Source organism: Pseudophryne corroboree, chromosome 9 (genome assembly GCF_028390025.1).
Source record: "Pseudophryne corroboree isolate aPseCor3 chromosome 9, aPseCor3.hap2, whole genome shotgun sequence".
In the NCBI taxonomy this organism is placed as follows: domain Eukaryota; kingdom Metazoa; phylum Chordata; class Amphibia; order Anura; family Myobatrachidae; genus Pseudophryne; species Pseudophryne corroboree.
In genome coordinates this window covers 481,549,183-481,621,271 of record NC_086452.1, presented here as the reverse complement: position 1 = coordinate 481,621,271, position 72,089 = coordinate 481,549,183, and the positions used below count along the sequence as shown (strand labels likewise).

General features: G+C 47.7%; 1 long non-coding RNA gene across 1 annotated transcript; it reads right to left on the bottom strand.

Moving 5' to 3' along the window:
* Window positions 1-32,261: 32,261 nt before the first annotated feature.
* On the bottom strand, window positions 32,262-47,279 carry LOC134957177 (uncharacterized). The gene is made up of 3 exons (XR_010186516.1): window positions 47,197-47,279; window positions 33,723-34,525; window positions 32,262-32,462 (listed from the first exon to the last, which is right to left on the bottom strand). It is a non-coding gene; the product is annotated as an uncharacterized LOC134957177 (long non-coding RNA).
* Window positions 47,280-72,089: the final 24,810 nt, after the last annotated feature.

The following is a 72,089-nucleotide window of genomic DNA, read 5'->3' as shown; positions in this document are numbered from 1 at the left end:
CTGAGGGTGGTGGCCTACGCAGACGATGTTACTGTGGTCCTGTCATCTGTGGCAGAGGCACGTGGCATGGAACATCTTATCTGTGAGTACTCTGAGGCTTCGTGCTCCAGAATCAATCAGGATAAGTGTGAAGCTTTCTGGATGGGGGAGGAAGGTGATGAATTTACCCTTCCGGATAGCCTCCCCCGCGCCAGTCCAGAGATAAAAATTCTAGGTATCAAATTTGGCCGTGGTGATTATGCCACTCAGAATTGGGAGAAGAGGCTGGAAGATGCTACCAGGAAGGTGCAGTTCTGGAGAAGGTGGCAACTTTCTCTCAGGGAGAGGGTTGACTTATGCAAAACCTATCTGATTCCGCTTTTTCTGTATGTCAGTTATGTGTGCTTCTTGCCACAGTCTTTGTGGACCAAGATGAATTCTTTATTCTTCCTGATGTTATGGGGGAATAGAATGAATTTGGTCAAGAGAGGGATCACCTACAGATCGAGGGAACAGGGGGGGCTGACAGAGCCGTCTTAACAGCAGTGTAGGTCCCTGGGCACGGCAATGCACTGGGGCCCCTACCCACCCATCAGTGGTAGGGGTGGGGGTAGGCAACTTTGATGTCCCGCGGGGGGTAGGGGGTTCTATCTTTCGCTCAGCATGTAGGACCTGGAGAAATAATTTCTGCTAATTACTCCTTTACTGCACAAATGGGGCGGAAAGGAGAACACTAAACTGTAGAAGGGGGCATTGGGCTGAATGAAGGGGCCCCGGTACATGACTTCCAGGGTGGTAGGGGGTGTTTAATACATAGGGGAGGGGTGGATAGTGGAGTGGGCTTAATATTCTTCATTTTACGGGGGTCAGGGCAGCTTGCTTTACTGCAGATATCTCCAGTTCCTGGAAATAGATTTCTTAGCTTTAATGGGATAAAAAATACTAGAGTGTCTCACCTGTCATGAGATACTGGGGACTTGGGGATCAGACTTCAGTAGCCAGAGCAATCCACCAACAAAAATATAAAACTGCATATTAGGCGTGTGGAGCTGGAGCAGGGGCCAGCTGCTTGAAGGCTGATATCTCTGGTTCTGGGCATAGTAGAGACAAGCTGCTAGTGTCCACTGAAAGGGGAGAGTCCCAGCTTTTGGATTATACCCTCAGAAAAACTCTAAGTCAGACAGAACCCGAGATATCTGGCTGGGAAGAACAATTAACAAGCTTGGATGGGGACCACTGCTTTGAAGTCAGATATCTCCGGTTCCCCAGGGCCGATTTAAAAAAATCTGGTACCCCTGGAAAGAGGGGACCCTCAGCTATCAGCCCAGGGCCCTTTTACTCCTGGGGCCCTTGGGCAAGAGCCCATTGAGCCCATACGAAAAGACGGCCCTGGGGGCTGAGTATGGTCAACCCTGTGGTGTTTTTTGCTACAACATTTTTAAAACTGAATCTAGGGAGTTTGTTTCTAAGAACTCCCCCTCGATGGGTAGAGAGTTTTAGGGCCTGGGTGTTTCCCTTCCTCAGGATGGATGGTGGCCAAGTAAAAACCTTTCGAGTCCGGCATGACTACCTCCCGATCTACGTTATACTGTGCTTGAAGATGACGAGGCTTTGGGGGCTGGAAGTGGGTGAAGTCAAAAACTTCTTTAGAAGGGAGTTGGAGAGAAGAATTTTGCAGACTAACTTTTATGCTCCACTGTCGTTAAGGGACTGCCCAGGCAGTGTCTGCTCAGATGGGTTGTCTTTGATTAATTCTCAAAGAATCGCACTGAAGTTCAGAGATATTGCCTGGCTTTCTTTCCAAGGGAGGCTTTATGTGCGGGGTAACCTCAAGTGTCGAAGTGCCAATGATCGTGGCTGCCCACGTGAGGAATGTCTAGGGGAGGTGGAGACAATGGACCATTTCCTCCTTGAGTGTCCCTTCAATATAAAGGTTTACAGAGCGGTATCAAGGGCCTTACGCATCCCGTGCCTTTCGGGGCTTAGTTACCCTGAGTGGGTTTATGGGGCGTTCAAAGGGTATAGAAGGTTTGATTTAATCACAATTTTTATAGTTAGTTTAGCAGTTAGGTTTCACACATAGGGTGCACGGTGTCAGGTTTCCCTCAGAGCAAAGGTCCTCCCCTGTGAGGCGGTGGTGGGAAATATTCTGCATGAGGTTAAGAGGATGATGGATATGGATAGGAAGAGGTTGGATGCTGTCGGGTGGTCCAGGCTCTGGCGCCACCTGAAACCCCCTTGAGTGGGTAGCAGAAGTCCTTTTCTTGTTCATCTTATGGCTTCCTATCCTTCACCTTCCCGTAGATTTTCTTTTTTCTGTTTTTTTCATTAAAGCGGTTTGCATGTGACTAAAAGACTTCATTCATCTTTTCATTGCTTATGGTTATGAGATGTGTTGTTCGTATACAGTAGGTTGTTTTTTGCTTAGATGTTAAGCAATATTGACATTGCGTATAGTTATACAAGCTTTGTTGCTTTTTGGTTTGGATTATTGGGCAACAATTCAATGTTTATTGTATGTCCTATTTTTATGAGTTTTACCATATTTATGTAATGTATGTTGCAATTTTTCTTAATAAAAGATAGCAGTATATACATGTGGGCTTTATACATCTTTAGTATATACCCCTAAGTCTCTAGAGACGGTGACAGTCTGGCCATTTGTGGATAAAGATGTCTTCTCTTGCAGAAAGTGACATCGCTTGCACACACCTTGTGGTTTGCCAAATAAAATGGTACAAGTTAGTGGAACAATTATTTGTGTCAATATTTCCTCTTACTGACCGTATCGGTGCTGCGCAATAAAGCAGCTAGACGAAGCCAAGTAGACGTTGTTCTCTATGTCAATATTTAATGCACATTTTATGCCAGCTTGAAAATCTATAAATCTTTAAAGCTCCTTTCATTTAAGAAAACAATCTTCCAATAAAGAACTGTACACATGAGCATTTTACAAAGTCTCTACTGGCAGTCATCCCTCTGTTTCTCCATAGTCCATATCAATTTCATGTCTTGTGCTGTTGCCGGCATTTCACAACTTCCACAGCAAAACTACAATGTCCAGAGGCCGTCTGTCAGGATTACCGACACCATTCAGAAGAGACCATTGGCGGATCACTGACAGCCAACATCCTGAATGTACAGATGGGTCCACGGTTATCTTGGCTTCTTTGCTGCGCCTAGACACAACATGGTTTATTAACATAAACCCTTCATCTATTGTTCTCAGCTGCAATACAATACAGAGAATAATACAGCAGGGGATTAAGTCCGACTGCCCAGTCTCAGATAATCCTATTAAAGGTCAAGATAAATATGGACCCATCTGTATCATGGTGGAGGATACGGTCAAGGACCGGTGGGTTAGGGTTAGGCACTAGGGGGGTTAGGGTCAGGGCCCAGGAGTGGCTTAGGGTCCTGGGCCAAGGAGGGGGTTAGGTTTAGGCACTAGGGAATTTAGGGTAAAGGCCCGGGAGGGGGATAGCATCAGGCACTAGGGAGGTTAGGGTCAGGGCCTTGGAGGGGGTTATGTGCCTGGGTTACACCAGACGAGAGCAGTAATATATGTGCCTGGGTTACACCTGGAGAGAGCAGTAGTATATGTGCCTGGGTTACACCGGTAGAGAGCAGTAGTATATGTGCCTGGGTTACACCGGTAGAGAGCAGTAGTATATGTGCCCGGGTTACACCGGGAGAGAGCAGTAGTATATGTGCCCGGGTTACACCGGTAGAGAGCAGTAGTATATGTGCCCGGGTTACACCGGGAGAGAGCAGTAGTATATGTGCCTGAGTTACACTGGGAGAGAACAGTAGTATATGTGCCTGGGTTACACCTGGAGAGAGCAGTAATATATGTGCCTGGGTTACACCGGTAGAGAGCAGTAGTATATGTGCCCGGGTTACACCGGGAGAGAGCAGTAGTATATGTGCCCGGGTTACACCGGTAGAGAGCAGTAGTATATGTGCCCGGGTTACACCGGGAGAGAGCAGTAGTATATGTGCCTGAGTTACACTGGGAGAGAACAGTAGTATATGTGCCTGGGTTACAACAGGAGAGCACAGTAGTATATGTGCCTGGGTTACACCGGGAGAGAGCAGTAGTATATGTGTCTGGGTTACACTGGGAGAGAGCAGTAGTATATGTGCCTGGGTTACACCAGGAGAGAGCAGTAGTATATGTGCCTGGGTTACACCGGGAGAGAGCAGTAGTATATGTGCCTGGGTTACACCGGGAGAGAGCAGTAGTATATGTGCCTGGGTTACACTGGGAGAGAGCAGTAGTATATGTGCCTGGGTTACACCGGGAGAGAGCAGTAGTATATGTGCCTGGGTTACACCGGGAGAGAGCAGTAGTATATGTGTCTGGGTTACACCGGGAGAGAGCAGTAGTATATGTGCCTGGGCATGTTTTTATTTATGCACAGCTTCCATTTTATAACAAAATATAAACATTATAATCATATTTACAATTATATACATAATAAATAAATAAATAGAGATCATTACATCATGATATTTACCATTTACATAACTCAAATATGTTTTCCATCACTTTATCATACTTTAATTTTAAACATTTTCCTTGATCCACATAATTTCTGTGAATCCATTTCAAGGAACCCCCCCAACATTTCCCACTTAGCTGACTCAACATTTAACACACATTTATCCATCTATCATAAACCCTCCACCTCCATACACTCCCACATTTATCCACAATCCTACCTTCATTCATACCGTTCACCCTCCATACATACCGGACTACCAACAAATAATTATAACTAGAGTAACATATCTGCATATTTTAAGGTGTATGCAAACCCCTTCTTTAAAAAAAATGAAACAACAAAACCTAATCAGCTGAGAAAAAGTGACCAGGACAGAAAAGAACCTGAGACTGAAAAGAGGAAATCTTCCACCACCCACTAAGGCAGGCCAGGCCAACCTGTGGCTCTCCAGATGTAGTGAAACTACACATCCCAGCATGCCCTGCCACAGTTTTAGCATTCCCTAATAGCAAAACTGTGGCAAGGCATGATGGGACTTGTAGTTTCACAACAGCTGGAGAGCCACAGGTTGGCCAGGCCTGCACTAAGGGGTTTTCAAGTACTGGCGCCACAATCTGGACCAGCTGACAGTGTCCAATCTCTTCTTCTCCAGATCCATCATCCGACTCACCTCATGAAGAATACGACCCACCACCTCTTCACAGGGAAGGACTTTTCCTCTCAAACTAACCAGACACCGTGCCTGCCACGTGTGGAACCTAACCGCTAAGCTGACTAAAAAAATTGTGCCTAAATCAAAGCCCCCATACCCTTTGAATGCCCCGTAGACCCATTCCGGGTAACTGAGCCCCGAAAGGCAAGGGATGCCTATGGCACCCGACACTGTTTTGTAAACCTTTATGTTAAAGGGACATCTACAGAAGAAGTGGTCCATGGTCTCCTCCTCCCCTTGACATTCCTCCCGTGGGCAAACACGTTCATCGGCACTTCTAAATTTGATGTTTCCCCTAACATAAAGCCTCCCTTGAAAAGAGAACCAGGCAATATCCCTAAACTTCAGAGGTACCCTCTGGGAATTTACCAGATTCAATCCTTCTGTGAGAACATTACCTGGGCAGGGACAATGGGACATAAAAGTGGGAACACAAGACCCTCTTCCCCAACTCCTTTCTCGAGAGATCTCTTATATCACCCACCTGCAGGCCCCATCGCCTAATCACTTTCAGACACTGGATCACATAGATCGGGAGGTAGCCTCTCTGAGCCCGAAAAATTCTCAGTCTGCCATCCTGTAACCATACTCTAATAAAGGGAGACACCCATTCCCTAAAGCCATTTACCCACCGAGGGGGTGTCTCGAGGCAGAGACCACCGACATTTAGCTTTAAAAAAGCTGTTACAAAGAAGACTACGGGGTTTACCATATCCAAGCCCCCTTCTGCCCTCGGTCTGTAAGTGATACCTCTTTTCACAATGTTCATCTTGTTCCCCCACAAAAGCAGAAAAAACAAGGAATTCATTCTAGTCCACAAAGATTGCGGCAAAAAACATACATAGCTGACATACAAAAACATTGGGATCAGGTAAGTTTTACACAGGTCCACCCTTTCCCTCAGAGAGAACTTCCATCCTATCCAGCTCTTTACTTTACGGGTTGCACCATCCAGTTTCCCGACCCAATTTGTACTTGCATAGTCACCATGATCAAATTTGATGCCCAAGATTTTTATACATTGACTGGCCCTGGGGAGGCTGTCCGGAAGATCAAACTCATTGCCTTCCTTCCCCATCCAGAAAGCTTCACACTTGTCCTGATTGATTATGGAACCAGAAGCACTTGAATATTCCATGATCAGTTGGTCTACATCACGTGCCTCTGCCACCGATGACAGGACTACTGTGACATCATCAGCATAGGCTACTACACTCAAAGGAAACTCTGGGTTCAGCTGCACCCCTTCCAACATGCCGCCCTCAACCCTTCTTATAAAAGGATTGCAAACACGTACAAAAGAGGGCTCAGGGAACACCCCTGACAAACACAAGAGTCTACTGGAAATACAGGCCCTAGCCAACCATTCAAAAGTGGGAAGCTCTCGGCCTTTTTATACAAAACTTTCAACCAATTTACCGCCCTTATAGGGAAACCATACCTTTCAAGTAAGGCCCACAGGTACTCATGATTGACCTGATCAAAAGCCTTATACTGATCCAGTGCCAGCAGAAACTTATTCAACTTTCCAGCCCTGCACCTTTCAAGAGCCTCCCGGACACCAAGGACAGCAGTAAAGGTACTGCGGCCCTTTACAGTACAGTGCTGGGAAGGCGAAAGTACAAGCTCTGAAAATTCCCTTAGCCTGTTGAAAAAGATTTTTGCCAGAATCTTTCTGTCCGTATTGAGAAGAGCGATGGGGCGCCAGTTCTCAATATGGACCGGGTCCTTACCTTTGGACAGCAAAATAAGAGCTGACTGTCTCATGGAAGGAGGGAGTTCACCCTCACCCAGGCTAGTATTATATACTTCCGTAAGACGAGGAGCCAGGATATCTGAGTTCTTTATAGAATTCAGCTGTTAAACCATCTGGTCCTGGAGATTTTTTGGGAGTTAACCCGCCAATTGCCTCTCTGACCTCCTCCACACCTATTTCACTGTTCAAACAGTCAAAAGAAGCATCTGGCTCCACAAGACCAGGTGTCTCCCTCAGAAATGCCTCCATCGTTTCTCTGTCAAGTGCCTTCGCAGACAAGAGTTCAGCGTAATAGGACCTGATGACTTTTAGGATGCCTTCCTCACCCTTCTGAAGCACACCCTCTCCATCAACAAGCCCTCTTATCTCTTTAACATCAATCCCCCTTCTACAACTCTGGTAGGGATCCGGGGAGTGGTACTTTCCGTAATCCCTCTCCAAAATCAAAGAAGATAGACGGCTATACTGATGTTCTCTCATCTGTGATTTCACCCGGGAGATTTCCTCACTATCCCCCTGTTCAGAGATCATGAAATCTAATCTCCTTCTTAGAGTATAGTAGGTATTTTTTTTAACCAAGTTTCTTTTGACTACTAGCCTCCTGAAAAGACTTCGGGCTCTCTTTTTTACTTCCTTCCACCACTCCGATCTACTCCAACCAGCCTCCAACAGTGACTCCTGCGCCTGAAAAAACTCCCGGAAAGACTGTCTCACTTCCTCTTCCTTGAGAAGCTCAGCATTCAGATGCCACAGACCCCTTCCTTTCTGGAAGGATTGCGAGGCATTCAAAACAAAACTTAAGTACCCGTGATTGGAGAACTCTACAAACTTTACCTCTGAAGGTAAAGTGCTTGAGGACTCCTTAACAAAAAACCTGTCTATTCTAGATCTGCGCTGACCACAAAAGTAAGTGTAACCCGTGAGGTCTGGTTGATGTTTAATGTGTACATCAACCACACCTGCCTGACTGCCATACTAACTAAAAAATTCTCATCATAGCCCAGCCTCAGTCCTCTGGAGTCTTTTGGCCTAATGATGGCGTTGATATCGCTCCCAAAGATGACTTGCTGGGCCGTGAAAAGAAAGGGTTTAACCATTTCAAAAAGACATTTCCTATCCCAGCGAGACTGGGGGCCATAGATATTGATAAGCCTAAGGCTATGTCCTCTTAAAGTGACATCCAAAATCATACACCTTCCCACTTGTAACTCAACAACCTTGCGCACGGTTACCATGTCGGTAAAAAGTACCGCCACCCCACCGTACGGCTCAGCAGCAAGAGACCAAAAAGAGGGCCCGCGCCTCCACTCACTTTTAGCTTTGTGAAGGGCTGCTAATCTGTTGATCCGGGTCTCTTGTAAGAACAAGATGTCCACGTTCTGGTTGTAAAAAAACTCAAAAGCCAGATACCGAGCACGTACGGATAACACGGAAGCCACATTCATTGTGGCACATCGAATAGGATGGGGATCCATGGTTCCAGATTGTTGAAATGGACTATGCACATACATTACTCTAGTTATCACCACCACCCCCACCACCAACACCACAGTCCATACATGCCTCCCCATTCACTTCCTCAATCACAACCACACCCGCACCAGCCTCTTTAGGACCAGGGTCAGGGGGTTCCCTTGCATCCAGTGACCCAGGGCCAGACACATTATTTTGATTGCTCTGACTCTCAGATTCACTCTCTGCCTCTTTCCCTATTACCATCACTTCTTCCTCAACAGCAACCACCTCCACACCTACCTCCTCATCCTCAAACAGTGGCTTCCCAAACTCCTCCTCCTCTTTTCTTTGCTCCAATTCAATCCCTATTGGATCCCACTCTAAACTTTCTGCTGCAACATCCTCTAGTTCACTGTCTGCATTCCCTTCTCCCTCCTCCCTCCTTCTCTACCCTACCATCTTAATTACTTCTTTCCTTTCTTTGTTCTTTCTTCTCTGTCTTCTAGGTTTAAGTCTGGGTTCCCCTTTTTCTAGAACCACTTCTCCCTCATCTTCCTCATCTGTCAGTACTACAAACCTATTTGAAAGAATCACCTCTTCCTCCACTTTCCTCTTTGTTGTTTGTACACCTTTTTATCCCACCTGAAACCAGGATTGGGACTGGGATTGAGGCTGGGATTGGGCCTGAGGCTGAACTTTGCTTCCTTCTGACACTATTTTTCCAATTTCCCATAACATTTATTTCTCTTTGTTCACTTTAACTACTCCCCCCTCCCCTAGTAATTCTCATTTCTGAACTACTACCTTCCTCAAAATTCATGCAACCCCTGTTGTTATGATTTGCCATGGGGCAACGACTGTAGGGATGTCCCATCTCCCCACAAAGGTTACATTTCACCTTATTACATGTTCTAGATGTATGTCCACTCTCCCCACACATCGAACATTTCACACCCCCACAGTCACCACTGACGTGGCCAGCCTCACCACACTTAAAACATGTCCTTGGTTGACCAGTATAAAATATCTGCATCCGTTCTCGACCTATGTATGCAGCAGATGGAATATGGCACACACCGGTCTCCCCAGGATACAGACATACACTGGCCAACCAAGCACCTCCCCACACTCCCATTGTGTGGTCCGTTTTCCTAATGTCAGATTGCAATTCACATTGCCTGCTTAACCAAAACCTGATATCTTCCACAGGTATGGATTCATTGCGGACAAGGATGGTCACTTTTATGTCATTTTGCTTCTCCATCAAATCCGCCTCATACTTACAGTAACCATTCTTGTCCTTGTTTACAGACCATTTTCTCCAAAAAATAAACAATGTTTCCTTATTATAAAAGCTGACATCATACTCAACAGATTTTATAGGGTGAATACAGGCATATAAATCTCTGTAAGTAACCCCAAGAGAAAAAATTAACCTTAGAAAATCAGTCTTCGGTGGGGGGTCACCATCACCAACCCACCTAAACTGTACTAGGTTCCGTCTCACTCTCTGGCCACCACTACCACCACCAAATCTTGTATCCTTATTTCCAGAATTTTTCCCCATATCTGCCGCCTTCTGTGCATAAGACATTTCATCAGGGTTAGGCTTGCCTGCACTCCCTCCACCCTCTGTCACTGAAAAAGAAACAAGAGGAGCTAAATCGACATTTTCACTATGCAGTTTTCCCCCCACATTTTTATCCTTTCCTTCTGGAATGTCTTTAGAATTCTTTTTCTTTACTTCTGCACTGATTAACGACAATGCTTCCTTCACCCTGGCAGGAGCTGGAATGTTCCCATACATTGACTCTGCAACTACTTTCTCACCAGCATCCAAAGTCTCTGGATCTAGAGCTGGCAGACCTTGAGCCAAACCATCAGTTATTACAGTTTTCCTCACTGCCATTCCCACACCTCCCTGCACTTCTTTGGACACAGCCTGCACAATTACACTAGGACCTGCATCAGATTCAAGAAAAATGTTAACAGGCTCATCCTCCGTGCCACCCTGCGCCCTGCATAGACCCGACGCCGGATCCTGCCCTCCGGTCCTCACCGGCCTGTCACCTATAACAGCATTTTCATTACTGCTACCATTGCCCGGCACCTTGGAAGCCACGGGTAACCCCCGGGAATCCCCTCCTGACAACACCTGCACAGATCTTACCTTGCTTGGTGCACCACCAGGGATTCCCGAGCCGCCGTCTGCTCCGCTCGCCTCTGCTTCCGTCTCCATAGCAGCCGATGATGCTGTATCCAGAAAAACCACAGCCTCTTCCTGGACAGGCACACTCTGGAGCTCATCAATAGCTGGGGATTCCTCCATCTCCACACCCTCTTCCTTCTCCAGGTGAATCAACTCCTTTGATGAGGGTGTAACCTGATTTCTATGCACTGCAGTTAACTCCTTCCCTGCTGGTATGGAAACTTTTGCCTTTTTTTTCTTTCCTTCAGATTCCTTCAGAGATGTTATTCTGCCCTTTATATTGCACATGGTTGCTTGTATTTCATCCATTTCACCCTGGATCCTGACCCGCTCCAAATTGCCAATTGTATTACACTTTCTCTTGCGAGCATTATACCGGGATTTAAGTTTAGCAGCTTCTGCCATTAATTCCTTTAGACCTAAATGGACCCAGTAATCTTCCTCTGAAACATCATCATCACAGTCTGAGTCCTCTGCATCTGAGATATCTTCTGTTACATTGACATTAACCCCTTCCTTGCCTGGAGGCTCAGCCGCTGTGGTGACTGTTTTGTCCCCACCAGTAATCTTACTGGCAGAGGTGCCTTCCACAGGCTTAGGGGTACACAATCTTCCTGCAGATCCCTGCTGCTTCACAGGGGCTCCAGCAGCACTGCTGGTACTCCTTGTAATCCGTGGCTGGCTGGCTGATTCCACCGTCCCTTCCTGTCCCCCAACCCCTACAGCTGGGGAAGGGGGTGGCGTGAGGGATGCCTGCCCCTTCTTCATACCTCTGGGACCCTAAGGCAGCAGCCCCGGGCCCGGGCCTTCCACCTGCTGAAACTTCCACTCTCCCCCTGCTAAGAGCAGCAACTCCTGCCCAGGAATCCTGCAGGGGGGCAGGCACTCTCACTCTGCTGCACTGCTAGGCTCTGGAGCTCAGGAGCTCCTGCACATATGACTGCACACCAGGAGAGAGCAGTAGTATATGTGTCTGGGTTACACCGGGAGAGAGCAGTAGTATATGTGCCTGGGTTATACCAGGAGAGAGCAGTAGTATATGTGCCTGGGTTACACCAGGAGAGAGCAGTAGTATATGTGCTTGGGTTACACCGGGAGAGAGCAGTAGTATACGCGCCTTGGGTACACCGGGAGAGAACAGTAGTATATGTACCTGGGTTACACCGGTAGAGAGTAGTAGTATATGTGCCTGGGTTACACTGGGAGAGAGCAGTAGTATATGTACCTGGGTTACACCGGGAGAGAGCAGTAGTATACGCGCCTTGGGTACACCGGGAGAGAACAGTAGTATATGTACCTGGGTTACACCGGTAGAGAGTAGTAGTATATGTGCCTGGGTTACACCGGGAGAGAGCAGTAGTATATGTGCCTGGGTTACACTGGGAGAGAGCAGTAGTATATGTGCCTGGGTTACACCGGGAGAGAGCAGTAGTATATGTACCTGGGTTACACCGGAAGAGAGCAGTAGTATATGTGCCTGGGTTACACCGGGAGAAAACAGTAGTATATGTGCTTGGGTTACACCGGGAGAGAGCAGTAGTATATGTGCCTGGGTTACACTGGGAGAGAGCAGTAGTATATGTGCCTGGGTTACACCGGAAGAGAGCAGTAGTATATGTGCCTGGGTTACACCGGGAGAGAACAGTAGTATATGTGCTTGGGTTACACCGGGAGAGAGCAGTAGTATATGTGCTTGGGTACACCGGGAGAGAACAGTAGTATATGTGCCTGGGTTACACCGGGAGAGAGCAGTAGTATCTGTGCCTGGGTCTCACCTGGAGGTAATTCTCTGGGGGCGGAGACTTTGCAGAAGGAGCTGGGTGTGCTGTGAGCAGGTTGTTTGGTGGTGATCTCCAGCTGCTGCTGCTGCAGGTGCAGTTTACAGGGGGTTTCCTTGCTGGCTTCCCCGGGCGGGATGGATCCCCCCGGGGAAGAAAGCTCCCTGTGTATGGACATTAATCAGAGCACTGAATTTGCTGCTATAGCTAACCCTGGAGCCACGGCAATATCGGCAGATGACCAGCCAGAGGCGGAGGGGACCAGCTGTTCTAATGGTGCTCCAAGGCAATCGGAGCTGCAAGCAGACAACCCCAAACTGAATGAGGGTGCTCCCTTGAGTGAATCAACTCCAGGTAGAGCGGTGGCAGAAACTGCATGCCCGACAATCAGTGAAGTGGGGGTGTCCCGACCATTAGATGCTGGGGAAAATGATCCAGTATCCCCAGGAGGGACTGAGGATGATGAGGAGTCAGAGGAGACATACCAGCATTACAGTATAAAAGAACTGCAACGTGAAGCCCAGCGAATTAACCAAAGAATAGCCCAGAAAAAAAAGAAGCGGAACAAGTGTTTCAAATGGGAGAGGCCAGTTTTGAGAGAAGAGATCCTGTCACTGGCTTCTGCCCTGGAAAGGGTTAAAGCACGGCTAGTGGTACTGCGGCTGGAAGAGAGGAACAAAGTTAAAGCTGAAAGTGAAAGCACTGCATCTGCTATATCCAGTGATCAGCTGCCGGAGGGGGCTGCAGTGATGGAAGCCCAGGAGCCTGAGGTCTGCCAGTCGGTCAGAGGTGATTCTGTTGCAGAGTTTGGGGTTGGGGAGGCGTCTCCCCATTATCCGGCTGTGCTGCAGGCTGTGGAGGGTGTGCAGTGTGCTGCAGGGGCAATGGTGGCTGATACTGTACCTGTTGCACTGACAGCCAATCTGCATAAACCTGTCCCGCATGTAGAAACAGCTGTGAGATGTGAAGAAGACGAATTGTCAGATTTCCAATTGAGGATGCAAATAGTCAAAGCCGAACTCCTGCTGAAGGCCAAAGCAGAGAACAAAGATAAAGGTACTGTTGCTGGGCCTTCTGCCAGTGCTGCAGGGGTTAATACAAGTTCTGCAGCAGGTGGGGGGAGGGGAGGAGGAGTGTGTGTTCTCTCCTGTGCAGCAGGAACTGAGACAGCAGTGTGTCTGCCCCAGCAAGATACTGTGCAAGGAATGTCGGTTTTGGATAAAAGCACATTATCGGTAGGCCAGCAAGAAGTGATTAATATTGTGTATGGTCAGATGGGTGCTCCTAGCAGAGCAAAGGTGGCTGCTGAACTGCTAAATAAGGAAAGAGAAAGAAGGGAAAATGTGACTGTTTCTGGTGAAAGTAGAAATGTGCAACAATGTACAGAAAATGCTGCATCTGATGTGAACAGACAGCCCGTCCCAGGGGTTATGTCTTATGCCACTATGGTACATAGACCCAGTACAAGTTCCAGTATGCCCCAAATGAATGTAGGGCCAGGGCAAGTAGGGAAGAGAAGGAACTTGATTCAGTTTAAGTGGGTTGGTGTAGGCGAGACACCGACTAAAGAAAGTTTTTTACAGATGATTTTCGGTTTAGGTTTCCATGCCTCAGATCTGTACGCCTGCATTCACCCAGTTAAAACGCCAGATTTTGATTTAAGCTTTATTTCCTATCAGGGACTTCAGGCTTTCTGGGTGAAGTGGCAGGCGTGCAGATCTTCAAAACCATATGATGCATTTAAAGCTGTCCTAGTAACCAAACAGGATAAAGTGAAGGTAACAATCCTTGTCAGAAACGAATCTATCCCACCACAAGATATTCTGTATTGGCTTTCTAGGTTTTGTGATGTGCAGTCTGACTTGATTAAAGTTGGTTTTACCATGGGAGTATGGGGCGGTGCATGGGCTGCCATGGTGAAACTAAGAAACACTGATAGAGGTTTCCTCCACATTCCTTCCGCTGCATACATAGGAAGGGATCGTGTGCAGTGTTTTTATCAAGGACAACCAAGAACTTGTTTCAGGTGCGGTGATTTTAGACACCTAAGTAGTGATTGCAGTGTGATCAAATGTACCCTATGTGGGAAGGTGGGTCATATCTCCAAAGATTGTAATAAAGTTACCTGCAATTTATGTGGGGAAGAAGGTCACCCTTATAGTCGATGTCCATGGGCCAACCATAATCTGGGAGAACAAGATCCGAGAGATGAGCCATCCAAAGGGAGAAAGGAAGTGCAGAAGGAAGGTGGCCAGGAGAAAGATAATCAGATAAAGGTTCAGAGGGTGGAAAGTCATAAGGAAGCCTGTGAGGTGATGGTAACAGAAGGTTCAGTGGGTAGAGAAGTTCCTTTTCAGGAGGTAAGAAGAGGCAATAAAAACAAAAGGAAAGGAGAAGAAATAAAAGTAGTACTTAGCAATCGGTTTGATGCTTTTACTACAGATGAGGAGGAGGTTGGTGAAGTTGTAAGAAATGGTGGTGACCTCTCTTTTGTGCCCAGGGTCAACAGAAGAAAAACAAGAAAAGTGACAAAAAGTTTAATTGAAGTGGAAGTCCCAGGGAAAAAGAGTAAAGAAAAGATTAAAAGAAAGTTGAGCGAAGAGGGGGATACAGAGGAGGACAGACAGGAAAGCCTAGAATGGGACCCAGTAGGGACAGATTTGGTAGAGGAGGAAGTGGAGGCCATAGTGGTGGAAGAAACCCAAAATTTGGAGGAGGAGGTTGTATCCTCAGGGTCTGTGGTTGGCCCAAGTAGCACATTAGAAAGTAGTAAAGTGGGTGACCAATGCCAGGTAATTAGATTTGCCCGTAAGCCACCTGATCCGGAGCCTCCTCTAGAGGATGGTTCTAGACAGGATGGGGAGGACGGTGATGGAATGACTTCAGTCATTGAGGAGGGTGATAATATCTCTGTGGAGGTAGAATATCAAGAGTGTGGATCCTCTATGGAGGTTTCAAAGTGTGTTAAGTAAAAGTGAGCAAGGTTCTGCCTCTATAACCAAAGAAACATGGATCCCCAACCCATACGATGCGCCACTATTAATGTGGCTTCCGTAGTTTCCGAACGAGCTCGTTTTATGGCCTTTGATTTTTTCAATACGATTGAGATTGATTTTTTGTTTTTGCAAGAGACCAGAATTAGTAAGTTGGACACTCTACACAAGGCGAAGCGAGAGTGGAGGCGTGGGCCTTCTTACTGGTCTCTTGCGGCCGAGCCGTACGGTGGGGTGGCAGTGCTTTTTACTGGTATGGTAACTGTGCACAAGGTTATAGAATTACAGGCAGGTAGGTGTATGATTTTAGATATCAACCTGAGGGGACATGACCTGAGACTCATTAACATCTATGGATCACAGTCATCATGGGACAGGAAATGTCTCTTCAGGGAGATAAAACCGTTCCTTTTTTCGGCCCAGCAGATTGTCTTTGGAGGTGACTTTAACACCGTCATTAGGCCAAAAGACAGGGGAGGTTCAAGGACAACCCTGGGTCCTGATTCAAATTTTTTAGTTAGCATGGTTAGACAGGCAGGTCTGGTGGATGTGCATGTTCGCCATTTCCCAGACCTCACGGGTTACACCTATTTTAGTGGTAGTCGCAGGTCTAGGATAGATAGGTTTTTTGTTAAGGGAACCTCAAAAACTTTGCCTCCAGAGGTAAAGCTAGTAGAGTTCTCTGATCACGCTTTTCTCTTTGTCACTTTAAATGCATCAAAGACCACTCAGAAAGGACGGGGCCTATGGCGCTTGAACTCTGAGCTCCTAAAGGAAGAAAGTGTTAGACAATCTTTTAGGGAATTCTTTCAATCCCAGGAAACACTTTTGGAGGCAGGTTGGAGTAGATCTGAGTGGTGGGAAGAGGTCAAAAAAAGAATTCGGAGGTTCTTCCGTAGGCTTGTAGCTAAAAAGAACTTGATAACACAGAATATCTACCAGAGTCTGAGAAGGAAATTAGATTTCTTGATCTCTGAGCGTGGAGATAGTGGGGAAATCTCCCAAGTGAAGGCTCAGATGAGGGAATATCAGTATAACCGACTGGATTCTTTGGTTCTGGAGAGGGATTTTGGAAAATACCACTCGCCTGATCCCTACCAGAGCTGTGGAAAATCAGTTGAGGTGAAGGAGGTGAGGGGTCTTTATGATAGACAGGGTGTCCTTTGTGAAGATAAGCAAGGCATCTTGAATGTTATTAGATCCTATTACTCCGATCTTTTGTCTGAGCAGCCACTTATCAGTGAAAGGATGGAAACATTTCTAAGTGAGACACCTGGACTTTGCAATCCAGATGCCTCTGTTGAAACCTTGGGTAGTGATGTGACAGCAGAGGAAGTTAAGAAGGTGATTGGTCAGTTAAATTTAAAGAAATCTCCAGGCCCAGATGGCTTAACATCTGAGTTTTATAAAGTTTTTGCAGATCTCTTGATTCCTCGCCTTGTAGAAGTTTTTAATGAGTGCCTGGGTGAGGGAACCCTCCCTCCTTCTATGAGGTTATCTGCTCTCATATTATTATCTAAGGGTAAGGATCCATCCCATATTGAGAACTGGCGCCCCATCACCCTTCTCAATACGGACAGGAAGATTTTGGCAACAATTATTTTTAATAGGTTGTCAGAATTTTCTGAACAACTGCTTTCTCCGTCTCAGCACTGTACTGTGAAGGGCCGAAGCACCTTTAGTGCTGTCCTTGGCATCCGGGAGGCCATAGAGCGATGCCGTGCTGAGAAATGGGGAAAGTACTTGCTGGCATTGGATCAGTCTAAGGCTTTTGACCGAGTGAACCATAAGTACCTTTGGGCCTTGCTTGAAAGGTATGGATTTCCAGTTCGGGTGGTGAATTGGCTAAAAACAATATACAGTCAGGCCGAAAGCTTCCCACTTGTCAATGGTTGGGTGGGTCCTACTTTTGAAGTGAGCTCTGGGGTCCGTCAGGGTTGCCCCCTGAGCCCCCTCCTTTATGTATTCGCGATTGATCCCTTCATCAGAAGGGTAGAGAACGGTGCAGTGGGAGGGGTGCAGCTGGGCTTGGAGCTGCCTTTGAAGGTAGTGGCCTACGCAGATGATGTCACGGTGGTTTTGTCATCAGTGGCGGAGGCACGTGATATGAAAGATCTCATCTGTGAGTATTCTGAGGCCTCGTGCTCTAGAATAAATCGTGAGAAGTGTGAAGCTTTCTGGATGGGGGAGGAAGGTGAGGAATTTTGCCTTCCGGATGGCCTCCCCCGGGCCAGTCCACAGATAAAGATTCTAGGCATTTGTTTCGATCATGGTGATTATGCCACTCTAAATTGGGAGAATGTTCTGGAAATTGCTGCCAAGAAAGTAGGGAGCTGGAAGAGATGGAAATTCTCTTTCAGGGAAAAGGTTGATTTGTGCAAAACTTACCTGATCCCAATTTTTTTATATGTCAGCTATGTGTGTTTTTTGCCTCAGTCTTTATGGACCAGACTGAATTCTCTGTTCTTCCTCTTATTTTGGGGAAACAGGATGAATTTAATCAAGAGAGGTATCACTTACAAATCGAGGAAAGATGGAGGGTTGGGTATGGTCAATCCTGTTGTCTTTTTTGTAACCATTTTTCTAAAATATAACCTTGGAAGTTTTTTGTTAGAGACTCCCCCTCGATGGGTAAATGGATTTAGTGTTTGGGTGTCTCCTTTCCTTAGACTTTGGTTAGAAGGAGGCCAAGTGAAGAGCCCTCAAATTCGGAGTGGGTATCTTCCGATCTACGTTATCCAGTGCTTGAAAGTGACAAAGCGTTGGGGACTGGAAGTGGGGGAAGTCAAAGACCTGTCCAGGAAGGAGTTGGGGGAGAGGATTTTGCGAACCCACTTTCACGTTCCGCTGTCACTAAAAGATTGCCCGAGCGATGTCGCTTCGGCAGGGTTGGCTCTGATTAATTCAGAGAGAATACCGCTGAAGTTCAGAGATATTGCTTGGCTTTCTTTCCATGGGAAGCTTTATGTAAAGGGGAACATGATGTGGAGAAATGCCAATGATCGTGATTGTCCACGGGAGGAATGTCTAGGGGAGGTGGAGACAATGGACCATTTCCTGATCAAGTGCCCCTTTAACATAAAAGTTTATAAGAGGGTTTCAAGAGCTTTACGTATCCCGTGCCTTTCGGGGCTTAGTTACCCTGAGTGGGCTTATGGTGCATTTAAAGGATATGGTAGATTTAATTTGACCACCATTTTTTTAGTCAGTTTAGTAGTTAGATATCACACTTGGAGTGCACGGTGTCTAGTTTCCCTGAGAAAGAAAATCCTGTCCTGTGAAGAGGTGGTGGAGTCAATTCTGAACGAGGTTGGTAAGATGATGGTTCTAGATAAGCAGAGGATGGATGCTGTCAGGTGGTCTCGCTGGTGGGGTCACCTGAAACCCCCTTGAGTTGGTGGCAGAAATCCTTTTCAAGTCTAGCTGGAAACCTTTCTTTTCTTTTCACACCCTGTAGATTTTGGTAAAATGTTTTTTGTGGAATAGGTTTGCATAGATCTAAAAAGCTTTGCTCAGTTTTACTTTACATAATATGTAAATATTGGGAAGATAGATAAGGATGATAGCTGTGTATATTTCTTTTCTGTTTGAGCTACAATATAGATTTCATTTCTTGTATGTTGCATATCATGCATAATTTATGTTTCGTATTCTCATGAAGATATTTATTTATTTATTTATGTATTATATTGTATATAATGTATATATATGTTGCAAGTTTTAATAAACAAAACATTGCCTGGGTTACACCAGGAGAGAGCAGTAGTATATGTGCCTGGGTTACACCGGGAGAGAGCAGTAGTATACGCGCCTTGGTTATACCGGGAGAGAACAGTAGTATATGTGCCTGGGTTACACCAGGTGCAGACCTGTGCTACTGAGCTCCTAGGCCTCTGGAAGTTTTTGGAGCCTGCAGTGTTTCCTGGAAGGCTCCCAGGGGAGGATGGATCCCCCTGGGGAGGATGATGAAGGCGATCCCCAGGCTTCAGGGTCTGGTGGAGGCCCTACTGATATGGGCCTGGCAAAGGCTGTGATGGCAACAGCCCAGTCTGATGTTGATGGGGACAGTGCATTTGTGCAAGGTGGTCTGATGACTTCGGGTTCTGTGAAGGAACAGGATCCCCAATTGGATCCCCCCAAGCTGCAGGTTGCTGACTCTCTGAGTGAAGTAACTCAGGTAAGAGAAATTACATCTACATGTGCCTGTAGTGAAGCGGGGAATTGTGTGGAAAACATGCAGGATGTTTGTAGCAGCCCAGATGAATCTGAGTCCCCTGAAGAAATGTTTTCTCATTTAAATTTGGATGAGCTAAAGAAAGAAATAAGTAAAATACGAACTAAAATCAGTACTAAAAGGAGAAAAAGAAACTCCTGCCGCACCTGGGAGCGGCCATTTTGAGAGAGGAGCTGGAGCAGTTAAATGAAATGTTGTTTCAAGCTAAAAGCTGGTGCACTACTCTGCAAGCAGAAGCAGAAAGAACAGAGGAAAGCTGAATTGCCTGTGCAGGACGGTGACCATGTTCCTGGGGAGCCAATGATGGAAGTCAGTATACCAATGGAGACAGGCAACCTGGAAGAGGCAGCAAAAAGCGGTGAAAACCAGAATACAGAGGAACCCAAAATGGCGGCAGATGCGGTTTGTGGTGCGTTCCACGGTGGAGGGGAGGCGTCAATCCTGGGGGCAGTGCCGGGCAGTAGCGGGGTGGGGGGGCACAGCAGTTGACATGGTAATGGCTAGCACCGGATCCATTTCAGTTGTAGCTGCTTCCCAGGGTCTGTCTCCGCCGGTGCCTAACCCGAAGGCTGCGAGTGAGGGTCCAGCGCGGGCTGGTAGTCTGCCTGGAAAGGTAAGCAGTGCTGAGGCTGGTCTCCATATGCCTGTAGCGGCCAGCTCCGGCTTGGTCGTTGCGGAGGCGGTAAGGGGCGTGGCCAAAGACGCACAAGTGGTGATGTCATTGGGTAGCAGAGAGACTGTCAAGCAGCCGGGGTGTATGGAAGCTAGGGCACAAGGACTGCCTGCACTGGACAAACTTGTATTAACCCCTGAGAAGTCTGCTATTACAGAGACTAATTATGGTGATATGATTGCCCCAGCCAGGGTAATGGCAGCTGTCAACCTTATCTGTGCCAATCAGGCTAGGTTATCAGAAGCCACTGCTAGTGCAGTAAATAAAGAAAGGGAGGGGGTGAATGTACAGACTTCTTTATTCCTTCCTCAATTTTCTTCTGGTCCAGTAAAACCCAACCCCATGTCTTATGCTCGAGCGGTGTCTGAGGCTATAGGTGTTGCGCCTCAGGGGAGAGCAAGTGGGGGTCAGTCAATTAAAAGGAGGAATGTAATACAGTTTAGATGGGTTGGTGATGGGGTTCCCCCTTCTAAATCTGATTTTCTGGACTTAATTTTTTCTTTAGGGTTTGAAGCAGCTGATCTTTATGCCTGCATACACCCGGTGAAGTCCCCGGAATATGACTTAAGTTTTGTGTCAATAAATGGTCTCCAAGCTTTCTGTACAAAATGGGAGCAGAACAGGCTGGAAGAGCCTTACATATTTTTCAAAACAAACACAGTCACTAGGCCGGATAAGGTTAAAATCACCATATTAGTGAGGAATGAATCATTACCTACTGCTGATATTGTCTTCTGGCTGTCTAGATATTGTTCTGTGCTGTCTCCACTGATCAAGTTTGACCATACCAAGGGTGTTTGGGGGGTACCTACTCTACATTTGTGTGTCTTCATTCTAGTGGTGCGGAGACCCAGCATTTGCCCTCGGCTGCCTATATCGGTAGAGACAGGCTTCAATGTTTCTACCCGGGGCAGCCGAGGACCAGCCACAAGTGCGGGGACTTTAGGCATCTTAGTGGAGATTGCACAGTTGCTAAGTATGCTTTATGCAATCAGACAGGCCATGTTTCAAAGGAATGTGTAAAGGTCAAGTGCAACCTTTGTGGCAATGAAGGGCACCCGTACAGCAGATGCCCAAATGCATCACACAATGATAAGGTGACGGTAGATAATACTGTAGATGATATTGGCGATAATAGCATGTTGGAGGCAATTTTGCACCAGGAAATGTTACAGCAATTGGAGGAGAGGGCTAGTAAGTCACAGAAACAGGTGGGAGGTGGAAGCAAGATGCAGCCAGAGTCTAGTCAAGTGCCCTTTCAGACTGTGAAGAATGGAAGAAAGAAGAAGGCAAAGACAAAGAACATAGATGTTATTTGTGCAAATAAATTCAATGTCTTGGCTTCTTCTGAGGATGAGGTGGAGGGTGAAGGTGAGATTGTGATGGTAGGTGGCAAGGAGCTTATCTTTGTCCCCAATAAACCCAGACCTAAAAAAGCAAAGAAGAGTTCCAGCTTACTAGTGAGTGATGTGGCTGTGCGGGTGGAGTCTAAGGATAAGAGGGGGAGGAATGGTAGAAATACTAAGAAGGCTAAGCGAGAGTCCACTCAAAATGATCTAGAGTGGGATCCAGCTGGGATGGAGCTTAGCCAGACATTGGAATCCTTGTTGGATGAGCAGGCTAAAGGTAGACAGGGTGAAGAAGGAAAGGAGAGCCAGATGGTGGTAGAGGAAACTCCTAGTCAAGGACTTGGATGCCAGGGATTTTCTTCACTGGACCCCCTTAAGGGGATTGATGGTGGGGATGACCCAGGTGTAGTCCCAAAGCCTCCTGATCCGGATCCTCCCCCAGAAAAGGTTGGGTGTGGGGTTGAAACTGATACCAGGGAGGTTTCTGAAACAGTGGGACCTAAGAGCCCACATGATGGGGTTGTGGCTCCTGATTCTGGTGGTGGGTGTGGGGTGGAAGAAGGTGCCGGGGAAGAGGTTGTTGTGGAGGATGATGATGTAATTCCTTTTGGTTTGTCTTGTAAGAAGGTAGGGTCCTCTGATGAGAACTGTGAGAAAGAAGTAAAGAGAAAGTAAATGGGTCCTACTTCTATAATCCAAGAACCATGGATCCCCAACCTATACGATGTGCCACCATTAATGTGGCTTCCGTGCTTTTTGAACAAGCTCGATTTATGGCCTTTGATTTTTTCGATGTGGTTGATGTCAATTTTTTATTTTTGCTAGAGACCAGGGTGGGCGATTTGGCCACACTCCATCGGGCCAAATCTCAGTGGAGGAAGGGGCCTTCTTTCTGGTCTCTTGCGGCCAAGTTGTATGGTGGGTTGGCAGTTCTTTTTACTGGTATGGTAACTGTGCACAGGATTATAGAGTTGCAGGTAGGTAGGTGCATGGTTCTGGATGTCAACTTGAGAGGACATGACCTGAGGCTGATTAATATCTATGGGCCCCAGTCAAAGTGGGACAGGAAATGTCTTTTCAGGGAGATAAAGCCGTTTCTTTTTACAGCCCAGCAGATTGTTTTTGGAAGTGATTTTAACACCATCATTAGGCCTAAAGACAGAGGAGACACCATAGCAACCCTGGGCTATGATTCCAACTTTTTAGTTAGTATGATTAGAGAGGCAGGTCTGGTGGATATGCATGTTCGCCATTTCCCAGACCTCACAGGTTACACCTTTCATAGCGGTAGTCGTAGATCTAGGATAGACAGGATTTTTGTTAAGGAGTCCTCGAAAACTTTGCCTCCAGAGACAAAGCCAGTAGAGTTCTCCGATCACGTTTTTCTGAGTATTACTTTAAATGCCTCAGAAACCTCTTAGAAAGGGCGGGGCCTTTGGCGTTTGAACTCCGAGCTCCTAAAGGAGGAGAGGGTCAGACAGTCCTTTAGAGACTTTCTTCAATTACAAGAGACACTTCTGGAGGCTGGCTGGAGTAGGTCTGAGTGGTGGGAGTAGTGTAAAAGAGGACCCGGAAATTTTTCCAAAGGCTGGTAGCCAGGAAAAGCTTGTCAAAAAGGTGCATCTACCAGAGCTTGAGAAGGAAACTTGATCTCTTGATTTCTGAGCATGAAGATAGTGGGGAAATCTCTCGAGTGAAGGCTCAGATGAAGGAATGCCAGTACAATCATCTGTCTTCATTGATTCTGGAGAGGGATTATGGTAAATACCACTCGCCGGATCCCTACCAGAGTTGCAGAAGATCAGTCGATCTGAGTGAGGTCCGGGGCTTGAATGATGAACAGGGTACTCTTTGTAAGGATAAGGACGGTATCTTGGGAGTCATTAGGTTCTACTACTCCAACCTCTTATCTGAGCAGCCACTTATCAGAGAGAGGATGGAGCGTTTTCTGAGGGAAACACCTGGGCTTGAGGGGCTTGATCCCTCTTTTGACTCTTTGGGTAGTGATGTAACAGTGGAGGAAGTCAAGAATGCCATAGACAGTCTGTCTATGAAGAAGTCTCCAGGCCCAGATGGATTACCATCTGAATTTTATAAAGTGTTTTCTGACATCTTAGCTCCTCATCTTGTAGAGGTATTTAATAAAAGCCTGGGTGAGGGGTTGCTCCCTCCCTCTATGAGATCTTCTGCTCTTATATTGTTGTCCAAAGGTAAGGACCCAGCCCGTATTGAAAATTGGCGCCCCATCGCTCTTCTCAATACGGACAGAAAGATTCTGGCAAAGGTACTCTTCAATCGGTTGATGGAAGTTTCCAGGCTGTTGCTTTCCCCATCTCAGCATTGCACCGTGAAGGGCCGTAGCTCCTTTAGTGCTGTCCTTGACGTCGGGGAGGCCGTGGAACGATGCTGTGCTAAAAAGTGGCGGAAGTATTTGCTGGCATTGGATCAGTCCAAAGCTTTTGACCCTGTGAATCATCAGTATTTGTGGACTGTATTGGAAAGGTATGGTTTTCCTGTGCGGGTTGTAGATTGGCTGCGTGTTATTTATAATCAGGCCGAGAGCTTCCCACTGGTTAATGGCTGGGTAGGCCCTGCTTTCACTGTTGATTCGGGTGTCCGTCAGGGATGTCCTCTGAGCCCCCTTTTATATGTGTTTGCAATTGATCCTTTTGTGAGGAGGATTGAGAGTGGCACTGTAGAGGGGGTGCAGCTGGGCCCGGAGTCTCCAATGAGGGTGGTGGCCTATGCAGATGATGTCACTCTTGTCCTGTCATCTGTGGCAGAGGCACGTGACATGGAACATCTTATCTGTGAGTACTCTGAAGCTTCGTGTTCCAGAGTCAACCAGGACAAGTGTGAAGCTTTCTGGATGGGAGAGGAAGGTGATGAGTTTGCCCTTCCGGACAGCCTCCCCCGGGCCAGCCCAGAGATCAAAATTTTAGGTATAAGATTTGGCCGTGGTGATTATGCCACTCAAATTTGGGAGAAAAGCCTTGAAGATGCTACCAAGAAGGTACAGTCTTGGAGAAAGTGGCAGCTTGCTTACAGGCAGAGGATTGACTTGTGCAAAACTTACCTGATCCCTTTGTTTCTCTATGTCAGCTACGTGTGCTTTTTGCCAGAATCCTTGTGGACCAGGATGAATTCTTTATTCTTCACATTATTATGGGGGAATAGAATGAATCCAGTCAAGAGGAGGATTACTTACATGTCAAGGGAACAGGGTGGCCTAAGTATGGTCAACCCTGTGGTGTTTTTTGCTTCTACCTTTATAAAACATAACCTTGGGAGTTTATTTTTAGATTCCCCCCTCGATGGGTAGGAGCTTTTGGGCCTGGATGTTTCCCTTCCTTGAGCTCTGGTTTGTTGGTGGTCAAGTGAAAATTTTTCGGGTCCGGCATGGCTACCTACCGATCTGCGTCATCTTGTGCTTGAAGATGACAAGGCGTTGGGGGCTTGAAGAGGGTGAAGTTAAAAACTTCTCCAGAAGGGAGTTGGAGAGAAGAATTTTGTGAACTCACTTCTTTGTTCAGCTGTCGCTAAGGGACTGCCCGGGTAATGTTTGCTCAGATGAGTTGACTCTGATCAATTCTCAGAGGATCCCAGTGAAGTTCAGGGACATTGCTTGGCTCTCCTTTCATGGGAAGCTTTACGTGAAGGGTAGTCTCAAGTTTAAAAATGCCGGTGATCGTGGCTGCCCGCGTGAGGAATGTCTAGGGGAGGAGGAGACGTTAGACCATTTTTTTCTTGAGTGTCCTTTCAATATAAAAGTTTACAAGGGAGTTTCAAGAGCCTTACGCATCCCGTGCCTCTCGGGGCTTAGTTACCCTGAGTGGGCTTATGGGGCATTTAAAGGGTATAGGAGATTTGATTTGACCACTATTTTTATAGTTAGCTTAGCTGTTAGACATCACACGTGGAGAGCACGGTGTCAGGTATCCCTTAGACAGAAAGTTCTCCCCTGTGAAGTGGTGGTGGAAAGCATTCTACACGAGGTGAAGAGGTTGATGGATATGGATAAGGAGTGGATGGATGCTGTTTGGCGGTCCAGGCTTTGGCGCCACCTGAAGCCTCCTTGAGTGGGTGGCAGACATCTTCTTCTCCATCTTTTGGCTATCTATTTTTCTCACTCCCTGTAGATTTTGGACTTGTTTTTTTTCGTTTAAAATGGTTTACATGAGGCTAAAAGCCCTTTACTTTCTCTGTAATTGTATTCAATGTAGGTGGTGTGTAGTGCTGTGATCACATTTGTATGTTGTGTATAGTTGTGTGTTGTCTAGTATAGGCTGTTAGGCTTAACAAATTGTTAAGACATGGAAATTATATATGTAAGATTCTGTTGATTTATATTTATGATATGTTGTTTTCAGCCATAATTGTGTTTTGGCTTGGTTTTATGCTTTATTTATTTATTTATTGTATATTGCAAGTTTTCTAATAAAAGAATCAACCGGGAGAGAACAGTAGTATATGTGCCTGGGTTACACTGGGAGAGAGCAGTAGTATATGTACCTGGGTTACACCGGGAGAGAGCAGTAGTATATCCGCCTGGGTTACACCGGGAGAGAGCAGTAGTATATGTGCCTGGGTTACACCAGGAGAGAACAGTAGTATACGTGTCCTGGGTTATACCGGGAGAGAGCAGTAGTATATGTGCCTGGGTTTCACCGGGAGAGAACAGTAGTATATTTGCCTGGGTTACACCGGGAGAGAACAGTAGTATATGTGCCTGGGTTACACTAGGAGAGAGCAGTAGTATATGTGCCTGGGTTTCACCGGGAGAGAACAGTAGTATATTTGTCTGGGTTACACCGGGAGAGAACAGTAGTATATGTGCCTGGGTTACACCGGGAGAGAACAGTAGTATATGTGCCTGGGTTACATCAGGAGAAAGCAGTAGTATATGTGCCTGGTTTACACCGGGAGAGAACAGTAGTATATTTGCCTGGGTTACACCGGGAGAGAACAGTAGTATATGTGCCTGGGTTACATCAGGAGAAAGCAGTAGTATATGTGCCTGGTTTACACCGGGAGAGAACAGTAGTATATGTGCCTGGGTTACACCAGGAGAGAACAGTAGTATATGTGCCTGGGTTACATCAGGAGAAAGCAGTAGTATATGTGCCTGGTTTACACCGGGAGAGAACAGTAGTATATGTGCCTGGGTTACACCGGGAGAGAACAGTAGTATATGTGCCTGGGTTACATCAGGAGAAAGCAGTAGTATATGTGCCTGGTTTACACCGGGAGAGAACAGTAGTATATGTGCCTGGTTTACACCGGGAGAGAACAGTAGTATATGTGCCTGGGTTACACCGGGAGAGAACAGTAGTATATGTGCCTGGGTTACACCGGGAGAGAACAGTAGTATATGTGCCTGGGTTACACCGGGAGAGAACAGTAGTATATTTGCCTTATGCGGTCAGATGGGGCATAGCTTAATAGAATGCTCAAAAGTAAGGTACGACCTTTGTGGCATTGAAGGACACGCATACATTAGATGCCCCAATGCTGCGCACAATATAGGGGTGGAGGTGGTAGATGCTGTAGAGGTAATTGGTGATAATAGTATGATGGAGATTATTACACACCATGATATGTCACGGCAATTAGAAGTGGGAGGTGGTAGCGAGGGAAAGCAGGTGAGAGGTGGTAAGAGGAACCAAGATGGGACCAGTGAACCTTTTCAGGCTGTGAAGAAAGGTGGCAAAGTAAAAGCTAAAACAAAAATACAAATGTAATATGTGAAAATAAGTTTGATGTTCTGTCTTCCTCTGAAGAAGCGGGGGAGGGTGAAGGTGAGGTTGTGTTGGTAGGTGGCAAGGAACTTATCTTCGTCCCCAACATCCCTAAGGCCAAAAGAATAAAAAAAGACTCCAAATTACTGGTGAGTGAGGTGGCTGTACGAGTGGAGCCCAAGGGTAAAAGGGGGAGGGGTGGAAAGGATGCTAAAAAGGTTAAGCAGATGTCCCATCAGGATGATTTGGAGTGGGTTCCAGCTGGGACAGAGCTCAGTGAAGCCTTGGAGTCCCCATTAGAGGAACAGAAAGTAGTGGGACAAATTGGTGAAGGGGAAGACTCTCAGATGACAGTGGAAGAGACCCCCAACCAAGTACTTGAGCACCTGGACTCTCCTTCATTGGACCCCCCTAAGGGGAATGTAGTGAAGGTGGCCAGGGTGTCATTCCAAAACCCCCTAATTCGGATCCTCCCCCGTAAAAGGGAGGTTTCTGTCATAGTAGGGCCTAAGGGCCCACATGGTGGGGTGGTGGACCCTGATTCTGGTGGTGGGTGTAACGCAGAGGAGGTGGTGCTGGTTAGCAATGATATTCCTTTTGGATTGTCATGCAAGTGATTGGGGTCCTCTGATGAGAGGACTGTGAGAAACAAGGATAGAAAAAGTAAAATGGGTCCTATTTCTATAATCCAAGAACCATGGATCCCCAACCTATACGATGTGCCATTATTAATGTGGCTTCTGTGCTTTCCAAACAAGCTCATTTTATGGCCTTTGATTTTTAACGGTTGATGTTGATTTTTTTTTTTTTTTTTTGCAAGAGACCAGGGTGGGCGATTTGGCCACAGTCCATCGTGCCAAATCCCAGTGGAGGAGGGGGCCATCTTTGTGGTCGCTGCAGCCGAGCTGTATGGTGGGTTGGCAGTACTTTTTACTGGTATGGTAACTGTGCACAGGATTATAGAGCTGCAGGTAGGTAGGTACATGGTTCTGGATGTCAACTTGAGAGAACCTGACCTGAGGCTGATTAACAACTATGGGCCCCAGTCAATGTGGGACAGGAAATGTCTTTTCAGGGAGATAAAGCCGTTTCTTTCTACAGCCAAGCAGCTGTTTTTGGAGGTGATTTTAATTTTAACACCATCATTAGGCCTAAAGAAAGAGTAGACACCAGAGCAACCCTGGGCTATGATTCCAACTTTTTAGTTAGTATGATTAGAGAGGCTGGTCTGGTGGATGTGCACGTTCGCCATTTCCCAGACCTCACAGGTTACACCTTTCATAGCGGTAGTTGTAGGTCTAGGATAGACAGGATTTTCATTAAGGAGTCCTCGAAAACTTTGCCTCCAGAGACAAAGCCAGTATAGTTCTCTGTTAATGTTTTTCTGAGTGTTACTTTAAATGTCTCAGAAACCCCTTAGAAAGGGCGGGGCCTTTGGCGTTTGAACTCCAAGCTCCTAAAGGAGGAGAGGGTCAGACAGTCCTTTAGAGACTTTCTTCAATTACAAGAGACACTTCTGGAGGCTGGCTGGAGTAGATCTGAGTGGTGGGAGGAGTGTAAAAAGAGGACCTGGAAGTTTTTCCAATGGCTGGTAGCCAGGAAAAGCTTGTCAAAAAGGTGCATCTACCAGAGCTTGAGAAGGAGACTTGGAGGGTCATTCCGACCTGATCGCACGCTGCGGATTTTCGCAGCTCAGCAATCAGGTTCGAACTGCGCATGCGTATGCACTGCAATGCGCAGGCGCCTCATACAAGTGCAAAGCGGATCGGTGCCAAGCGATTGATTTAGCGAAGAATCCATTTGCAAGGGCGATTGCAAGGAGATTGACAGGAAGAGGGCGTTTGTGGGTATCAACTGACCGTTTTCTGGGAGTAGTTGGAAAAACACAGGCGTGTCCATGCGTTTGCAGGGCGGGTGTCTGACGTCAATTCCGGGACCGGACAGGCTGATGTGATCGCAGTGACTGAGTAAGTTCTGGGCTACTCAGAAACTGCACAAAACTTTTTTGCAGCGCTGCACTGCAAATGCGTTCACACACTTGCAAAGCGAAAATACACTCCCCTATAGGTGGCGACTATCTGACGGCAGCGCTGCAAAAAATAGCTAGCGAGCGATCAGGTCTGAATGACCCCCTAGATCTCTTGTTTTCTGAGCATGGAGATAGTGGGGAAGTCTCTCGAGTGAAGGCTCAGATGAAGGAATACCAGTACAGTAGGCATGTCCAAACTGCGGCCCTCCATCTGTTGTGAAACTACATATCCCAGCATGCCCTGACACAGTTTTGCTGCCAGACATAGGCGTGCGCAGCACATTTTATTAGGGGGTGCACCATCAGAGGGGTGTGTTTAGCACCGCCTTTTGGGCGTGTCTAGCACCATCTATTGATGGTCAACGCATATAAAATATCCACCTATGTACCAATCCTAATAAAGCAGATACATTGTCAGATGTTGTGGTGTGCACCAAACAAACACCCCTGATGGCACTCACTGCAATTACACTGCTCCTCCTCAGCCTGGTCTGGCTCCCCCTCTCTTTCCCCTGCAAGCTGCAGCAGTTTACTTACAAGTCAGTCACCCACTGACACTGACAGTCGCAGACTAGTACTGCTGCTGCTGGAAAAACGAGTGACATGTCAATGCTGCTGCCGACCACCTGCCAGTATTGAATTTGTCTTCCTAAGAGGAACGCTGGCTGCATGCTGCTCCTCATCAGTGGCTGACATTGGCATAGCATAGAAGGAGAGAGGTGGGCGTGTGGCGGGTGTGACGAGTGGGCGTGAGAGCAGCATTACATAATCATGTCACATCACGCTGTTTTTGTACATGGAGGTGGAGCCGGGAGTTTGAAAGCCGGTTGCAGTGGCACCCTTGATTAACCCAGGTGTCCGGTCAGTAATGCTGTCCTGACAGGGTGCAGCGCAGAGGGGTCAGTAATCAGCCTGCTCGGCGATCGCTGCATCAGGCATGTGAGATCGGGGTGCCAGACATTAGGGGGTGCCTGTGCGCACCAGGCATCCCTCCTGCGCACACCTATGCTGCCAGAGAATGGTAAAGCTGTGTCAGGGCATGCTGGGATGTGTAGTTCTCAACAGCTGGAGGGCCGCAGTTTGGACATGCCTGCAGTACAGTCATCTGTCTTCTTTGATTCTGAAGAGGGATTATGGAAAATACCACTCACCTGATCCCTACCAGACTTGCAGAAGATCGGTCGATCTGAGGGACGTCCGGGCCTGTATGATTAACAGGGTACTCCTTATGACGATAAGGAAGGCATCTTGGGAGTCATTAGGTCTTACTACTCCAACCTTTTACCTGAGCAGCCACTTATCAGAGAGAACATGGAGCGTTTCCTGAGGGAGACACTGTCACAGAATGGTTTAGTTGTGGACACGGACTGAGCAGAAGAACGGGACCCTGGCTTGAATTACCAACATGGAATGTAGCAGGTTTTATATGAGATTTATTCATGCACAATTAAAAGATCAGTAGATATAAACTGCATTATTATCAGGGGCAAACGCAGGATTTCTAGAGGGGGGTTTCCAAATGCAATCCGCAATTTCCCACTGTACCGAACATCGGGCAACTGGAAATCCCCCCTGCGTTTACTTATGCTTGTCCCCATATATAATCTGCAGATACATTCATTATGTGCATCTTCTGTACCATTAAAGCAGACACAAAATTGCTCTGCGGATGGATTATTTGGTATCTCTATCTTATTTGAATTATTTCTGGATAATTTTGATATTACATGAAACACATAATTATAGCCATGATAAGGACTCAGAGAAGAGGTGACAGAGAAATGAGGGAAGGGGTGACCTGTAACCATAAACCATAGAACAATAGTTGTGAATGGAGATAAGTGACATTACTGTATGTGGCTGATTCAGAGGTGCATCCAAATGTGGGAGAACTGCGATGCCCACTCAACGTCCATAAAAGCTGTAATACGATTGGTGCGTCCTTTGGTGGTAATTTCGAGTTCGCTATTTTTTACGTTCGCACAAGGCAAATGCAAAATTGCGAACTCGTTGTACATTATCGAACATACGCCCCCAATGGTATTTTGCAATCTCGTACGCAGCAATACACAAAGTAGGCGTATGCCAAATGATATCGCAAGAATGTGTTCCTATCGCATTACTACAAACACCATCATTAAAATCCGAACTTGTCATACATGTGCACAATCTTCGCAAAATTGCACACGCTATGTACTTTTGCTAAGAAACGCACAGCATTTTTATTTCTTTTTTGAAATTCTAAAACCTTTGAGTTCTAACTCTTCAAGCCTTCCTCAATTAAGATTCCAATTAGTGTAATGAATTATAATGGTCATGACCAATTAAGTCTACAAAGATTACCTGCAGAACACTTTGTAGGCATAATTGGCCATTAACATTTTGATTTTCAAATAAGTGAAATAGATGTGGAAACTGCCTGGCCTAATGTAATATTCCTGCTTTTTGTGTAGAGGTGTAGTGTGTGTATAAATGTGTTTAGATCAGGGCTGGCCAAACCAGTCCTCGAGATCTACCAACGGTTCACATTTTCCAGACCACCTAGCTGGTGCACAGGTATAGTCATTACTAATTAAGATGTGATGCATTCATTCCTAACTGACAATTCTACAGATCTCCAGGAGGCCTGGAAAACATGAACTGTTGGTAGATCTCAAGGACCGGTTTGGCCAGCCCTGGTTTAGATGTTTTTCAAAACAATCAGCTCCTAACTATCATAAATCAGTCTGGTTTTTTTAAAGAAATTAAAAATACTATTTTTAAGTAAGATGTGTGAAATGTTTAAGGTAACCAATTTCTGGACGCCAATCTGCTGTTCCTTTATTGCATTAATAAACACAACACCTGCTTAAATTTAAATAATTTTTTGTTTTTATTTTCCTACAACTTTTTTTTTATTTTTTAATAAACTTTTTTTTTTGTAATGAACATAAAATATTTTATTGACATTTTTTTTCCAGGTCCTCAATGTCTGCCAGCAAGGCCCTCATATTTCGCTTTATGCTGGCAAGAATGCCAGGAATAGTTGTGGGATCTCCAACTGCACCATCTGAAATGAAGGGCAAAAATACAAATTAATAACTTCCTTACATTACCTATTATAGAAGCAAGGCACAAAGCACACTTTAATAGCAAAGTGACTACATCATGGTTGTTTTTTTATGAAAACAGTAGCAGGCCAACACATACAAGCATGCTCAGCAATGTTTTTATTTTTTAGAAAACATGTTAAAAGTGTAGCACACCATGCTGGGATTCATTTACATCTGGAGTGACCCAGACTTGTCTTTTGGGGTTGGCCCTGCCACGTCACACTGCATCTCAACATCTTCAGAAGGACTACATATCCTAGCATGCCCAAGCTTCCTGAAAGCCTGCCTTACTACATAAGGTGAGCCAGGTCTTGTTGTTATGTTTTGACAAACAACATTTTTGAAGTGACACTTTAACAACACATGTCCCCAGACTTGGACTGTCACACAGGGGTACAGGGAAAGCACCAGTGGCCCTAATTTCATGCATGATCAGACTAAGGATCAGGTTCCAGACTGTGGTCTTGCCTGTTGCATTTTGGTGGCCCTAAACATTGTCGACCCACACACTGTCTATCTAATGACCCACACACTGTCTATCTAATGACCCACACACTGTCGATCTAATGACCCACACACTGTCGATCTAATGACCCACACACTGTCTATCTAATAACCCACACACTGTCTATCTAATGACCCACACCCCTTACATGTGACACTGTATATTTTGCTTGTTTTTGGAACACACTATTGTTAGGCAGTCTTTTGTAGTTAGCTTTGGATGGACGTCAGCCTCTGTAGGTCGATATGTGCTAGTTCTACATGTCACAAGATCAACATTTTATGTATGGATACATGACATGTTTAAGTTTATTTTCACTTCATGCGGCACGTGTACTCCAATTGCAATGGAAAATGCTTACGATGTAAGCGGTAGTGAAGCGACTCACCTTGTCCTAAGCCTGACAAACAAAGTGAAGCATGCGAGTTGACTCTTACAAGACAATTAAGGGTTCGTTCAAAATGCGCAATCAATACCACAGCTGCCTAACAGACCTAATGAGTGTCGACCTAGAGTGGACAGACCAAACATTGCAGACGTAGACACTGTACATCTAATGATCCTCACACAAATGTAAATGCAACATCCATACCATGATGAAGAAGATAAACATTTGACCTTGGGCCAAGATTGGCCCCAGTACAACACTGCATGTAATTGTAATTGACGTTAAAGTAGCTAACAAATACTATTTTAATTTGTTAACACTTACTATCATCTTCCACATGTCCAGCACCCTCAAACTCCCCGGGGGCCTCTGCTGCCCATTCAGTGGGTGGTGAAGGAGGCTGGATTGGGGAAGGAGGCTGGATTGGGGAAGGAGGCTGGATTAGGGAAGGAGGATGGAAGGGTGAGTTGTTTAGAGATGGTGGGTCTGATTGAGAGGGGGAGGGGAGCGGAGAGGGTGTTTGGTCCAGAGAGGGGAAGTGGGGCTGAGAGGGTGTGTGGGGCTGAGAGGGTGTTTGGTCTAGAGAGGGGGAGTGGGGCTGAGAGGGTGTTTGGGCCAGAGAGGGGGAGTGGGGCTGAGAGGGTGTTTGGGCCAGAGAGGGGGAGTGGGGCTGAGAGGGTGTTTGGGCCAGAGAGGGGGAGTGGGGCTGAGAGGTGGGTTGGGCAAGAGAGGGGGAGTGGGGCTGAGAGGTGGGTTGGGCAAGAGAGGGGGAGGTGGGCTGAGAGGTGGGTTGGGCCAGAGAGGGGGAGGGGGGCTGAGAGATGGGTTGGGCAAGAGAGAGGGAGGGGGGCTGAGAGGTGGGTTGGGCAAGAGAGGGGGAGGGGGTTGGAGATGGTGATTGTGAAAGAGAAGGGGAGGGGGTTCGAGAGAGGGGTTGTGAAAGAGACGGTGAGGGGGTTCAAGAGGGGTTTGGGAAAGAGAGGGGGAGAGGGTTGGAGAGGGGGTGGTTGATGATGAATGGGATGTTTGATGTTGGGGTTCAGGGTGTTGATGGGGTGATGGAGTTGGTGGTGGGGTGGAGGCTGGAGGTGATGATGGTGCTTGATTAGCTTGCCATTGTGCTTGCCCTAGAATCACATTTTAAAATTAAAAAAAAATATCAGATCCATGTGCATTACAAAATAACATTGTTCTGTTCATTTAAAAATACAAATACAAAGTTAGTTATGTCTCTAGCCTACTGCCTGTGTGCCGACCCACCACAACACTAAACATTATCCCCTAAGCACTCTGCTCCCCAGTCTGTACTGCAAGCCCTAAGCACACACACTCTGTAAACTGGCTCAGTGTGGTATGTTTTGGGTACTATAGTTTAATAATAAGGTCTGCTAATAATCTCACTTTAAGCACAATTTTGAATTTTAAAAATGTTTATTTACATTTTTTGTTAGTGCTACTAATCACAGTTAAATACTCATGTGAACACATTGTAATGCGTTTAATTTACTGCGTCTGCGGATTTGCTGGCCCAGCTGCACCAGGAACTCGGGCTGTCGGCGGCGGATGTCGCTCCACTGCCGCTCCAATTGGACGATGGACCGCCGTGTCCTTGTCTGCGTCCGCAATATGCGGCGGACCTCCGCGTAGGCCGCGCGCTTGACCCGATTTGGGACATACGGTCCCGCGTAGCCTACACGGCGGTCCATTACCGCGGTGAGCACCCGCAGCTCGCGGTTGCTAAACGCGGATGCTCGCATGGTGCCTATGGCGTTTTCCTTACATGGGCATATATTTATAGTGTGTGGTCGCATTTCATTGGTTGAAATATCATGGTGTCATCTTTATTTCTCTAACGTCCTAGTGGATGCTGGGGACTCCGAAAGGACCATGGGGAATAGCGGCTCCGCAGGAGACTGGGCACAAAGTAAAAGCTTTAGGACTAGCTGGTGTGCACTGGCTCCTCCCCCTATGACCCTCCTCCAAGCCTCAGTTAAGATTTTGTGCCCGAACGAGAAGGGTGCAATCTAGGTGGCTCTCCTGAGCTGCTTAGAGTAAAAGTTTAAATAGGTTTTTTATTTTCAGTGAGACCTGCTGGCAACAGGCTCACTGCATCGAGGGACTAAGGGGAGAAGAAGCGAACTCACCTGCGTGCAGAGTGGATTGGGCTTCTTAGGCTACTGGACATTAGCTCCAGAGGGACGATCACAGGCCCAGCCATGGATGGGTCCCGGAGCCGCGCCGCCGGCCCCCTTACAGATGCTGAAGCAAGAAGAGGTCCATAAATCGGCGGCAGAAGACTTTCCTGTCTTCATAAGGTAGCGCACAGCACTGCAGCTGTGCGCCATTGCTCTCAGCACACTTCACACTTCGGTCACTGAGGGTGCAGGACGCTGGGGGGGGGCGCCCTGGGAAGCAATGAATTTACCTTATTTGGCAAAAAATACATCACATATAGCTCCTGGGCTATATGGATGTATTTAACCCCTGCCAGTTTTCCAGAAAAAAGCGGGAGAAGAGCCCGCCGTGAAGGGGGCGGGGCCTATCTCCTCAGCACACAGCGCCATTTTTCCCACACAGCTCCGCTGGTAGGAAGGCTCCCAGAATCTCCCCTGCATCCTGCAACTACAGAAACAGGGTAAAAAAGAGAGGGGGGCACTTATTTGGCAAAATAACAGATATAAGCAGCTATAAGGGATAGACACTTATTGTAAGGTTGTCCCTATACATATATAGCGCTCTGGTGTGTGCTGGCAAACTCTCCCTCTGTCTCCCCAAGGGGCTAAGTGGGTCCTGTCCTCTATCAGAGCATTCCCTGTGTGTGTGCTGGGTGTCGGTACGTGTGTCGACATGTATGAGGAGGAAAATGATGTGGAGGCGGAGCAATTGCCTATAATGGTGATGTCACCCCCTAGGGAGTCGACACCTGAATGGATGGCCGTAATTAAGGAATTACGTGACAGTGTCGGCACGTTACAGAAAACTGTTGACGACATGAGACAGCCGGCAGCTCAGTTAGTGCCTGTCCAGGCGTCTCAAACACCGTCAGGGGCTATTAAACGCCCGTTACCTCAGTGGGTCGACACGGACCCAGACACAGACACTGACTCCAGTGTCGACGGTGAAGAAACAAACGTATTTTCCAGTAGGGCCACACGTTACATGATCACGGCAATGAAGGAGGTTTTGCACATCTCTGATACTGCAAGTACCACAAAAAGGGGTATTATGTGGGGTGTGAAAAAACTACCCGTAGTTTTTCCTGAATCAGATGAATTGAATGAAGTGTGTGATGAAGCGTGGGTTACCCCCGACAAAAAACTGCTAATTTCTAAAAAATTATTGGCACTATATCCCTTCCCACCAGAGGTTAGGGCTCGTTGGGAAACACCCCCTAGGGTGGATAAGGCGCTCACACGCTTATCAAAACAAGTGGCGTTACCGTCTCCAGAAACGGCCGCCCTTAAGGAGCCAGCAGATAGGAGGCTGGAAAATATCCTTAAAAGTATATACACACATACTGGTGTTATACTGCGACCAGCAATCGCCTCAGCCTGGATGTGCAGTGCTGGGGTGGCTTGGTCGGATTCCCTGACTGAAAATATTGATACCCTGGACAGGGACAATATATTATTGACTATAGAGCATTTAAAGGATGCATTTCTATATATGCGAGATGCACAGAGAGACATTTGCACTCTGGCATCAAGAGTAAGTGCGATGTCCATTTCTGCCAGAAGAGGATTATGGACGCGACAGTGGTCAGGGGATGCGGATTCCAAACGGCATATGGAAGTATTGCCGTATAAAGGGGAGGAGTTATTTGGGGGCGGTCTATCGGACCTGGTGGCCACGGCAACGGCTGGGAAATCCACCTTTTTACCCCAAGTCACCTCGCAGCAGAAAAAGATACCGCCTTTTCAGGCTCAGTCCTTTCGTCCCCATAAGGGCAAGCGGGCAAAAGGCCACTCATATCTGCCCCGGGGCAGAGGAAGGGGAAAAAGACTGCAACAGACAGCTTCTTCCCACGACCAGAAGCCCTCCCCCGCTTCTGCCAAGTCCTCAGCATGACGCTGGGGCCTTACAAGCGGACTCAGGCACGGTGGGGGCCCGTCTCAAGAATTTCAGCGCGCAGTGGGCTCACTCGCAAGTGGACCCCTGGATCCTGCAGGTAGTATCTCCGGGGTACAAATTGGAATTCGAGACGTCTCCCCCTCGCCGGTTCCTGAAGTCTGCTTTACCAACGTCTACCCCCGACAGGGAGGCGGTATTGGAAGCCATTCACAAGCTGTATTCCCAGCAAGTGATAATCAAGGTACCCCTCCTACAACAGGGAAAGGGGTATTACTCCACGCTGTTTGTGGTACCGAAGCCGGACGGCTCGGTGAGACCCATTTTAAATCTGAAAGCCTTGAACACTTACATAAAAAGGTTCAAGTTCAAGATGGAGTCACTCAGAGCAGTGATAGCGAACCTGGAAGAAGGGGACTACATGGTGTCTCTGGACATCAAGGATGCTTACCTCCATGTCCCAATTTGCCCTTCTCACCAAGGGTACCTCAGGTTTGTGGTACAGAACTGTCACTATCAGTTTCAGACGCTGCCGTTTGGATTGTCCACGGCACCCCGGGTCTTTACCAAGGTAATGGCCGAAATGATGATTCTTCTTCGAAGAAAAGGCGTCTTAATTATCCCTTACTTGGACGATCTCCTGATAAGGGCACGGTCCAGAGAACAGTTAGAGGTCGGAGTAGCACTATCTCAAATAGTACTACGACAGCACGGATGGATTCTAAATATTCCAAAATCGCAGCTGATTCCGACGACACGTCTGCTGTTCCTAGGGATGATTCTGGACACAGTACAGAAAAAGGTGTTTCTCCCGGAAGAGAAAGCCAGGGAGTTATCCGACCTAGTCAGGAAACTCCTAAGACCAGGCCAGGTGTCAGTGCATCAGTGCACAAGGGTCCTGGGAAAGATGGTGGCTTCTTACGAAGCGATTCCATTCGGCAGATTCCACGCAAGAACTTTTCAGTTGGATCTGCTAGACAAATGGTCCGGATCGCATCTTCAAATGCATCAGCGGATAACCCTGTCTCCAAGGACAAGGGTGTCTCTCCTGTGGTGGTTACAGAGTGCTCATCTCCTAGAGGGCCGCAGATTCGGCATTCAGGATTGGGTCCTGGTGACCACGGATGCCAGCCTGAGAGGCTGGGGAGCAGTCACACAGGGAAAAAATTTCCAGGGCTTGTGGTCAAGCATGGAAACGTCACTTCACATAAATATCCTGGAACTAAGGGCCATTTACAATGCCCTAAGTCAGGCAAGGCCTCTGCTTCAGGGTCAGCCAGTATTGATCCAGTCGGACAACATCACGGCAGTCGCCCACGTAAACAGACAGGGCGGCACAAGAAGCAGGAGGGCAATGACGGAAGTGACAAGGATTCTTCGCTGGGCGGAAAATCATGTGATAGCACTGTCAGCAGTGTTCATTCCGGGAGTGGACAACTGGGAAGCAGACTTCCTCAGCAGACACGATCTTCACCCGGGGGAGTGGGGACTTCACCCAGAAGTCTTCCACATGATTGTAAACCGTTGGGAAAAACCAAAGGTGGACATGATGGCGTCTCGCCTCAACAAAAAACTGGACAGATATTGCTCCAGGTCAAGGGACCCTCAGGCAATAGCTGTGGACGCTCTGGTAACACCGTGGGTGTACCGGTCAGTGTATGTGTTCCCTCCTCTTCCTCTCATACCAAAAGTACTGAGAATCATAAGAAGGAGAGGAGTAAAGACTATACTCGTGGCTCCGGATTGGCCAAGAAGGACTTGGTACCCGGAAATTCAAGAGATGCTCACGGAAGACCCGTGGCCTCTACCTCTAAGACAGGACCTGCTCCAGCAGGGACCATGTCTGTTCCAAGACTTACCGCGGCTGCGTTTGACGGCATGGCGGTTGAACGCCGGATCCTGAAGGAAAAAGGCATTCCAGATGAAGTCATCCCTACCCTGATCAAAGCCAGGAAGGATGTAACCGTACAACATTATCACCGTATTTGGCGTAAATATGTTGCGTGGTGCGAGGCCAGGAAGGCCCCTACGGAGGAATTTCAACTGGGTCGATTCCTGCATTTCCTGCAAACAAGACTGTCTATGGGCCTCAAATTAGGGTCCATTAAGGTTCAAATTTCGGCCCTGTCGATATTCTTCCAAAAAGAACTAGCTTCTGTTCCTGAAGTTCAGACGTTTGTCAAGGGAGTACTGCATATACAGCCTCCTTTTGTGCCTCCAGTGGCACCTTGGGATCTCAATGTAGTGTTGGGATTCCTAAAATCACATTGGTTTGAACCACTCACCACTGTGGACTTGAAATATCTCACATGGAAAGTGGTAATGCTGTTAGCCCTGGCTTCAGCCAGGCGTGTATCAGAATTGGCGGCTTTATCCTATAAAAGCCCTTACCTAATTTTTCATACGGACAGGGCAGAATTGAGGACTCGTCCTCAATTTCTCCCTAAGGTGGTTTCAGCATTTCACTTAAACCAACCTATTGTGGTGCCTGCGGCTACTAGGGACTTGGAGGATTCCAAGTTGCTGGACGTAGTCAGGGCCCTGAAAATATATGTTTCCAGGACGGCTGGAGTCAGAAAATCTGACTCGCTGTTTATCCTGTATGCACCCAACAAGCTGGGTGCTCCTGCTTCTAAGCAGACGATTGCTCGTTGGATTTGTAGTACAATTCAGCTTGCACATTCTGTGGCAGGCCTGCCACAGCCAAAATCTGTAAAAGCCCATTCCACACGGAAAGTGGGCTCATCTTGGGCGGCTGCCCGAGGGGTCTCGGCTTTACAACTTTGCCGAGCTGCTACTTGGTCAGGGGCAAACACGTTTGCTAAATTCTACAAATTTGATACCCTGGCTGAGGAGGACCTGGAGTTCTCTCATTCGGTGCTGCAGAGTCATCCGCACTCTCCCGCCCGTTTGGGAGCTTTGGTATAATCCCCATGGTCCTTTCGGAGTCCCCAGCATCCACTAGGACGTTAGAGAAAATAAGAATTTACTTACCGATAATTCTATTTCTCATAGTCCGTAGTGGATGCTGGGCGCCCATCCCAAGTGCGGATTGTCTGCATTACTTGTACATAGTTATTGTTACAAAAATCGGGTTATTGTTGTTGTGAGCCATCTTTTCAGAGGCTCCTTCTGTTATCATGCTGTTAACTGGGTTCAGATCACAAGTTGTACGGTGTGATTGGTGTGGCTGGTATGAGTCTTACCCGGGATTCAAAATCCTTCCTTATTGTGTACGCTCGTCCGGGCACAGTATCCTAACTGAGGCTTGGAGGAGGGTCATAGGGGGAGGAGCCAGTGCACACCAGCTAGTCCTAAAGCTTTTACTTTGTGCCCAGTCTCCTGCGGAGCCGCTATTCCCCATGGTCCTTTCGGAGTCCCCAGCATCCACTACGGACTATGAGAAATAGAATTATCGGTAAGTAAATTCTTATTTTAACTTTATTGATCTGTGTACAATATTTTACAAACAAGTTGATGTGCTCCCTTTAGTTTGCATCAGCGATTATTCACAGCAGACACAGCACCAAATAATAATTCATAAACACATATTTCACGCTACAAATCCTGCTTCTCAATTTGCTTTCTTTTAGTTTTTTGGTTTAAATTACAAATGATCATAACTTGCAAATGATTATCTCTCTCTCTCTCTCTCTCTCTCTCTCTCTCTCATATATATATATATATATATATATATATATATTTATTTTTATTAATTTTATATATATATATATATATATATATATATTGCACACAAAATAAATAAATAAAAAAAAAAAAATATATATATATATATATATATATAAGATTTTAAACCTACCGCTAAATCTTTTTCTCCTAGTCCGTAGAGGATGCTGGGGACTCCGTAAGGACCATGGGGTATAGACGGGCTCCGCAGGAGACATGAACACTTTAAGACCTTTTAATGGGCGTGAACTGGCTCCTCCCTCTATGCCCCTCCTCCAGACCTCAGTTATAGGAACTGTGCCCAGAGGAGATGAACATTTCGAGGAAAGGATTTGTTAATTAAGGGTGAGATACATACCAGCTCACACCACAACACACCGTACAACCTGGGATATAACTAAACCAGTTAACAGTATGAACAAATAAGATCAGCACAGGTTGATCTGAACTGCAACACAACCCTTGTGTAGACTTTTCAATAACTATGTACAAGTACTGCAGATTTATTCCGCACTGGGACAGGCGCCCAACATCCTCTACGGACTAGGAGAAAAAGATTTACCGGTAGGTTTAAAATCTTATTTTCTCTTACATCCTAGAGGATGCTGGGGACTCCGTAAGGACCATGGGGTTTATACCAAAGCTCCAGACCGGGCGGGAGAGTGCGAATGACTCTGCAGCACCGATTGAGTAAACATTAGGTCCTTATCAGCCAGGGTATCAAACTTATAGAATTTTGCAAAAGTGTTTGAACCCGACCAAGTAGCTGCTCGGCAAAGCTGTAACGCCGAGATGCCTCGGGCAGCCGCCCAAGAAGAGCCCACCTTCCTAGTGGAATGGGCCTTTACCGATTTTGGTAACGGCAATCCAGCCATAGAATGAGCCTGCTGAATCGTGTTACAGATCCAGCGTGCAATAGTCTGCTTGGAAGCAGGAGCGCCAACCTTGTTAGCTGCATATAGGATAAACAGTGCCTCTGTTTTCCTAATCCGAGCCGTCCTGGCTACATAGATTTTTAAAGCCCTGACTACATCAATGTACTTGGAATCCTCCAAGTCACCCGTAGCCACCGGCACCACAATAGGTTGGTTCATGTGAAAAGACGAAACCACCTTAGGTAGAAATTGTGGACGAGTTCTCAATTCCGCTCTATCCATATGGAAAATCAGAAAGGGGCTCTTGTAAGACAAAGCCGCCAATTCTGACAACCTCCTCGCAGATGTCAAGGCCAATAACATGACCACTTTCCAAGTGAGAAATTTTAACTCAACAGTTTGAAGTGGTTCAAACCAGTGTGATTTAAGGAACTGTAACACCACGTTATGGTCCCACGGTGCCACTGGGGGCACAAAAGGAAGTTGGATGTGCAGCACTCCCTTCACAAAAGTCTGCACTTCTGGAAGAGAGGCCAATTCCTTCTGAAAAAATATTGATAAGGCCGAAATCTGCACCTTACTGGAGCCTAACTTCAGGCCCGTATCCAGCCCCGCCTGTAGAAAATGGAGAAAACGACCATGCTGAAAAACCTCCGTAGGAGCATTCTTGGATTCACACCAAGACACATACTTCCTCCAGATACGGTGATAATGCTTCACCGTTACTTCCTTCCTAGCTTTAAGCAGAGTAGGGATGACCTTCCCTGGAATACCTTTCCTAGCTAGGATTTGGTGTTCAACCGCCATGCCATCAAACGTAACCGCGGTAAGTCTTGGAACACACATGACCCCTGTTGTAACAGGTCCTCTCTTAGAGGAAGAGGCCAAGGTTCTTCTGTGAACATTTCCTGAAGATCTGGATACCAGGCCCTTCGAGGCCAGTCTGGAACAATGAGTATCGTTTGAACTCTTGTTCTTCTTATGATCCTCAATATCTTTGGGATGAGTGGAAGTGGAGGGAACACATAGACCGACTGATACACCCACGGTGTCACTAGTGCGTCAGCTGCTATTGCTTGAGGGTCCCTCGACCTGGAACAATACGTCCAAAGCTTTTTGTTGAGGCGTGACGCCATCATGTCTATCTGAGGGAGTCCCCAACCGTTTGTCACTTCTGCAAAGACCTCTTGATGAAGCCCCCACTCTCCTGGATGGAGATCGTGTCTGCTGAGGAAGTCTGCTTCCCAATTGTCCACTCCTGGGATGAAAACAGCTGACAGAGCGCTTACATGATTCTTCGCCCAGCGAAGAATCCTGGTGGCCTCCGCCATCGCTGCGCTGCTTCTTGTTCCGCGCTGGCGGTTTACATGTGCCATTGCTGTGATGTTTTCTGACTGGATCAGTACAGGTAGGTTGCGAAGAAGATGCTCGGCCTGTCTCAGGCCGTTGTATATGGCCCTGAATTCCAGCACATTTATGTGCAGACAAGCCTCCTGGCTTGACCATACTCCCTGAAAAAAATTTCCTTGTGTGACTGCTCCCCAGCCTCGGAGGCTCACGTCCGTGGTTACCAGAACCCAATCCTGGATTCCGAACCTGCGACCCTCTAGGAGGTGAGCACTGTGGAGCCACCACAGGAGAGATATCCTGGCCCTGGGGGACAGGCTTATCATCCGATGCATTTGGAGATGGGACCCTGACCATTTGTCCAGCAGGTCCCACTGAAAAGTTCTTACATGGAACCTGCCAAACGGAATGGCCTCGTAGGCCACCACCATCTTTCCCAACACTTGAGTGCATTGATGAATCGACACTCTTTTTGGTTTCAGCAGATCCCTGACCATGTTCTGAAGTTCCAGAGCTTTTTCCAATGGGAGAAAAACCCTCTGCCGTTCCGTGTCCAGAATCATGCCCAAAAACGACAGTCGAGTTGTCGGCATCAACTGCGACTTTGGCAAATTTAATAGCCAGCCGTGTTGTTGTAGTACCCTCAGAGAGAGTGCCACGCTTTTCAGTAACTGGTCTCTTGATCTCGCCTTTATCAGGAGATCATCCAAGTATGGGATAATTGTGACACCTTGCTTGCGCAGGAGCACCATCATTTCCGCCATTACCTTGGTGAAAATCCTCGGGGCCGTGGAAAGCCCAAACGGCAACATCTGAAATTGGTAATGACAATCCTGCACAGCGAATCTCAGGAACGCCTGATGAGGAGGATATATGGGGACATGAAGGTATGCATCCTTTATGTCTAGTGACACCATAAAATCCCCCCCGTCCAGACTGGAAATCACTGCCCGGAGAGATTCCATCTTGAATTTGAATCTTTTCAAATACAGGTTTAGGGATTTTAGGTTCAGAATTGGTCTGACCGAGCCGTCTGGCTTCGGGACCACAAATAGAGTTGAATAAAACCCCTTTCCCTGTTGCAACAGGGGAACCGTGATAATCACTTGCTGTTGAAACAGCTTTTGTATCGCAGCTGAAATTATTTCTCTCTCTGGTAGAGAAGCTGGTAAAGCCGATTTGAAAAATCGGTGTGGAGGTACGTCTTCGAACTCCAGTCTGTATCCTTGGGTTACAATTTCTAGTACCCAAGGATCCAAGTTCGAATTAATCCAGACCTGGCTGAAGAGCTGAAGACGTGCCCCCACCGGTGCGGACTCCCGCAGCGGAGCCCCAGCATCATGCAGTGGATTTGGTAGAGGCCGGAGAGGACTTCTGCTCCTGGGAACTAGCCGCAGCTGGTGTTCTTTTCCCTCTACCCTTGCCTCTGGCGAGGAAGGATGAACCACGTCCCTTTCTGAATTTATGAGACCGAAACGACTGCATCTGGTATGGAGGCGTTTTCTTTTGCTGTGGAGGAACAAAAGGCAAAAAAGAAGACTTACCCGCGGCAGCTGTGGAAACCAGGTCCGCGAGGCCATCCCCAAACAAAAGTTCACCCTTGTAAAGCAAGGCCTCCATAAGTCTCTTGGAGTCAGCATCACCAGTCCATTGACGGATCCACAACGCCCTCCTAGCTGAAATTGCCATGGCATTGGCCCTTGATCCCAAGAGGCCAATATCTCTCGCAGCCTCCCTTAGGTATAACGCTGCGTCCTTGATGTGACCCAATGTCAACAATACACTCTCCCTGTCGAGGGTGTCTATGTCAGATGACAAGTTATCTGCCCATCCTGCAATCGCGCTACTCACCCATGCCGACGCTACCGCCGGTCTGAGCAGGGTTCCCGTAGTCGCATAAATCGATTTCAAGGTAGTTTCCTGCCTGCGATCCGCAGGATCCTTTAGTGTCGCCGTGTCCGGAGACGGTAGGGCCACCTTTTTGGATAAACGCGTCAAAGCCTTATCTACCGTGGGTGATGATTCCCACCGTAACCTGTCCTGTGAGGGGAGAGGATACGCCATAACAATTCTCTTAGAAACCTGCAGTCTCTTGTCTGGAGTTTCCCAAGCTTTTTCAAATAGAGCGTTCAGTTCATGAGATGGGGGAAATGTTACCTCAGGTTTCTTCCCCTTAAACATACAGACCCGTGTGTCAGGGACAGAAGGGTCCTCTGTGATATGTAATACATCTTTTATTGCAATAATCATGTACTGAATACTCTTGGCCACCCTTGGGTGTAACCAAGCGTCATCATAGTCGACACTGGAGTCAGAATCCGTGTCGGTATCAGTGTCTGCTATCTGGGTAAAGGGACGTTTCTGGGACCCTGAAGGGTTCTGTGACACAGCAATATCCATGGATTGTCTCCATACTTGGTTCTGGGTCTCAGATTTGTCCAACCTTTTATGTAATAAAGCCACACTTGCATTCAAAACATTCCACATGTCTACCCAATCAGCCGTCGGCGGTGCCGACGGAGTCACTATTACATTCTGCTCCGCATCCTCTCTGGAAGAGCCTTCCGCCTCAGACATGTTGACACACACGTACTGACACCCCCACACACACTGGGATATAGGGGACAGACCCGCAATAAGGTCCTTTAGAGAGACAGAGAGGGAGTTTGCCAGCTCACACCCAGCGCCACTGCGGTTTGAAATATTAATAATGTCCCAGACCTGTAAGCGCTTTCTGTATCACACTAGAACCAAATAAATGTGCCCCACCTGTTTTGCACCCTGTTACTTGTATACAGCGGTGAAGGGAGTCCGGGAGCAGCGTCTCTGCAGCAAGCTGTGGAGAAAATGGTGCTGGTTAGAGCTGAGGGGCTAAGCTCCGCCCCCTCGATGGCGCGCTTCGGTCCCGCTAATTTTTATACTTGGCGGTGGTCTGTCTATACTGCCCATGCAGTATCTATGTGTGCCAGTGAACTTTTATGAGGTAATTATTGCTGCCCAGGGCGCCCCCCCTGCACCCTGCACCCTTGCTGTGCCTCGTGTGTGTGTGTGGGAGCAATGGCGTGCAGCGCAACCGCTGCACGGTACCTCACGAAGATGAAGTCTTCTGCCGCCTTTGAAGACTTCTTGCTTCTCATACTCACCCGGCTTCTATCTTCCGGCTCTGTGAGGAGGACGGCGGCGCGGCTCTGAGACGAACAGCTAGGCGTACCAAGTGTTCTGACCCTCTGGAGCTAATGGTGTCCAGTAGCCTAAGAAGCAGAGCCTATCAGTAAAGTAGGTCTGCTTCTCTCCCCTCAGTCCCACGATGCAGGGACCCTGTTGCCAGCAGTGCTCCCTGAAAATAATAAACCTAACAAACTCAGAGAAACTCAGGGGAGCTCCCCTGTAATGCATCCAGTCTCCTCTGGGCACAGGATCGAACTGAGGTCTGGAGGAGGGGCATAGAGGGAGGAGCCAGTGCACACCCATCTAAAGTCTTAGAGTGCCCATGTCTCCTGCGGAGCCGTCTATACCCCCATGGTCCTTACGGAGTCCCCAGCATCCTCTAGGACGTAAGAGAAATATATATATATATATATATATATATATATACTCAAATATAGATATATATATATATATATTGACATATATAAAAAAATATATATATATACATATAAATATATATATATATAGAGAGGGAGAGAGATACACACATATATAGATATATCTTTAGGGGATCACTAAATAGACAAATTTAAAAAAACACACACACACACACACACACACATAGACAAAGAGAAAATGCAACACACAGAGATAGTTTGATCCAGTTAACTCACCACATTTTGCAGGACCAATCAGCTACACAAAGTCACAAAGTAGAGTTGTGTTGGGCAGATGTTGTGGCATTTGGTTGGTAAACAGAGCCAAACAAATATAGTTTGAAAAAAAACACAAAAAATGTTAAGGGTGGTGTCATTTTTGATTTATAACACAATTACACATTAAAAAATATCCACATTTAAAAAAACAAAATTTGCACGGCCACAACTGCAAATAATCAAACAGAATGGAACAGTAATCCCATTGTTGTAAAATAGCACACCGAAATACAGATGATAAGGATAACAGTACAGAACAAATCTGCACTCAGACACTTTTTCAAATACTCAGAAAACAATAGCAACACACTCTCAACTTAACAAAGCAAGCAAAATGACAGCATTCCAAAATACCCTACACGTAAAGATAGATAGCAAAAATGACACAACATTTAAAGTATATTACTATCATAACATAAACATACCTGAAATACTCCTGTACAATTCTAGCCCTTATGGCATGACCCTGCAGGATTACACTCCCGCCACGGAAGGCCCGTCCAGCCCCTGGCTCCTCATCCGGCAATTCCTCCGTGTGGGGAAGCTCAAGGCGACTCCTTACAGCAATGTTATGTAGTTTTGCGCACAGGACCACAATTTTACTTACCATCTCCGGCGAATACATGATGTCGTCCGGAGCACACGAAACCGCCCTTTAAAAACCCCAATCGTGCGCTCCACCAGCTGTCTAGTGGCAGTAAGCGCGGAATTAAATGCTGACTGTGGTCCTGGCCTGGGTTTGCTGTAAGGAGTCATGAGCCAGGGGGTGCAAGGATATCCACGATCTCCTGTTTTAGAATATGAGAATAGAAAAAGGAAAAAAAATATTAAAAATATGTAATTTTTACAATATGACTGTTCAAAAACACCAAAAAACACTCACCCAATAGCCACATGTCTTGGCCTTCCATCATTCTTAATCTTTGCCAGATCCCTGATTGGCGAATAACATGAACCCTAAAAAATAGCAATATAGCAAACGCACATTAGTTTGCAATGTACAGCTAAAAAACTTACACAAATCAATAGTTCGTTTGCAACACGTCCGCCTAGCTTCTCTCCAGCTTCATGCCATACACCCACAAACACAGGCCAGTACTGCAATTACTGGAAAAATTAGTGTAATTAGTACCTGTGCGATTTCCCGCACTAAAAAAACACACGCAGCTATAAATCGCCAGACAGCTGTGCCAACGCACATGCCATCAGCAACATGGCTACTCCAGAACAAATGGCTGCAGAGTTAAGGTGGTCATCTGCTGCTGCAGAAAGCTTAACAGCCAGAAGGATAGTGCTGCGGCAGCAGATGCTACAAGCTGCCAGTGGTGATGGAGAAATAGCAGGACCCAGTACTGGGGCAACCCCATCTTCTGACCAAAACACACAGGGGTATGCTGCGAGTCCCCTGCCAGACACATATACTGGGGAAACTGAGGTAGATTCTGGACTAATAACACAAACCCAAACAACCCAACCAGCAAGTGAAGAGGAAGATGGTGAGCAGGTACAGGACGAACCCTCACAGGCTACAACCAAAAAGAGAAGGCGACAGGCTGTATTTTCAAAGAGGGAGCTGCGAGTTCTGGTCACATAAGCCATGGACAAAAAACATAGAGGCAGCAAAAACATGGGTGCCGCAACAAAAGATCGCATCTGGAGAGACATTACAGATTCCGTAAATGAAGTCAGCAAAATTGTACGCACCCCACAGGAAGTTAGAAGACGGTAAGTGAATATTGACACACATTTTTGTTTTCTTTTTAAAAAACTTGCCTATATGTGATGTTGCCTATAGCAAACACATACATAACATGTGTACAACAAGTAAGCAAAACAGGTATTTTAAACTTTTATGTCCCTTACCCCTAATTCTAATCACATATGCAGTTGGGCTGACTTCAAGTCCCGGGCACCCTCGATGTTAAGAAATGCTGCAGCCAGTTGTCCGGTATCACCGTCACACATCCGTCCTGGGTGGCCTCTGCTGTCACCTCCGACGCGTTTCCACCCCGGTCTGGGGTCTTTTTCATGGAGTATGTGAGTGGAGCTATAAGACATGTGCAATTTAAACTTCCCTTATCCAATAAAATCCCTCCAAGCGCAGCTGATGGCTATTACATTAATTTCTCAGTGTCTCCCCATTCAGCTGTGGATTGCGGCGCGTCTCCATGGTAACCCGACGTCACTTCCGGTTACGGGCTGAAAACAACTACAGTTCCCAGAGTCCTAAGGGCTTTTGCAGTCCGTTTCCATGGCGGCATGTTGCGTCACCGGGGTGGAAACATGTCGGAGGTGACAGCAGAGGCCACCCAGGACGGATGTGTGACGGCGATACCGGACAACTGGCTGCAGCATTTCTTAACATCGAGGGTGCCCGGGACTCACCTATATTTATGCTGTTTTGAACCAAGACTCTGGTAATTGCACTCACCATACCTGTGCTGGATGAATTCCCTGTTTATTTGTTTTATGTGGAGCAGGATTTTGTATATGTATTAATATGTCAATTAAAAAGGTGTTTTTACTGTACTTCACTATATAAACCCTTTTTCTTTGCCTGCATATTATCCGAATATAACCAATAATACTCCGGAAGTGAGCCTGACCAGTATTACCCCGGCGGATCCACAGATCACAGCGCCGGATAAGTGATACCTATTGTTGTTCTTTGCATATTGTGGTGGAGGTTGGAGGAATCCTCCTAATTTGGTATTCACATATTTTGGCTGCATAGTGATATTTTTAGCGCACCATACCATAGTGTCAAATCTTTTTCTGTGTACAAATGACTTCAAGTCCCGCCTGAAGGGCAAGAGGTCTGCGGAGTGGAATGCCTCGAGGGCAACAGGGGGAGGTCCCGCTGCCACTGTGGAGTATACAGACCTGGAGGAGCTGGCGATGGACTGTGTGAGCTACGAGGAGGCGAGTGGGGTGTCTCGGATGGACACGGACCTGCCTGAAATTGTCAACCTACATGACTTGCCAGGTAAGTTTACACACATATAGAATGTACTTTTTTTAGTGCTTTTTTCAAACTTATGACTTTTTTTTCTGCCCTTTTGTCTCTCATTCTTATATTTGCTTTTTACATAACACAGTACAGGAGGGTGAGCATAGTGAGTCAGAGGAGGAGTATCCGGCTGAGGCTGAGGTGGGGGGACCTAGTGAGTCCTCCAGTGTGGGTCAGCAGATTCCACCTGGCCAGATTCCAACTGCCCCCCCCCCTCCCCCCAACCCTCTGCTATCCCGGTGATTCTGTCTGAAATTGCCAGTCATGGTGAGAGGCTGACACAATTTCAGGACAGGATGCTCCGGGAGGTAAGCCAGATATCTGTCCGGCTCACTGAGCACACGACCTGTGTTGGGGAAGGTGTGGCTCAACTCTGCCAAGGTCTGGCAGAGATCAGGTAGGGCCAAGCCGAACTCACCTCCTCGGTACAACAACTCTCCAGCTCTGTTGTGCAAGCTCTACAGGACATTGCTGGCTGCCTTGCCCACAGTGGCACGGAGCCTGGCACACCTGCTCCCTCCCCTACCCCGTCCCAGGAAGAAGATCCCACTGGGCAGGGCCCTTGAAGGTCACTTCGCAGACCGAGCCGTGACTAACCATATCAGGCGGGGTGAAAGAAGATAAAGTCATGTCTCTCCAGATGCATCAACATTGCCCAGCACCCATGTTTGCCATGTTGCCTTTATGTATTTGTTTTGGCTTGTGTGGCCAGAATGGACAACTCCCTCATACTGAAAGGGGGTTGCTGTGTTCTCTTTTGGTTTGTAGCCTGTGAGCTTTTTTCCTGTACACTTGAACCATCTTCCTCTTCCTAGCGTGCTGTGTCTATTTGGGTTATGTATTGTGCCAACAAGAATCTACCTTAGTTTGACCAAAAGTATCCTGTGTCTGCAGTGGCACACCCAGGGGGGGGGGGGGGTTCCGAGCACCCAGAAATCCCCCTCCACCCCAAAAAAAAAAGTTTTTTTTTCTGCTGCATGAGTATTATTAATGGCTGTCTAGCATCCTCTGCAGCCTGCTTTCTTCCTAGTGGCACTTGTAAGTGCTTAATAAAAGTTTACTTTATTTTAATTATAGTACATATATATCCATGTGCAATTTGTGCATACATATATACACATGTATATACATACATATAAACACACACACATATGATATAAATACATGCGTATATATACGTGTACTGTATATATATATATATATATATATTATGAATATATATATTATGAATGCCAAATTGATTTCTCACAAATATTTAAAATGCCCGCTCTAATATATATTGTAAATGCCTGCACCTCTTATTACCATATCCCATGAATGTGCGCTATACATCGCAAAACACTGCATCCCATAAGAGAAAACAATACACCCACACATTATCTGAGTTCCAAAGCTCATTGTTGTATATATTTGTTATTAAAAGGATATGGATTCAATATATTACAAAGTACAGTATACCTATAGTTACATGGTTACACTCACACAGTAAGCAGTTAAAACATACAGTTACATACAATTACATACAGTTACATACAATTACATACAATTACATACAGTTACATACAGTTACATACAGTTACAGGCCAGCGATACAATACCATTCCCTCAATGCTTATGTCTCTCTCTTTCTCTAAAATCATGCCGGGACTCCATCTTACGCTGAGACCAAAACAGGAACTGAGTTGGCAATAACTCCATCATCGTCTCAGACCTTACAGCAACTCTGAGACCAAAAACAGGAACTACCTTCCTGTGTGATCAGCAATGTGTTATCTAGTTTGGGGGAGGGGACTCTCTCATTCATGATGAGTCACTAGTTTCTTTGTATATGCTGAACAGGTTCAGCCTTGGGGACGTCCAAAGGGCTGGCCTGAGTTTCATGTCCACTACCTGTTTGGTCTATATATTGTTCTAATAAAAGTGATTTTAGCTTTTATACATGTAATCATAATTATCCGCTGCAATGTCCCACAACTTCACAACAAGCATCAAATGAATCTACACATCAATCTAGTTCCTTCAATAGTAAACATGACCGGTCTATCTGGTTTCATTCAAATAATACACATACATGACACCACTCCATCATATACAATTCTAAATCATCATGATGTCTGGTGCTTGATACTACCACAATTATGTACTGCATGAAATAAGTGTCAAATCCATCTCTGTGGCATGTCCGTGTAAATGCGTGTGTTACCATACATTGCTGTGCTCGCTGCGCGCATTTGCAAGTATAGTGACTTATATGTGTGTAGTTTGTATGTTCTCTTTATGTAATATTTTTGACTTCCACAATATATATATATATTGATAAAGCTAACTATTTATCTTATAACATTCACTATAAATGGGTAAGAGACTCAGTACGCAATTGGCGTATGGGGTACCGTAGGGGTACGCACTTAGCGTAACAGACGCTCAGCCGTGGTCGAGACGCACATGCGGCACGCTCGCTCACAGCTTAACGCTTGGTGTCGAGCACGCTATAGGCGGCCGACTACTGTAATGCTAAACGCTCGTGACCACGAGGGGAACACGAGCGGCGCAGACGCTCACGGGATGACACTCAGTAAACCTTGTATGCAACTCAATGAAAGGCTGAGCCTATACTGTAAACCTTGGTTTTGTAATGTGAGCACAATGCAATGCTAATTAACCTCTATTGTATGAAAGCCTCTTGAGCGATTGAGACGCTCTGAAAACTCTCAGCAATGTAATAAACACACAATACCTTGCTAAGGTTCCAACACCTTTACTAACAATATCTAGCTATGTAAAAGTTAAAAACAGTTAACAGTTCATACACTACAGGCTAACATCAATATCTAAGCAGAATAACTACACATAAATATACAATAGCGTCACAATCTTATACAATAACAGAGAGAGAGAATATGGCAAATACAGTCAGAGATTTAGAATGGTCACAGAGAATAACTTACACACACTGGGGAATGATCGCTGCGCAGTCCTGGTACCAGCTCCGAGTTAGTCAAGATGAAAACCGTTTGTGGAGAGAAGACTGAGCTGGCCAGGCTGGCTGTCCTTATATACACTGCGTACAGTATACTACAAAGGGACCTACAATCTCATTGTTCATTGGACACAGGAATGTCTCCTCGCATCATAACAAAAGGTCATAGGTTAGTTTGAACAGGTGGGCTGTGACTATATCAAACTGCTCAGGTGGGAGGGAATCTGAGAATTCCCGCCGCATGGATAATGAACCGCAAATATAGTAAATGTCCAGAAACTACTAATAGACATAATTATACGCAGGAGCGATTAATCTTTACCTAACCAGCACCGGATTGTTTCTAATAAAATGTTCTTTAGTTAGGTACCAAACACCACTGCTCAAACCCTGTCTGACCCTTCGTACCATGCAAAGAGGAATTCCTCTGTCCAGCGACCAGTTACATTAAACAAACTTACAGTCATCATTAAGGGGAACATTATCTATAAAACATACTATTTGGTTTTATTATTTAACGTTTGAGTCGCCCGCTAGACGCACACAAACTCTACCATAAATGCACATACCACGCGCTCGAGCGCATGGCCGAGGAGGCGCCATCACGCAGCTGCGAGTATCCGCACGCACGGGAGAGAATGTGCACGTGCAGCGGGCAAGCGCATGAGGTGAATATATGGCAACGTGTAGCATGATATTTTTCCGACTTTGACAGTCCACCCTTTGGCAGTCATCAATAACTGCCACTTCCTAAAACAGTTCAAAAAGAAAAATATATGTCATAATGTAAATACAATTTTATGATTGGGTAAAGGGAGGAGAGGAGCAGGTGGGAAAAAAGTATGACCTAGTGAGATAGTAGAAGCATGTGTGTATGAATCCATGTTTGCAGGGGTCATGTATCATCGTGCCGTACGTGTTTTAGATCAAGCTTCGAGGTATTGCGAAGTATACATTTGAATTCCTTCTTATCCCGTATTACGGGTCTGTGGATGGCCTGTCAAACTTTACCGAGCTCTTTTCGGCTTTTGGTTGCAACAAATGGGGGAGCACATTTAGTTGATGATACATGAATGGGGGAATATGTGAGTGCTGATATCTGTATCTATATTCCCTATCGACTATGTGTGTCATTACCTGGAGGTTGTAGAGGTGAAGATAAGAAGCAATTATTATACATGCAGTCATAAACTATGTGAGTTTAATATGCATTTGATGATTGAGGTCTTGTCTGAAGTCTTGTCTTGATGTACATGTTGTCTGATGTCTCTCGGTGCTTTTGCTATAAATAACGAGCAAAAGTTGTTCCATTGTCCATAAAGTTACAGTCTCTAAAGTGTTGGGCTATCGTAAAAGTTAAAGTCACTAGGAAAATTGGGGCTTGTAGCATAGTTCATCAATGGTCTGTATAAAAGAGGTTGTCAAATTCTTCTTCCAAGCGGATGTCTTTGTACCCACAGGGGTAAGAGACTTATACTGAGGTGGCCTTGTGGTCAGGGCCTGTATACTTACGGCCATTAACTTATCACTTTGTGACTCCCTGTGTCTGGTGATATTCTGATCATGATCAATAGCGGCCTCTCTCAAAGTAGCCACCGACAGATCTCACCAACATGGTTGGGTGGTCTGTACCCTCGTCCTCAATACTTCCTTTAAACCATCCATTAACACAGATACTGCTACTTCTCTATGATTCACATTTGTCTTAATGTCTTCTATGCCTGTATACTTAGCCATTTCCTGTAGTGCCCGATGAAAATAATCAGCAGCTGTTTCTCCCTCTTTTTGTTTGATGGAGAAAATTTTGTTCCATTTGGCAACAGCTGGAAAATACTCTTTTAACTGTAAATTTATTCTCTTTACATTATCTTGGTTGTACACGTCCGTAAGGGGTACCTCTTCATCTAATTTACAGTCAGCTATAAATCTCGCTGAGTCGACATTGGAGGGTAAACATGCCCTCAGCAATATCTGCCAGTCTTTGTTATTGGGCTCCACAGTATTTCCTAGCTCTCTAATGTATTTCTGGCTTGCAACTAGATCTTTCCTAGGATCAGGGAATTCAGACACCATTGATCTTAATTCCATTCGGGAAAAGGGGCAGTGCATGGCGATGTGTCTGACAGGAGTGAGTCCTGAAGTGTCAGTTTTCCCATTTGGCACTGCAATTACCCTAACGGGATTAAGTTCAATAACATCATTCTGAGTAGATTCTACAACATGTGGTGTAATGGTTTCAGCATAGTGTATAGTGCCGTACTTACCAGTTGATACGACCTCACCTGTCCCTCCACTAGGGGCCTTTGATACTGCTCTTACTGGTTGGGACGTGCCCACTGTTGTTTCTGCTATGGTGGCTGCTAGAGAGAGTGCCGATATTGTTGTTGGCTCATCCTCTTGGTCACAATCCTGGGGAAAGTTTAAAACAGGGTACAGCTTGCACGGGTTAATATTAGCATCAACAATCTTGGTTACATTATTCTTAACATTTATACAGTTACTAAGTGCATGTTTATCATTCACCAGTGTGCCATTTTCTGTAACCACCTTCTCTCCCGTTATGTATGGTGGTGGTGGTGGTGCGGTGGCTATCAGTTTTCTGATAGGGTTAGATCCAGCCACTTGAGCCAATCCTCTTTGTATTTCACCTTCCTGTTGCCATAACTGTAAATAATCATAATGTTTGATCCGTCTCTTTGCAGATTTAATGAGACATATCCTTCTCCTTAGATTTTGTAACACCTCGGGACTAAAACTGCCTACCCGTGGGAACTTTTCCCCATCATGCACAGTCATTCTTTCCCATTCATCGCACAAAACCTCTGTGTGTGAACCTTATTTCTCACACATGACATACCTTGCCGACCCGATTGGTCGGTTTACTAAGTCAACCCGAACCGAGGTTGATCGCCCCCTACCTGAACAACTGGCCCCCATCTTTGCAGGTGTTGCTTTCACTACCTCTGACCTTCAAATCAGGGTCTTCAGCGAACCCTTACAAAAACCAAGATGTCCGGGGTAGGCCGGCGGCGGAAGTTTACCGAGTACCTCCACTCTCTCGCCCACGTCGACCAATACACCCACCCACACACTGCCTTAGCGCTGGCGTACTCAACCTAGGGCCCCTGCGACCTGAACCTCTATTTACTGGAACATGTGGGTGTGATCCGAAGAGCACTTAACCCTTCCCAGTAACTATTGGTTGTTAGAGAATTCCAGAGTGACCAGCGAACCTCCCTTAAAATAAAAAAAATTACACAAATCACGTTAAAATGTACAAATAGCGTTTATGACCCCTCTAGCGTACGCAAATGGTACTGGGTCAAGTTACTAACTAATGCACACAATTACGTGCGGTACAATCGTTCTGCACATAAGCAACTAATCTTATGTGCGGAGCGACCAGTGGAATCGAAAATTGTGGCTGCGAATTCCTTCAGCCAGAGCTTAATGGCCTATATGGGTACCGCACCAACCCTTCCTGGTGTTGTGCTCCTTTACTCTTTATCTATAGCGGACTTCTTAGTCTGCTGTACCTAGACCTCCTGGTCTGTCTGGACCTCCTGGTCTGTGCTACAGTAGACCTCCTGGTCTGCTATACTCTAATGCTCTTATTAATATGTTTAACAAGGGATGCCTCCCAAGCCACCGTGCCGTCACTTACACGCATGTACCTCACGAGAACTCGATGATTTCCTGTGGTTCAACCCCAAAATTTTAGAAACTTATATATATATATATACACACTCTTTCACCTCATATACTATTTACTTTCGTTTCTGCGCAGAAATCCCTTTCATTTAGTATCGCAGGCTAATCCCGAGGAGTTGCAACTAGAGAAGGATCTATTAGCTTAAAATTTTGGACACTGAGATTGATTTACGCTATTATCGCGTTGCCTCCTTATCGCCTAACTAAAACAATACTATCGTGTTATTTGTATTATGTGGGCGTACCCAGACGCTCTGTTGCGTAATATACGCTCCGTGCGTCGGCCCTTGCGTCGCGTACGCTAGTCCCGCCCTTTGTTAGAGACACATGTACGCAAGCCAGGTATATCCACAGAAATACAATTAACACGTTTATATCAATGTAGATGATCTTTAACTGTAATCATTTACTGAACACCACACCGAACTTCCTTGTATCTTAGGCAAGCCATGCGCGTGTTTTACAAATTACTCCTTAACGTATTAATATTACTTTTAACTACCAATAGCAACAAATCTTTCTCAGCACGTTATCAATTGTGAAATGGCAAACAGGAAAGTGAGGTGTGAAAATACACAAATGAAAAGAAATACAGGTGTGTGTGTGCGTGCGTGTGTGCGTACGCAAAACAGAAATAAACAGTTTTAAAAGACAATAGCGTACTGTTCTTACCTTCCGGTTCCGGATTCCACCAGCACTCCTACAACGTAGCGAAACAGACGCTTATCTAGCCAGCACTACTGTATCCCGATACGAAGGGATACTGCCTTCCCGCCCTTGCTGACAGATAAAGTCTGTGTTCGCTAGTGCGGATATGTGGAGGACGGACGAGCCGCCAATTGATAAAGCTAACTATTTATCTTATAACATTCACTATAAATGGGTAAGAGACTCAGTACGCAATTGGCGTATGGGGTACCGTAGGGGTACGCACTTAGCGTAACAGACGCTCAGCCGTGGTCGAGACGCACATGCGGCACACTCGCTCACAGCTTAACGCTTGGTGTCGAGCACGCTATAGGCGGCCGACTACCGTAATGCTACGCTACTAGCGTAGCGTACGCTCATGACCACGAGGGGAACACGAGCGGCGCAGACGCTCACGGGATGACACTCAGTAAACCTTGTATGCAACTCAATGAAAGGCTGAGCCTATACTGTAAACCTTGGTTTTGTAATGTGAGCACAATGCAATGCTAATTAACCTCTATTGTATGAAAGCCTCTTGAGCGATTGAGACGCTCTGAAAACTCTCAGCAATGTAATAAACACACAATACCTTGCTAAGGTTCCAACACCTTTACTAACAATATCTAGCTATGTAAAAGTTAAAAACAGTTAACAGTTCATACACTACAGGCTAACATCAATATCTAAGCAGAATAACTACACATAAATATACAATAGCGTCACAATCTTATACAATAACAGAGAGAGAGAATATGGCAAATACAGTCAGAGATTTAGAATGGTCACAGAGAATAACTTACACACACTGGGGAATGATCGCTGCGCAGTCCTGGTACCAGCTCCGAGTTAGTCAAGATGAAAACCGTTTGTGGAGAGAAGACTGAGCTGGCCAGGCTGGCTGTCCTTATATACACTGCGTACAGTATACTACAAAGGGACCTACAATCTCATTGTTCATTGGACACAGGAATGTCTCCTCGCATCATAACAAAAGGTCATAGGTTAGTTTGAACAGGTGGGCTGTGACTATATCAAACTGCTCAGGTGGGAGGGAATCTGAGAATTCCCGCCGCATGGATAATGAACCGCAAATATAGTAAATGTCCAGAAACTACTAATAGACATAACTATACGCAGGAGCGATTAATCTTTACCTAACCAGCACCGGATTGTTTCTAATAAAATGTTCTTTAGTTAGGTACCAAACACCACTGCTCAAACCCTGTCTGACCCTTCGTACCATGCAAAGAGGAATTCCTCTGTCCAGCGACCAGTTACATTAAACAAACTTACAGTCATCATTAAGGGGAACATTATCTATAAAACATACTATTTGGTTTTATAATTTAACGTTTGAGTTGCCCGCTAGACGCACACAAACTCTACCGTAAATGCACATACCACGCGCTCGAGCGCATGGCCGAGGAGGCGCCATCACGCAGCTGCGAGTATCTGCACGCACGGGAGAGAATGTGCACGTGCAGCGGGCAAGCGCATGAGGTGAATATATGGCAACGTGTAGCATGATATTTTTCCGACTTTGACAATATATATATATATATATATATATATATATGTATGCATGTTTAATATGCTATGTGTGTATATATATATATATATACATAGGTGTATATACAGTGTATATATATGTGTAGATATGAAGATATATATATATATATATATATATATATATATATTAGTGATGAGCGGGTTCGGTTCCTCGGAATCCGAACCCCCCGAACTTCACCCATTTTACACGGGTCCGAGGCATACTCTGATTCTCCCGTATGGCTCGGTTAATCCGAGCGCGCCCGAACATCATCATCCCGCTGTCGGATTCTCGCGAGATTCGGATTCTATATAAGCAGCCGCGCGTCGCCGCCATTTTCACTCGTGCATTGGAAATGTTAGGGAGAGGACGTGGCTGGCGTCCTCTCCATTTATTAATGTTGATGCAAATATTTGTGCTTATTGCTTAATTGTGGGGACTGGGGAGCAGCTGTATTATATAGGAGGAGTACAGTGCAGAGTTTTGCTGATCAGTGACCACCAGTATTATACGTTGTCTGCCTGAAAAACGCTCCATATCTGTGCTCAGTGTGCTGCATATATCTGTGCTCACACTGCTTTATTGTGGGGACTGGGGACCAGCAGTATTATATAGGAGGAGTACAGTGCAGAGTTTTGCTGACAGTGACCACCAGTATATATAGCAGTACGGTACGGAAGGCCACTGCTCTACCTACCTCTGTGTCGTCAAGTATACTATCCATCTAGATTCTATACCTGTGGTGCATTTTAGTTTTGCAGTTTGCTGACAGTGACCACCAGTATATATAGCAGTACGGTACGGAAGGCCACTGCTCTACCTACCTCTGTGTCGTCAAGTATACTATCCATCTAGATTCTATACCTGTGGTGTATTTTAGTTTTGCAGTTTGCTGACAGTGACCACCAGTATATATAGCAGTACGGTACGGAAGGCCACTGCTCTACCTACCTCTGTGTCGTCAAGTATACTATCCATCCATACCTGTGGTGCATTTCAGTTGTGCGCAGTATATATAGTAGTAGGCCATTGCTATTGATACTGGCATATAATTCCACACATTAAAAAATGGAGAACAAAAATGTGGAGGTTAAAATAGGGAAAGATCAAGATCCACTTCCACCTCGTGCTAAAGCTGCTGCCACTAGTCATGGCCGAGACGATGAAATGCCATCAACGCCGTCTGCCAAGGCCGATGCCCAATGTCATAGTAGAGAGCATGTAAAATCCAAAAAACAAAAGTTCAGTAAAATGACCCAAAAATCAAAATTTAAAGCGTTTGATGAGAAGCGTAAACTTGCCAATATGCCATTTACGACACGGAGTGGCAAGGAACGGCTGAGGCCCTGGCCTATGTTCATGGCTAGTGGTTCAGATTCACATGAGGATGGAAGCACTCATCCTCTCGCTAGAAAACTGCAGTGCCACTCCTAGATGGGCCAGGTGTTTGTGTCGGCCACTTGTGTCGCTTAGCTTAGTCACACAGCGACCTTGGTGCGCCTCTTTATTTCTTTGCATCATGTGCTGTTTGGGGACAATTTTTTTGAAGTGCCATCCTGCCTGACACTGCAGTGCCACTCCTAGATGGACCAGGTGTTTGTGTCGGCCACTTGTGTCGCTTAGCTTAGTCACATAGCGACCTTGGTGCGCCTCTTTTTTTCTTTGCATCATGTGCTGTTTGGGGACTATTTTTTGAAGTGCCATCCTGCCTGACACTGCAGTGCCACTCCTAGATGGGCCAGGTGTTTGTGTCGGCCACTTGTGTCGCTTAGCTTAGCCATCCAGCGACCTCGGTGCAAATTTTAGGACTAAAAATAATATTGTGAGGTGTGAGGTGTTCAGAATAGACTGAAAATGAGTGTAAATTATGGTTATTGAGGTTAATAATACTATGGGATCAAAATGGCCCCCAAATTCTATGATTTAAGCTGTTTTTGAGGGTTTTTTTGTAAAAAAAACACCCGAATCCAAAACACACCCGAATCCGACAAAAAAATTTCAGGGAGGTTTTGCCAAAACGCGTCCGAATCCAAAACACGGCCGCAGAACCGAATCCAAAACCAAAACACAAAACCCGAAAAATATCCGGTGCACATCACTACCTGTAATGGAACTGAACAAAAGGATGTGTTAATCAATCTACTATTGGAGTTTGACAGAGCTTACCCAGGGGAGATTGCTCTAAGGGGGTAATTTCAAGTTGATCGCAGCAGGATTTTTGATAGCAATTGGGCAAAACCATGTGCACTGCAGGGGAGGCAGATATAACATGTGCAGAAAGAGTTAGATTTGGGTGGGTTATTTTATTTCTGTGCAGGGTAAATACTGGCTAATTAATTTTTACACTGCAAATTAGATTGCAGATTGAACACACCCCACCCAAATCTAACTCTCTCTGCACATGTTATATCTGCCTCCCCTGCAGTGCACATGGTTTTGCCCAATTGCTAACAAAAATCCTGCTGCGATCAACTTGGAATTACCCCCTAAGTGATGAGGAGGAAGAGCAAATCCCAGCAGTGGGGACAAGAATGGGGAGAATGTAGAGACCAGAGGCAACTTCTGAAACATTGGAGCAGTGGATGAAAGCCCTAGGGGACAGAGCTACCTCTAGAGAGAGGGCAGGAGTAATACAAACTGTGCTGGGGGTAAATATCTACCTGGAGGGACCAGCTAGACAGACTGTGCAAGAAGAAGAAAGTAGAAAGCCATGTCTAAGATATGGAGAGGTGCCCAGATTTAAGGAAGAAGAGACGGACATTGATACTCATCTGCAGGTTTTTGAGAAACTGATGACCGTGCATCAGATTGATGAGGAGGAGTGGGCTTGTTATGTGGGACCCAGTTTAACAGGCAAAGCTCAGCAAGCCTATCAATTTCTAGCAAATGAGGATGTGGGAAACTACCAACAGGTGAAGAAAGCCCTGCTGGCAAAATTCCAAGTCACCCCCCCCCCCCCCCCCCCCCGAATCCTACCGGGCAAAATTCCGGACTCTAAATCGTGGTTGGGATGACTCTCATGCTGAATTTGCCAGACAACTGAAGAGAGCGTGCCAGCAGTGGTGGGATGGACGACATGTGTATTTCCCTGAACAAATCCTGAATGAAGTGGTGCTGGAACAATTATTAAATAAAATGGAACCAGAGGTTTGAGAGTGGGTGGCTGACCGTAATGTGAGGTGCGCTGCTGTCCAGAGAGGTTACAAGAGAATACAAGTTGGTGAGTTACTGTCTGGGAGGATTGCGGTGGGGAAGGGGTGGCCGCGACATTCATTTGCTGTGACATTTAGCCGCTACAGTGCGGAAGTGGGAGGTGAAGACAGTGAGATGCGGTAGGATCCTGCTAGGCTGAGGTTTTTTGTGTGCCTCCCAGCGAGAGTCTAGATGCAAAGCTGTACTTACCCCACTGTGTTTTCTAAGGGGGGGGGGGGGGGGGGGTGCCACAAGGGGGGAGCGTTTTAGACATGGTTGCTTGCATCTCCCCTGTGTGCCACTGCTGTCATGCAGAACATGATAAAGCATACTAAGGCTGCCCTAACGAGAGTCAAACCCTTAAAAAAAACTTTTTTTGTTTATTTAAATACAGTGTTTCTGTTTATTTCTCACAATACCAAGATACAAATGTGGTTATAACTATCCATAATAATGAATCTATGCTGCTTAATAGTGTTGTCTGTACAAATACCCACCAGGAGTCAAATACTTTGATTTAGATTTAGTGGCGTGGAGGGCAGTGGCGTAACTACTGCCCCCGCAGCCCTCGCGGTGGCTTGGAGGCGAGGGGCTGCGGGGGCGCCGCCACTGATTTAGAGCAGATTGACATGCGGACGAGCGTCCGCATGTCAGTCTGCTGTCTCCTCTCCCTCCCTGCTGTAACGGGACACGGAGGGCACAGCGCGCCGCGCGCCTCTCCAGTGTCCATCCTGCGTCTCCGTTCGTCTGGTCTAATAATGGAAGTGCCGTTCGTGAGCTCTGATTGGCTCACGAACCGGCACTTCCTTTATTAGACCAGAGAGACGGAGATGCAGGAGGGACATGAGAGAGGCGCGCGCTGTGCCCTCCTTGTCCCTCCTTCACAGCAGCGAGGGGGGGGGCACTGAGGCGGCATGTATGGCACTGAGGGGGCATGTATGGCACAGGGGACACTGAGGGGGCATATATGGCACTGGGGGGGACTGAGGGGGTATATATGGCACTGGGGGGAAGTGTGGGGGCATATATGGCACTGAGGGGGCATATATGGCACTGGGGGGGTACTGAGGGGGATATATGGCACTGCATGTGTATGTGGCACATGGGGGGCTATATTTGGCACTGGGGGCACATGAGCACCTGGCACTGTGGGGGAATATCTGGCACTGGGGGCATATGTGGCACTGGGGGAGGGGGGGGGGGTATATTTGGCACTGGGGGCATGTGAGTACCTGGCACCGTGGGGGAATATGTGGCACTGGGGACATATGTGGCACTGGGAGCACAGCCCTAGCAACAAGCACTACCCCCTAGCAACGAGCATGACACCCAGTGCATGAAACTCCTGGCAACGAGCATGACACCCAGTGCATGAAACACCTGGCAACAAGCATGACACCCTGAGCATGAAAACCCCTGGCACCGTGCATGGAACCAAGAGCATGAAACCCCTGGCAACGAGCAGGTAATTTAAAAGTAATTAGAAGCCTTACTGTAGGACTTGATGTGTAATGGGCATTACGGTGTGTGGCATAATGTATACCGGACATTGCGGTGTGTGTCATAATGTGTCACAGGCATTACGGTGTGTGGCATACTATATCACGTGCATTGTGGTATGTGGTATAATGTCTCAGGGGCATTGCAGTGTGGCATAATGTATAACGGGCATTGCAGTATGTGTCACAGGTATTATGGTGTATGATATACTATATCACGGGCATTGTGATATGTGGTATAATGTCTCAGGGTCATTGCAGTGTGTGGCATAATGTATCACGGACATTGCGGTATGTGTCATAATGTGTCGGGCATTACTGTGTGTTGTATACTATATCACGGGCATTGTGGTATGTGGTATAATGTCTCAGGGTCATTGCAGTGTGTGTCATAATGTGTCACAGGCATTGTATGTGCTATAATCTATCAGGGGCATTGCAGTGTGTAGCATAATGTATAACGGGCATTGCGATTCCTGTCGTCATGTGTCACAGGCATTACGGTGTGTGGCATAATGTGTCACAGGCATTACAGTGCGTGGCATAATGTGTCACAGACATTGTATGTGCTATAATGTATCAGGGGCATTGCAGTGTGTAGCATAATGTATAACGGGCTTTGCGATTCCTGTCGTCATGTGTCACAGGCATTACGGTGTGTGGCATAATGTGTCACAGGCATTACGGTGTGTGGCATAATGTGTCACAGGCATTACGGTGTGTGGCATAATGTGTCGGGGGCATTATGGTGTGTGCATATTGTGTCATGTGCATTATTGTGTGTGGAATAATGTCTAAGGGCCATTGCAGTATGTGGCATAATGTATACTGGGCATTACTATAAGGAGGAAAAATGACAAATAATGTAAGGGGCATGAATCAGGATTATTTTTCTTTCCAGTGGTGGCTAACGTCTGGGCGTGCAGGTTGCAAAACTGGGGGTATAAGGAAGTCTTTTCCTGCAATACCACGCCCCTTTATGCAAAGCCACGCCCATTCCAACGAAGCCACACCCCTTTTTGCAGAGGATGGTGCCATAGAAGGAGACAGGGCAGTATGCTGGCGTGGAGGGAGACAGGGATGGATGGTGGCATAGAAGGAGACAGGGCAGGATGGTGGCATGGAGGGAGACAGGGAAGGATGGTGGCATAGAAGGAGACAGGGCAGTACGCTGGTGTGGACGGAGACAGGGAAGGATGGTGGCATAGAAGGAGACAGGGCAGTACGCTGGTGTGGACGGAGACAGGGAAGGATGGTGGCATAGAAGGAGACAGGGCAGTACACTGGCATGGAGGGAGACAGGGAAGGATGGTGGCATGGAGGGAGACGGCAGTATGCTGGCATGGAGGGAGACAGGGAAGGATGGTGGCATAGAAGGAGACAGGGCAGTACGCTGGTGTGGACGGAGACAGGGAAGGATGGTGGCATAGAAGGAGACAGGGCAGTACACTGGCATGGAGGGAGACAGGGAAGGATGGTGGCATGGAGGGAGACAGGGCAGTACGCTGGCATGGAGGGAGACAGGGAAGGATGGTGGCATAGAAGGAGACAGGGCAGTATGCTGGCGTGGAGGGAGACAGGGAAGGATGGTGGCATAGAAGGAGACAGGGCAGTACGCTGGTGTGGACGGAGACAGGGAAGGATGGTGGCATAGAAGGAGACAGGGCAGTACGCTGGTGTGGACGGAGACAGGGAAGGATGGTGGCATAGAAGGAGACAGGGCAGTACGCTGGTGTGGACGGAGACAGGGAAGGATGGTGGCATAGAAGGAGACAGGGCAGTACACTGGCATGGAGGGAGACAGGGAAGGATGGTGGCATGGAGGGAGACAGGGCAGTATGCTGGCATGGAGGGAGACAGGGAAGGATGGTGGCATAGAAGGAGACAGGGCAGTACGCTGGTGTGGACGGAGACAGGGAAGGATGGTGGCATAGAAGGAGACAGGGCAGTACACTGGCATGGAGGGAGACAGGGAAGGATGGTGGCATGGAGGGAGACAGGGCAGTACGCTGGCATGGAGGGAGACAGGGAAGGATGGTGGCATAGAAGGAGACAGGGCAGTACGCTGGTGTGGACGGAGACAGGGAAGGATGGTGGCATAGAAGGAGACAGGGCAGTACACTGGCATGGAGGGAGACAGGGAAGGATGGTGGCATGGAGGGAGACAGGGAAGGATGGTGGCATAGAAGGAGACAGGGCAGTATGCTGGCATGGAGGGAGACAGGGAAGGATGGTGGCATAGAAGGAGACAGGGCAGTACGCTGGCGTGGAGGGAGACAGGGAAGCATGGTGGCATAGAAGGAGACAGGGAAGTATGCTGGCGTGGACGGAGACAGGGAAGGATGGTGGCATAGAAGGAGACAGGGCAGTACGCTGGTGTGGACGGAGACAGGGAAGGATGGTGGCATAGAAGGAGACAGGGCAGTACGCTGGCATGGAGGGAGACAGGGAAGGATGGTGGCATAGAAGGAGACAGGGCAGTACGCTGGCATGGAGGGAGACAGGGAAGGATGGTGGCATAGAAGGAGACAGGGCAGTACACTGGCATGGAGGGAGACAGGGAAGGGCATAGAAGGAGACAGGGCAGTACGCTGGCATGGAGGGAGACAGGGAAGGATGGTGGCATGGAGGGAGACAGGGCAGTACGCTGGCATGGACGGAGACAGGGAAGGATGGTGGCATGGAGGGAGACAGGGCAGTACGCTGGCATGGAGGGAGACAGGGAAGGATGGTGGCATAGAAGGAGACAGGGCAGTACGCTGGCATGGGCGGAGACAGGGAAGGATGGTGGCATAGAAGGAGACAGGGCAGTACACTGGCATGGAGGGAGACAGGGAAGGATGGTGGCATAGAAGGAGACAGGGCAGTACACTGGCATGGAGGGAGACAGGGAAGGATGGTGGCATAGAAGGAGACAGGGCAGTACACTGGCATGGAGGGAGACAGGGAAGGATGGTGGCATAGAAGGAGACAGGGCAGTACGCTGGCGTGGAGGGAGACAGGGAAGGATGGTGGCATAGAAGGAGACAGGGCAGTATGCTGGCATGGACGGAAACAGGGAAGGATGGTGGCATAGAAGGAGACAGGGCAGTACACTGGCATGGAGGGAGACAGGGAAGGATGGTGGCATAGAAGGAGACAGGGCAATACACTGGCATGGAGGGAGACAGGGAAGGATGGTGGCATAGAAGGAGACAGGGCAGTACGCTGGCGTGGAGGGAGACAGGGAAGGATGGTGGCATAGAAGGAGACAGGGCAGTATGCTGGCGTGGACGGAGACAGGGAAGGATGGTGGCATAGAAGGAGACAGGGCAGTACACTGGCATGGAGGGAGACAGGGCAGGATGCTGGCATGGAGGAAGACAGGGAAGGATGGTGGCATAGAAGGAGACAGGGCAGTACGCTGGCATGGAGGGAGACAGGGAAGGATGGTGGCATAGAAGGAGACAGGGCAGTATGCTGGCGTGGAGGGAGACAGGGAAGGATGGTGGCATAGAAGGAGACAGGGCAGTACGCTGGTGTGGACGGAGACAGGGAAGGATGGTGGCATAGAAGGAGACAGGGCAGTACGCTGGTGTGGACGGAGACAGGGAAGGATGGTGGCATAGAAGGAGACAGGGCAGTACGCTGGTGTGGACGGAGACAGGGAAGGATGGTGGCATAGAAGGAGACAGGGCAGTACACTGGCATGGAGGGAGACAGGGAAGGATGGTGGCATGGAGGGAGACAGGGCAGTATGCTGGCATGGAGGGAGACAGGGAAGGATGGTGGCATAGAAGGAGACAGGGCAGTACGCTGGTGTGGACGGAGACAGGGAAGGATGGTGGCATAGAAGGAGACAGGGCAGTACACTGGCATGGAGGGAGACAGGGAAGGATGGTGGCATGGAGGGAGACAGGGCAGTACGCTGGCATGGAGGGAGACAGGGAAGGATGGTGGCATAGAAGGAGACAGGGCAGTACGCTGGTGTGGACGGAGACAGGGAAGGATGGTGGCATAGAAGGAGACAGGGCAGTACACTGGCATGGAGGGAGACAGGGAAGGATGGTGGCATGGAGGGAGACAGGGAAGGATGGTGGCATAGAAGGAGACAGGGCAGTATGCTGGCATGGAGGGAGACAGGGAAGGATGGTGGCATAGAAGGAGACAGGGCAGTACGCTGGCGTGGAGGGAGACAGGGAAGCATGGTGGCATAGAAGGAGACAGGGAAGTATGCTGGCGTGGACGGAGACAGGGAAGGATGGTGGCATAGAAGGAGACAGGGCAGTACGCTGGTGTGGACGGAGACAGGGAAGGATGGTGGCATAGAAGGAGACAGGGCAGTACGCTGGCATGGAGGGAGACAGGGAAGGATGGTGGCATAGAAGGAGACAGGGCAGTACGCTGGCATGGAGGGAGACAGGGAAGGATGGTGGCATAGAAGGAGACAGGGCAGTACACTGGCATGGAGGGAGACAGGGAAGGGCATAGAAGGAGACAGGGCAGTACGCTGGCATGGAGGGAGACAGGGAAGGATGGTGGCATGGAGGGAGACAGGGCAGTACGCTGGCATGGACGGAGACAGGGAAGGATGGTGGCATGGAGGGAGACAGGGCAGTACGCTGGCATGGAGGGAGACAGGGAAGGATGGTGGCATAGAAGGAGACAGGGCAGTACGCTGGCATGGGCGGAGACAGGGAAGGATGGTGGCATAGAAGGAGACAGGGCAGTACACTGGCATGGAGGGAGACAGGGAAGGATGGTGGCATAGAAGGAGACAGGGCAGTACACTGGCATGGAGGGAGACAGGGAAGGATGGTGGCATAGAAGGAGACAGGGCAGTACACTGGCATGGAGGGAGACAGGGAAGGATGGTGGCATAGAAGGAGACAGGGCAGTACGCTGGCGTGGAGGGAGACAGGGAAGGATGGTGGCATAGAAGGAGACAGGGCAGTATGCTGGCATGGACGGAAACAGGGAAGGATGGTGGCATAGAAGGAGACAGGGCAGTACACTGGCATGGAGGGAGACAGGGAAGGATGGTGGCATAGAAGGAGACAGGGCAATACACTGGCATGGAGGGAGACAGGGAAGGATGGTGGCATAGAAGGAGACAGGGCAGTACGCTGGCGTGGAGGGAGACAGGGAAGGATGGTGGCATAGAAGGAGACAGGGCAGTATGCTGGCGTGGACGGAGACAGGGAAGGATGGTGGCATAGAAGGAGACAGGGCAGTACACTGGCATGGAGGGAGACAGGGCAGGATGCTGGCATGGAGGAAGACAGGGAAGGATGGTGGCATAGAAGGAGACAGGGCAGTACACTGGCATGGAGGGAGACAGGGAAGGATGGTGGCATAGAAGGAGACAGGGCAGGATGGTGGCATGGAGAGAGACAGGGCAGTATGCTGGCATGGAGGGAGACAGGGAAGGATGGTGGCATAGAAGGAGACAGGGAAGGATGGTGGCATAGAAGGAGACAGGGCAGTATGCTGGCATGGAGGGAGACAGGGAAGGATGGTGGCATAGAAGGAGACAGGGCAGTACACTGGCATGGAGGGAGACAGGGAAGGATGGTGGCATAGAAGGAGACAGGGCAGGATGCTGGCATGGAGGGAGACAGGGCAGGATACTGGCATGGAGGAAGACAGGGCAGGATGCTGGCGTGGAGGAAGACAGGGCAGGATGCTGGCATGGAGGGAGACAGGGAAGGATGGTGGCATAGAAGGAGACAGGGCAGTATGCTGGCATGGAGGAAGACAGGGAAGGATGGTGGCATAGAAGGAGACAGGGCAGTACGCTGGCATGGAGGGAGACAGCGCAGCATGGTGGCATAGAAGGAGACAGGGCAGTGTGGTGGCATGGAGGGAGACAGGGCAGTATGCTGGCGTGGAGGGAGACAGGGATGGATGGTGGCATAGAAGGAGACAGGGCAGGACGCTGGCGTGGAGGGAGACGGGGAAGGATGGTGGCATAGAAGGAGACAGGGCAGGATGGTGGCATGGAGGGAGACAGGGAAGGATGGTGGCATAGAAGGAGACAGGGCAGTACGCTGGTGTGGACGGAGACAGGGAAGGATGGTGGCATAGAAGGAGACAGGGCAGTACGCTGGTGTGGACGGAGACAGGGAAGGATGGTGGCATAGAAGGAGACAGGGCAGTACACTGGCATGGAGGGAGACAGGGAAGGATGGTGGCATGGAGGGAGACAGGGCAGTATGCTGGCATGGAGGGAGACAGGGAAGGATGGTGGCATAGAAGGAGACAGGGCAGTACGGTGGTGTGGACGGAGACAGGGAAGGATGGTGGCATAGAAGGAGACAGGGCAGTACACTGGCATGGAGGGAGACAGGGAAGGATGGTGGCATGGAGGGAGACAGGGCAGTACGCTGGCATGGAGGGAGACAGGGAAGGATGGTGGCATAGAAGGAGACAGGGCAGTATGCTGGCGTGGAGGGAGACAGGGAAGGATGGTGGCATAGAAGGAGACAGGGCAGTACGCTGGCGTGGACGGAGACAGGGAAGGATGGTGGCATAGAAGGAGACAGGGCAGTACGCTGGCATGGAGGGAGACAGGGAAGGATGGTGGCATAGAAGGAGACAGGGCAGTACACTGGCATGGAGGGAGACAGGGAAGGATGGTGGCATAGAAGGAGACAGGGCAGTACGCTGGCGTGGAGGGAGACAGGGAAGGATGGTGGCATAGAAGGAGACAGGGCAGTATGCTGGCGTGGACGGAGACAGGGAAGGATGGTGGCATAGAAGGAGACAGGGCAGTACGCTGGTGTGGACGGAGACAGGGAAGGATGGTGGCATAGAAGGAGACAGGGCAGTACACTGGCATGGAGGGAGACAGGGAAGGATGGTGGCATGGAGGGAGACAGGGCAGTACGCTGGCATGGAGGGAGACAGGGAAGGATGGTGGCATAGAAGGAGACAGGGCAGTACACTGGCATGGAGGGAGACAGGGAAGGATGGTGGCATGGAGGGAGACAGGGAAGGATGGTGGCATAGAAGGAGACAGGGCAGTATGCTGGCATGGAGGGAGACAGGGAAGGATGGTGGCATAGAAGGAGACAGGGCAGTACGCTGGCGTGGAGGGAGACAGGGAAGCATGGTGGCATAGAAGGAGACAGGGCAGTATGCTGGCGTGGACGGAGACAGGGAAGGATGGTGGCATAGAAGGAGACAGGGCAGTACGCTGGTGTGGACGGAGACAGGGAAGGATGGTGGCATAGAAGGAGACAGGGCAGTACGCTGGCATGGAGGGAGACAGGGAAGGATGGTGGCATAGAAGGAGACAGGGCAGTACGCTGGCATGGAGGGAGACAGGGAAGGATGGTGGCATAGAAGGAGACAGGGCAGTACACTGGCATGGAGGGAGACAGGGAAGGATGGTGGCATGGAGGGAGACAGGGCAGTACGCTGGCATGGACGGAGACAGGGAAGGATGGTGGCATGGAGGGAGACAGGGCAGTACGCTGGCATGGACGGAGACAGGGAAGGATGGTGGCATGGAGGGAGACAGGGCAGTACGCTGGCATGGAGGGAGACAGGGAAGGATGGTGGCATAGAAGGAGACAGGGCAGTACGCTGGCATGGACGGAGACAGGGAAGGATGGTGGCATAGAAGGAGACAGGGCAGTACACTGGCATGGAGGGAGACAGGGAAGGATGGTGGCATAGAAGGAGACAGGGCAGTACACTGGCATGGAGGGAGACAGGGCAGGATGCTGGCATGGAGGAAGACAGGGAAGGATGGTGGCATAGAAGGAGACAGGGCAGTACACTGGCATGGAGGGAGACAGGGAAGGATGGTGGCATAGAAGGAGACAGGGCAGGATGGTGGCATGGAGAGAGACAGGGCAGTATGCTGGCATGGAGGGAGACAGGAAAGGATGGTGGCATAGAAGGAGACAGGGAAGGATGGTGGCATAGAAGGAGACAGGGCAGTATGCTGGCATGGAGGGAGACAGGGAAGGATGGTGGCATAGAAGGAGACAGGGCAGTACACTGGCATGGAGGGAGACAGGGAAGGATGGTGGCATAGAAGGAGACAGGGCAGGTTGGTGGCATGGAGGGAGACAGGGCAGTATGCTGGCGTGGACGGAGACAGGGAAGGATGGTGGCATAGAAGGAGACAGGGCAGTATACTGGCATGGAGGGAGACAGGGCAGGATGCTGGCATGGAGGAAGACAGGGAAGGATGGTGGCATAGAAGGAGACAGGGCAGTACACTGGCAT